The 72,089-nt window shown below is 41.8% G+C and overlaps 1 protein-coding gene across 6 annotated transcripts; it reads right to left on the reverse strand.

Annotated features, from left to right (window-relative positions):
* Positions 1-22,778: 22,778 nt before the first annotated feature.
* On the reverse strand, positions 22,779-57,876 carry gata3 (GATA binding protein 3). 6 transcript variants are annotated; one of them, XM_063072722.1, is made up of 8 exons: positions 57,726-57,840; positions 56,380-56,421; positions 48,794-49,172; positions 46,883-47,422; positions 43,725-43,826; positions 42,339-42,484; positions 37,406-37,531; positions 22,779-25,050 (listed from the first exon to the last, which is right to left on the reverse strand). In XM_063072722.1, exons 3-8 carry the CDS (start codon positions 49,026-49,028, stop codon positions 24,751-24,753), a joined length of 1,449 nt encoding a protein of 482 aa, XP_062928792.1. In that variant the 5' UTR covers positions 49,029-49,172; positions 56,380-56,421; positions 57,726-57,840; the 3' UTR covers positions 22,779-24,750. The 6 variants fall into 6 exon arrangements, with proteins under 6 accessions (XP_062928792.1, XP_062928794.1, XP_062928795.1 ...); XM_063072724.1 differs by lacking the exon at positions 56,380-56,421 and having other exon boundaries at positions 57,726-57,876; XM_063072725.1 differs by lacking the exons at positions 56,380-56,421; positions 57,726-57,840 and adding an exon at positions 49,604-49,760 and having other exon boundaries at positions 42,339-42,481.
* Between the last annotated feature and the right edge of the window lie 14,213 nt (positions 57,877-72,089).

Raw genomic sequence — 72,089 nt, forward strand, 5'->3', positions numbered from 1 at the left:
AGTGAACAGTCCCCGAGTGCAATATGATGGACTCTACCTTATTATAGATATACCTTATTGTCCACCTGCACTGTACTCTCTGTAACTGTGACACTTTACCCTGCATAATGTTATCATTTTCCTGATACTGCCTCAGTGCATTATCATGGTTTCCATGCCACTGGAATCAGTTGGTCGATTTGTAAAGTATCGTGTGCTTCTTGGAGTGCAACATTAAGTACACATTAAACAAATATGCACACAGGCATCTTAGCTCTGTGGGTCACTTCTTCAGAACGAAGACCATCATCCTTGACCTCTAGGGATAGCCACGACGACGAATGACGTGATCTTCATGGATGGCATGCAAAACAAATTTTTTGTGTACCTCAACAATAAAATCAATTTACCAATTTGTATAAATACAAACACACCTAATCCTCTACCCAAGTCAATTTTCCCAATTCATGTCCCTTGATCCCATAACGTCAAAAGACCTGTTGATCAGAAATGTACAACTGACCATCCACAATTTACTCATCATGGAGTAAAAGGATTACTACTCATCTGATCCCACAAAGGTCAACCCCTTGTTATCAGCTGATCTCCTGTCATTCTCAATTCTACACACTGAGGAAGCAGCCTACTTGCAAACTCTGTTCTCTCCCCCAACCTTGTCCCTGTCTTTTCCCACTGCCTCCCGTCGCCCACCAAATTTCTCTGCAAAGAACCAGCCCACCTCATAAGCACACCATTCACCACAGGAAAGGTAGTTCCCTCTCGCTGTGGGGGCAATGTGGTTGCAGCATGTGGCGTCAACAAAATGCACTTCTGTAGGATGATGACAACAGCTCGCCAATCCTCAAGTTCCTCCAGCAAGGACGATGTGGGCAGCAGAAGTGCGGGAATGCCACGACCAGCAGATTCCCCTCTTTAAGTTCCATTGCGTCCTAACCTGACAGCATATCACCATTCCTTTAACCCCATTAGGTCTAAATCTTGGAACTTCCTCCCCAACATCACTGTGGGAGCACTCTAACCAGAGAACTGCAGTGGTTCAAATAAGTGATTCTCCTTCACCTCGTCAGGGCAATTAAATGTGGCCTTACTCTGAAAAAAATGAATAAATAAAAAGACTTAAAGTTGCCTGTCTCGGACATTTTCCACTTGAAGTGCACCATTAGTATAATTCTGTCTGACCTGTTTAACATATCCAGTAAATAAAAATCAAACTATGTCAAGGCTCTGAAGAATGCTGTAGAACAGAAACGTTGGTATAAAGGCACTGAAAGTAAAGACACAGGTAGATAGGGTGGTGAAGAATGTGTCTGGCATGCTTGCCTTCATTGATCAGGGCACTGAGTGCGAGAGTTGGGATGTGATGTTACAACTATACAAGATGTTGGTGAGACTGCACTTGGATTACTGTGTGCAGTCCTGGTCTCCAAGCTATAGGAAGGTTGCCGTTAAACTGGAAACGGTCCAGAAAGGATTCACAAAGACATTGCTGGGACTGAAGGGCTTCAGTTTTGTGAGACACTGGATAAACTGGAAATTTTTTTTTGTGGAATATAGGAGGCAGAGAGAACTTTATAGAGGTTTATAAAACTAAGAGGAACACAAATAATCTGAATGGCCAGAGCTGGATTTTTTTCAGGGTAAGGATGTCTAAAACTTGAGGATTAAGGTGAGAGGGGAAAGACTTAAAGAGTACCTGAAGGGCAAGTTTTTTATTCAGATGGTAGTGGGCACATGAAATGGAGTAAGGAAGTGGTAGAGGTGGGTACTGTTAGAATGTTTAAAAGCCATTTGAATGGTACATTGATAGGAAAGGTTACGAAGAATGTGGGTCAAGCACAGGAAGTGGGATTAGCTCAGGCAGGCAACTTGGTCAACAAAGGCAAATTGGGCTGAGGAGCCTATTTCATAACTGCATGACTGTGTGATTCTAAAATACTGCAGATACGGGAAACTTAAAAGTAGAAAAATATGGGAAAATCTCAGCGGGTCGGCCAGTATCCGATGGAAGACACATGCTTAACATTTCAAGTCTGAGACTCACGACAGGTCTCCAATGCTTTCTGTTTTCACTTCACAAAGATAAATATAAAGATCAGCTTTATATGTCACATGGACATTGAAACATCAAAGCATACAGTGAAATGTGCCATTTGCTTCAACAACCAACACAGTCCAAGGATGTGCTGGGGGAAGCTTGCAAGTGTCACCATGCTTCTGACGGCAACAAACCATGCCCACAATTTACCTACCCTGACCCATGCGTCTTTTGTGCTTACCTTGACCATTAAGTCATGGAGGCACCTTTCCAGACTCCTACAGCAACAGCAAACAATGACCCTGTGATTTCTGCCTCAGAGAATGACAGGAGAGCATCTTTCAGGAGGTGAACCCACGGAAAGCATCAGGCCCAGACAGAGTAGCAGGCAAAGTAGTAAAGGCCTATGCTGGAGTGTTCACTGATAAATTTAACCTCTTGCTTCTACAGTCTAAGGTACCCAACTGCTTCAAATAGGCTTCAATTACATCATTTCCTAAGAAGAACACGATTATCATCCAGCAGCATTTACATCCACTGTGATGAAGTGTTTTGAGAGGGTGGTGATTAAACATATCAACTCCTGCCTGAAAACTGATTTGGATCCACTCCAACTTGCCTACAGTCACAACAGATGCTATGTCAATGGTTCTTCACTCAATCCTGGAACATCTGGGCAATGAAGACACATACCTCAGGATGCTCTTCATTGACCACAGCTCAGCATTCAATATTATCATCCCCTCAAAACTAATCAATCAGATTAAAATCCTGGGCTTCAATACCTCCTTCTGTAACTGGATCCTCGATATCCTCTCTTGCAGACCCCAATCAGTTCAGATTGGCCAATAACCTCTCCTGTCCAATCTCCATCAGCACAGGTGCACCACAAGACTGTGTGTTTAGCCCATCCTCCTCTCACTTTACACATGACTGTGAGGCGAAATACAGATCCAAAGCCACATTTAAGTTTGCTGATAACATCACAGTCGTTAGCTAAATCAAGGGTGTAACCAATCAGCATATAGGAGGGAGAATGAAAATCTGGCTGAGCTGTGCCATAACAACAACCTCTTACTCAATGTCAACAAAACCAAGGAGATGATTATTGACTTCAGGAGGAGGAAACCGAAGGTCCATGAGCCAATTTTCATTGGGGAATCAGAGCTGGAAAGGGTCAGCAACTACAAATTCCTCAGTGCTAGCCTCTCAGAGTATCTGTCCTGGGTCAAGAATGTAAGTTCCATTAAGAAGAAAGCATAGCAGCACCTCTACTTTCTTAGAAGTTTGCTAAGATTCGGCATGTTATCTAAAACTTTGATAAACCTCCATTCCTGATGGTGGAGAGTATATTAACTGGATACAGCTCAGTCCATTATGGGTAAAGCCCTCCCCACCATTGGGCACATCACAGGAAAGCAAAATCCATCATCGAGGACTCCTGCCATCCATTCTCTCTTCTCACTGCCGCCATCAGGAAGAAGGTACAGGAACCTCAGGATGCACATCACCAGGCACAGGAACAGTTATTGCTCTTCAAACCACAGGATCTTGAACCAGAGGGGGTGAAGCACCTTCAATAACTCCAAAAGACTGAAGTAGGGTAAATACTGAAAGGCTTTTATTTGCTGTACAATATGACCTCCATGCTGAGAGTCTGCCCCTGGACTAAGGGGGAGGGGCAAGGTGAAATCACCTTTATACAGGAATCTGTGTGAGGAGCCACAGGGGCAGTCAGCAGAGGGGCGTGTCCGGACAGTTAACCCATTTACAACATATATATGGTTTACCACAGGGGATAACTTCACTCAACTTCATTTGCCCCTCACTGAAATGTTCCCACAACTTCTGGACTCACTTCAAAGTCTTTTCATCTCATGTTCTTGATATTTATTCCTTGTTTATTCACCATTATTATTTTTCTCTTTCTTTGTGTATGTGCACAGCTTATTGTAGGTTTTTTTTGCACATTGATTGTTGTCTATCCTGTTGGGCGTGGTCTTTCATTGATTCTATTGTGTATCTTGTATTCACTATGACTGCCCGCAAGAACATGGATCTCAGGGTTGTATATGGTGACATATATGGACTTTGATAAATTTACTTTGAACTTTTGGAATGTGGGAGGAAATTATATGGTTACGAGGAGAACATTAACTCCTCACAGACAACGGCAGGAATTGAACTCCAATCTACTGTGCTGCCTGATACAGTTTCTTAATATCTGCAAAGTTTCTGAAACCTTTTTGTAGGGATATTAATTTCTATTTTTAAATTATTAAATGGTAGAATGGATATGAATATGTTGATTCAAATGGTGAAAGATTCCAAATGAAATGTGTTCTACCTGTCTATTGTTGCCAGTCTTCTATGTGGTGGTGTGCTGGGGCAATGGCATCAATCCAGGTGATGCCAACAGGCTCAATAAACTGATTAGAAAGGCTGGCTCTATTATAGGAGTCAAACTGGACACACTGGAGGCTGTCATAGAACAAAGGACCCTATGGAAAATCCTGTCAATTCTGGACCATGTTTCTCTCCCTCTGCATGCCACCTTGGCTGAACAGAGGAGCACTATTAGTAACAGACTAGGACAAGTGCACTGTTTCAGAGAGCCCAAAATGAGGTCATTCTTACCTTCAGCCATGAGGCTCTATAATGAGTCAACCTATAGCCAGGGAAGTGATGACCCCCTCCTGTTGGTCTGTTTGAGGTAACTTATTTTTATTCTTTCTACTTTTCTTCTAATATTTATATCTGTGTACTTTTAATGCTACTTTAACACTGTAATTTCCTTTGGGATCTATAAAGTATCTATCTATAAATATACAATTTAAAATACATATAAGTGATTAAATTATTTAATAGGTATTCTATTGACACATCGTATTGTAAAAGTATGGAATTCTATACAACTTGAGTTAGGTTATCACAACCAATGGCTAAATGAACATCTTCTATGCCAGAGTCTCTCAGTAATTCCATGGAAATTCAGTCTATTGTGACTGAACAATGGGACAGGTTCCAGTGAATGTCTTGCAGGCAGTGGCTTGGCCTGGTTTGCTTGGTGTTGTATTGGAAACTTGCCTGGTTATGACCTAATTTTTTATCTCTGCGTAGGATCGGGGCCTGAGGAGGTGTTAAATAAACAACAGGATGGCACGTTGAGGTCAGGAGAAAGCGTAAACATCAGACCCCATTTTAACAGTAAGACCACAGCTTAGCCAAACTGGGAAGAAAGTAATATGGAGGGAGCAGTGGGTTGGGGGAAATGGAGTGGTTAGAGAGCAGAAAAAGACTACTTGAGAACGGAGAGGAAAGGACATGAGCAGTTTGGTAACCATGATATACAACTGACAGGGAACTCTTCAAAATGGTGTAAAGCCTTGGATAATTTATATCAAGAAAAAATTGGACAAGGCAGAACTTTGCAGGTTGACAGGAATTAGTCCCCAAACTCACTTTCAGGATTTGGATCTCATTAGGAGTTTCATTTGGAATTGAAGGAGATCTGGTATGTCACCAAAGACGCTCACAAGTTTCTGCAGATATACCATAGACAGCAATCTAACTGGTTGCATCACCATCTGGTATGAAGGGACCACTGCACAGGATCAGAAAAAGCAACAAAAAGTTGCAAACTCATTCTGCTCCATCATGGGCACTAGCTTCTCCAGCATTGAGGACATCTTCAAAAGGCAATGTCTCAAAGAAGGTGGCACCAACATTGATGACCCCCCCCCCCACCCAACATTTTAGTAACAGTTTCTTCCCCTCTGCCACCAGATTTCTGAACGGACAAAGAACCTACGTTCACTGCCTCCATATTTTTTGTTTTTTCTCTTTTTGCATTACTTATTTAATGTAATATACACTGCATATATATTTCTTGCATTATTGCAATGTATAGTTGTTTTTATTATGTATTGCATTGTACTACTGCCACAAAGCAACAATTTTTAATTCATATGCCAGTGATATTAAACCTGGTTCTGACTCTAACATCATTTAACATCAAATAAAGGAATGGGTAGCATTAATACTGCATCCCTAAATCCCCTTGAACTCAATCAGAATCAGGTTTAATACCACAAGATCACAAGACAAAGGAGCAGAAGTAGGCCATTCGGCCCATCGAGTCTGCTCTGCCACTCTACCATGAGCTAAACTATTCTCCCATCTAGTTCCAATTTCTGGCTTTTTCCCCATATCCCTTGATACCCTGACTAATTGGATACCTATCAATCTCCTCCTTAAACACCCTCAATGATCGGGCCTCCACAGCTGTATGTGGCAACAAATTCCATAAATCCATGACCCTTTGGCTAAAAAAAATTTCTCCTCATCTCTGTTTTAAATGGGTACCCTCTAATTCTAAGACTGTGCCTCTTGTCCTGGACTCACCCACCAAGGGAAACAGCCTTTCCACATCTATTCTATCCAACCCTTTCAACGTTCGAATTGTTTCTATGAGATCCCGTCTCATCCTTCTATACTCTAATGAATACAGGCCAAGAGCCGACACACACTCCTCATATGTTAGCCCCTGCATTCCAGGAATCATCCTCGTAAATCTTCTCTGAACTCTCTCCAACATCAGAACATCCCTACTGGAATTCTATGAAAAAGTAACAAGCAGAATAAACAAGGTGCCACACATGAGGCTGCTTTAACAAGCTACAAGCCCAGGGTATTACAGAAAAGATTCTAGCATGGATAAAGCAGTGGCTGATTGCCAGGAGGGAAAGAGTGGGAATAAAGGAAGCCTTTTCTGACTGGCTGCCGGTGACTAGTGGTGTTCCACAGGGGTCTGCATTGGAACCATTCTTTTTCCATCATATATCAATGATTTGGATGATGGAATTGATGGCATTGTTGAAAGGTTTGCAGACGATATGAAAATAGGTGTAGGGGCAGATAGTTTTCAGGGAATAAAGAGGCTACAGAAGGACTTAGTCAGATTAGGAGAATGGGCAAAGAACTGACAGACGGAAAGTGTCAGGAAGTGTATGGTCATGCATGGTGGTAGAAGAAATGAAAGGGTTGTCTATTTTCTAAATGGAGAGAAAATACAAAAAAACTGAGGTACAAAGGGACTTGAGAGTCCTTGTGCAGGATTCCCTAAAGGTTAATTTGCAGGTTGAGTCTGTAGTGAGGATGGCAAATGCAATGTTAGCATTCATTTCAAGAGGATTAGAATATAAAAGCAAGGATGCAATGTTGAAATTATATAAAGCCCTGGTGAGGCCTCACTTGGAATATTGTGAACAAGTTTGGGCCCCTTTTCTTAGAAAGGGTGTGCCAAAACTGGAGAGGATTCAAAGCAGGCCTGTCATATGAAGAACGCCTTACAGCTCTGGGCTTGTGAGGTGAGGCCATCCGTCAGGCTCAACTGTCGGACAGAGTTCACCATGGATATTGTGTCCTAGCTGTCTCGATATGCAAGCTCGGTACAATATGGAAAGCAAGCTGTTACCCGTGTAGCAAGCTCCTCTTCTCCACACATCTGATGAACCCAAAGGAACGGCAGACACTGATACAGTTTGGTCAGCAGCATCGCAGGAGTTGCCAGTCAACATTGAACTCAATGTAGGTCTACCTTAGGTATTCCTGCTCTGGATTTCTCCCTCAGGGTTTACTCCTGAAGCCTTCCTCACTCATGGGTGGATATAAATGTGAGACAGTGGAGGTTTGAGGTCAGATTTTGCCTTCTCCTAGAGGAGCTGCCTACCACGGCTAGCAAGCCCCATCTGCCCGAAGCGACTGGTTTTAAGGCACCAGTAACCTGCCTTTGCCCCTCCTCCTGTCAGTAGAAACAGTTCTGTCAGGCTTAGTACCTAAGCCACACATGAAGGCCGGGAGCTGGAATTTGTTGTCAGAGGCTATTTGAAGCGCAGGCCATTGGGAGTATTTAATAAGTAGTGGAAGCTAGTTGCCTTTACCACCCCCAGCTATAACAACCTTAAGCAACCAGTCTCTGGGCCTCTATTCACTACAATTCAGAAGAATGAGGGGTGACCTCATTGAAACCTATCGATTGGTGAAAGGCCTTGATAGAGTGGATGTGGAGACTAAAACCAGAGGATACAGCCTCAGAACAGAGGGGTATCTTTTTAGAACAGAGATGAAGAAGAATTTCTTTAGCCAGACAGTGGCGGTGAATTTGTGGAATTCTTTGCCACAGGCAGCTGTGGAGGCCGAGTGTTTATGTATATTTAAGGCAGAGGTTGATTGGTCAGGGTATGAAGGGATATGGGGTGAAGGCAGAAGACTGGGGCTGAGAAGAAAATTGGATCAGCCATGATGAAATAGCAGAGCAGACTCAAAGGCCCAAGTGGCCTAATTCTGCGCCTATATCTCATGGTCTTATGGTGTAATACATAAAAGAATACTGTAAGATACAATAAGAAATAATTTTAAAAACATATCTATAAGTAGTAAAAAAAGAGTGAAATAGTGTTTATGGGTTCATGAACCATTCAGAAATCGGATGGCAGAGGGGAAGAAGCTGTTGCTAGGATGTTGAGTGCGTGTCTTCAGGCTTCTGTGCCTCCTCTCTGATGGTGGCAATGAGAAGAGCAGGTGTCCTGAAAGGTGTGGTTCCTCAGTGAAGATCTCATCTTCTTGAAGCATCACCTTGATTGTCTTGATATCCATAAAGATAACCATTTCTGCCGTGAATTTACCAAGCAGCTACGCATCCACGGCTCTGATAAGTAGACAATCAAAAAACTTCATGACCTTCATGAGTCGAGGAACTTCTTCTCAACTCTGGTCCTGAATGGTTGACCACTTAGTTTCCGACTGAGGCTTCTGGCTCTAGACCAGGGGGATCCTGACCTGGGGCACCTCAGTTAATGGAATGGGTGCATGGCTTTAAAAAGGTAGGAAACCCCTGCTGTGGCCGGTGCAGCCTGGAGAAGCATTCACCTCACTTTCACCTGGTTAAGAAATAGGTGCATTCCAACGAGGTTACCTGTCACCCTTTTAAACACAAGAGTGTATAGGGATAGTGTAATTAATATCTGCTCACAAGATGAAACTGCCAGCCAAGGAATTAGTCTGTGAATTTATTCTGCATTCCTTTTATCACAGCCTTGAATGTAGAACACAACAGCACGGTGCAGATTCTTCAGCCCACAGTGTTGAGCTGACCGTTTAACCTACTCGAAGATCAATCAAACCTTTCCTTCCTACGTGGCCCTCCATTTTTCTATCATCCATGTGTCCTAAAAGTCCCTAAAAGCCTCTAGCACCCCCACTGCAGGGCAAGATGATGCTGCCTTCTAGAGGCACTGCCTCGTGAAGATGTCCTCAATGGTGGGGAGGGTTGTGTCCGTGACAGAGCTTGCTGGGTCTGCGTCACCCTGATGCATCTTGTGGTCCTGTGCCTCAGGGCCTCTAAGCCAGGCTGTGACACAACCAGTCAGAGTGACCTCCGCTGTACATCTATCAAAATCAGTACATGTCTTTGGTGAGATATCAAATCCCTTCCAAAGCCCAAACAAAGTAGGGCTGCTGGCCTGCCTTTTACATGAGTGCTTCGGAGTGTTGGGCCCAGGGACAGGATCATCCCTTGAGGGTGACTCCCGGGAACTTGAGTCTTCTCATCCTTTCCACCACTGACCCCTCAATGAGGACTGGTAAGTGTTCTCCCACCTTCCCCTTCCCAAAGTCCACAATCGATCCTTTTGCCTTGCTGACACTGAGTGCACTGGTGCATCCCTTGGGTTCGTGGAGCCAAGCACTATACAAGGGGCATAATTTTTGAGGTGACTGGAGGAAAGCATATGAGGGGGTCTCAGAGGTAAGTTTTCACTCAGAGAATGGTGCATGTGTGGAACAACCTGTCAGGGGTGGTGTTAGAAGCAGGTAGATCAGTGGCATTGTAGGAGGGAAGGGTTAGATTGATCTTGGAGTAGGTTAAAAGGTCGGCACAACATTGTGGACCAAAGGGCCTGTACTTTGCTGTAATGTACTAAGTTAACAAACAAAATCATTAGGAACAGCTTCTTTCCGCTTCACCTCCTTAAGGCTCAGAAATATTTCTTTATTTCCTCCCAGTGTGCACTCTTCTAACTTGTGAGGTCCTTGTACCACGGTGCCAACGGGGTGTTGAAATAAAGAGATCCCGGCTTGCACAGGTTCAGCGTGTGCTTCTTTCCCCAGCTGCCCAGCTAGTATTTCAATGAGATGCTCAATCCAAGAGGCTCCCTACTACTGGGTGTCTGATGTCAGGAAATGGTTTCACTTGTAGGAAGACGGCTGAACCACATAACACCACGAACTCTGAAAGTTCTCTCAGCACACGCTGCCCACAATGCCCAGTACAGACAAAGCTGGAATGAAGTCAGGCCAGAGAGTGCACACAAGTGGCCCCAGAGTAACCGCTAAGCTGGCTGCATGAAGGAAACACCTTTTCTCTGAGCTATAAAAGTGCACTGACTGACTCAGCAGTCATGTCGTGGTTCATCTTGAAGGTCTCCAAAATACTCACTTGGCACGATCAAAGGATCTACTTCTATGCCAACCAGAAATTCTGAAGTGGGCTGCGGCATTGCTTTATGAGGTTGGAGTTAGCCAGAAGCTGGTGCTACTGATCTAGAAACATGAGTTCAACTTCCACCACTGCAACCAAGAGATTTAAATGTAGGTAAGATTCAGGATTGTTTAATGTCATTTCCATTACACAAGTGTAAAGGAGAACAAAATAATTGTTACAGTACTCGGGATCCAAAGCAGCACAAAACAGAAACACAATAAGACAAAGAACACAATAATGATAAGTACATAAGATAGCTTATATACATAGATGATTGAATGTCCATAAAGTGACACTAGGCACAGGAGTGTCTGTACATAAGGTGACTGGCAAGAAATGATAAAGTAGTGGTGGTTGGGGGATGTGGAGGGGTGAATTAGTGGGTGGAGAAGTTGATCAGCCTTACTGCTTGGGGAAAGTAATTGTTTTTGAGTCTGATGCTCCTGACGTGGATCTACGTAGCCTCCTCCCTGATGGGAGTGGGACAAACAGTCCATGAGCAGGATGGGTGGGATCCCTCATGATGCTACTGGCCCTTTTGCTTTTCTATATATACGTCGTTGATGGCAGGTGGGCTGGTGCCAGTGTTGCGTTGGCCAGTTTTGACTACCTTTGTCGAGCCTTCCTGTACGCCACAATGCAGTTTCCGTATCACGCAGTGATGTAGCTTGTTAGGGTGCTCTCTACTGCACATCTGTCGAATGACGTGATAACTGATGTGCACAGTCTTGCTCTCTTCAATTTGATAAATTGGTAAATTGGTTTATTATTGTAACATTATTTAAACTTAGTTTTTTTGTAACATATTTTTATGTCGTGCACTGTACTGCTACCGCAAAACAAATTTCACAATATGTATCTGCGAAAATAAATTAGATTCAGATTTTAAAATAATATGTGACCATAATAAACCAAATTACCAATTTACCAAATTTATTTTAGTAATCTACATTTAAATCTCTTCACTGCTGTAGCGGGATTTGAACTCTCAATGCTAGATCTGTAGCCCAAGCCACTGATGCACAGTGAAAAACCAGTCCTGCATCCGTCCATGAAGATCAAATTACAGAAGTGATGAGGTAGAACAAGGTTAAAAACGATAACAGAATGCAGAATAAAGTGTAGCAGTTATGGAGAAAGTGCAGTATTTTGTAAGTAAAACCGAGCAATCAGTAGCAGTGTCCACAAAACTACTGGTTTACTCCAGTCAGATAATAATGTGATTTTCTCTCAATGACTTAGAAAGCCTCAGGCAGTTGGCAACAAGCACTGCCCCCTGCCCTCGTCCTGGAAAACCTCTTCACAACAGATTCACTGATTGGAACAGTAAGCAAGACCATAAGACATAGAAGAAGAATTAAGCCAGTTGGCCCACTGAGTCTGGTCCATCATTCCATCATCTTTTTCAACCCCCTTTTCCTGCCTTCTCCCCAAAACTTTAATGCCCTTATTGATCAAGTACCTGTCACCCTCCGCTTTAAATATCCAATGACCTTGCCTCCAACAACTTTCTGGGGCAATGAATTCCACACATTCACCACCCTCTGGCTGCAGAAATTCCTCCTCATCCTTGTTCTAAAGAGACCATCACTGCAAGACTTGTATGTGTCCAGGACAGAAAAGCAAGCATCCACCCTGCAAAATGCTTTTTCCAAAATCTCCCTTCTGGAAAGTGCTACAAGGTTATTAAAACAAAATCTTCATGCCATCTTAAAAGTTTCTACCCCCAAGCAGGTAATGTGATCAATCTAGTTAGCCCAGCACCCTCCTCCTCTATCTATTACCTCTGTCAATCCACTGCACCATCAAGATTTAGACCAATGCTGGTCACATTGTAAATATACAGACTGCTTGTATTCATGTATTTATGCACATTTTACTCCATATCTCTACGTTAGTCTGTAACTTATTTTATATAATTATTTATTAGAATTGTTGAATGTTGTCTTTGTTGCATGTCACACCAACACATCACAATAAATTCCTAATACAATAAATGCATATGGCAAATAAAGTTGATCCCTCTATTCTGAAGCAAGACAAGGTTTCCACTGTATTTTGGTACTTGACAATAATAAACCAATTCTAATTTCATTTCCAAACTTTTGAACGCAATCTGTTTGGAAATGTTTAGAAAATTTGCGCTGGCGCGAAAGAAATTGAAAACATTAGACATGACTCTGAAAGAAAAATGCAAATTAGGAAGATGATTAAAAACTGACTTATTATGTGAATAATTTGCTGAGAGGCTGAATGTTTTTTTCCTACTCATAAATATACTTGTGATAGCCAAGAAAGGAATTGTTGACCTAAATATCTAGGAACAGGACTTGAGGTCAAAATCAAATTGCTGGCATTGAGAAAGCTTTGTGTTTGCACTCAAACCTAAAAATGGCAAAATCATCCTCTACAACATGTCACACGAACACATTTAGTGGCCACTTTATTAAGTACCTCCTGTACCTAATAGAGTGTCACTGTATATGTTTGTGGTCTTCTGCTGTTGTAGACCATCGACTTCCAGGTCCAACATGTTGTGCATTCTGAGATGCTCTTTTGCACACCACTGTTGTAACACAACAGTTATTTTGAGTTGCCGTCGCTTTCTTGACAGCTTGAACCAGTCTGGCCATTCTCCTCTGACCTCTTTCATTAACAAGGCATTTTTGCCAACTGAACTGCCACTTATTGGATGGTTATTTTATCGCACCATTCTTTGTAAACTCTAGAGGTGTTCTGTGTGAAAATCCCAGGAGATCAGCAGTTTCTGAACACTCAAAACACTCCGTCTGGCACCAGCAATCATTCCATGGTCAAAGTTACTTAGATCGCATTTCTTCCCCATTCTGATATTTGTTCTGAACAACAACTGAACCTCTTGACAAGCCTGCAGGCATTGAGTTGCTACCACATGAATGGCTGATTAGATTGGTATAACGATCAGCTGTACTAGTGTACCTATAAAATGGCCACTGGGTGTATGAGGAGAGCTTTTATACATACAGGGCTTGGAAATTCCTTTAACATAACATAACATTGTTTTTAAAAGGTCACAGTTTTCAATTGCAAGATACTCAGATTCAGATCCAGATTTATTTACTTTGAGGATTTTGCCAGGATTTGAGGACCTGGGTTATAGGCAAAAGTGGAATAGATGAGGACTTTCTTCCCTCGAGCGTAGGAGAATGGGGGGAGATTTGATAGAGGTATACATTATTATAAAGGGTAGATAGGGTAAATGCAAGCAGGCTTTTCAAGAGGTTGGGTGAGACTAGAACTAGAGGTCACAGGTTAAGGGTGAAAGGTGAAATATTTAAGGGGACCATGAGGAGGAGCTTCTTCACTCAGAGAGTGGCGAGATTGTGGAACAAGCTGCCAGCAGAAGTGGTGGATTTGGGTTCAATTTCTACATTTCAGAGAAATTTGGATATGTGTATGGATGGCAAGGGTATGGGAGGGGGCCACGGTGTGGCTGCAGGTTGACAGGACTCATCAGATTAATTAGCTGGCATGGACTAGATGGGCGGAAGGGTCTGTTTCAGTGCTGTGCGCATCATTTGTGTTAACAACCAACACACCTAAAGACGTGTTTGGGGGGGCAGCCCACAAGTAGAGCCACACATTCTGGTGCCATCACAGAATGCCCACAGTGGTCAGCAACTAAATGGCACACAAAAAGCAAAAAGACAAAAACAGCAAAACAAGCCCCATTCCTCACTTCCTTCCCCCACACGTACACAGCCTCTAACCTCAAGACAGATCACTTTCTTCAGCATTCAGCCTCCATCAGCCTCAGATTAAGATTTGTATGTGCAGATGTTGGGCCGTCATGTACCCCAGCGTACCATTTCCAGAATTCAATGCACTGGGGATGGTGAAAGCTGGATGGATTCTTGCATTCCAAAGGGATCTTGATAGGACCATTGAGGAATAATTGTCTACATGTACAACCAGGTTTAAGGACAGCTTCTATCCCGCTGTTAAAAGACTGAGACGATAAGATAGAATACTTGACCCCAAAATCTACCTTGTTATGGCCTGGCACCTTGCAGTCTGCCTGCACTGCACTTTTTCTATAACTGTAACACTTTATTCTACATTCTGTTTTCGCTTTCCCTTGTATAAACTGTGACCTCAGTGCTCTGTTGAAATGACATGATCTATATAAATGCAATGCAAAACAGGTTTTTTTTTACTGTACCTTGGTACATGTGACAATAACAAACCAATTCCGTTCAATTCGGTGCCATGGGGAAAGAGAGGATATGGGATTAACACAATGGCTCTGCAAGAAGCCAGCCCAGATGCATATTGCCTTCTGAGTTCGATGACACCATTTCTTCCTAAGATATCCAAAGTGAGTAGTTTCGGACGACATTGGAAGTTATTATTCACGTTGACTCATACAAGCACTCCACATGGAAAATCTGACCCTTTGCAACAATGACTTTTATGGAATGCAAAATGTGCTTAGAAGGAAACAGGAGCCGTATGTCACCGAACATCAGAAACCACACAATGACGTTTTCACAATGAGGTGTACATTACAATGAAGCCCATGTCACTCCCCCGAATGCTCACACTTTAATAAATGCAGGTGTCAATTGAAACTGTAACAGTACACTTCTGATAATTCACAACAGCTGGCTCACTAATGTCACCTCTTCACCATCAAGGATATTGTCAAGATGCTATGCCTCAAAAAAAGGACCCTCCCCTTCAGGGACACACCCTCTTCTCATCTCTACCATCAGGGATGGGTACAAGAGCCTGAAGACCCACACTCGACAGTTAAGAAAGAGCTTCTTCCCCTGTCAGTAGATTTCTGAATGGTTTGCAAACTCGTGGTCCTCAGCCTTTTTTTAAAACACTATTTGGTAATTTATTGTAATTTTATGTCCTTGCACTATACTGCTGCTGCAAAACAAATACTTTTACATCATATAAGACAGTGATGATGAACCTCACAGTGATCTGGATTCTGAGGTTGTTTCAAATGATAGCACGGAAAATATAAATCTGTGAATATGAAAATCACATCTGATTAATTTTACATTGGATAGTAGCCTTACATGAACAAATGCATATTTTTAAAGTGATTAGGGAATAGTATGGGGAGGAAAGTATAGCAGATGAAGTTGAATCTGGACGAGTGTGATTTGTTCCACTTTGGAAAGTCAAATGTAAGAGATACACTATATGTTAAATCATAGACAGAAGAGATGTTTCGGGCATTGGAAATCCAGAGCAACACATGCAAAATGATGCAGCTCTATAAAACTCTGGTTAGGCCACACTTGGAGTACTGTGTCCAGATCTGGTCGCCTCACTATAGGAAGGATGTGGAAGTATTGGAAAGGGTACAGAGGAGGTTTACCAGGATGCTGCCTGGTTTAGAGAGTATGCATTATGATCAGAGATTAAGGGAGCTAGGGCTTTACTCTTTGGAGAGAAAGAGGATGAGAGGAGACATGATAGAGGTATACAAGATATTAAGAGGAATAGACAGAGTGGACAGCCAGCACCTCTTCCCCAGGGCACCACTGCTCAATACAAGAGACATGGCTTTAAGGTAAGGGGTGGGAAGTTCAAGGGAGATATTAGAGGAAAGTTTTTTACTCAGAGAGTGGTTGGTGCGTGGAATGCACTGCCTGAGTCAGTGGTGGAGGCAGATACACTAGTGAAACTTAAGAGACTGCTAGACAGGTATATGGAGGAATTTAAGGTGGGGGGTTATATGGGAGGCAGGGTTTAAAAATCTGACATGCAAAGGATATTTCCAGTCAAAGATCAGATGGCACAGACTCAGAATAGAAGGACGTCCCTTTAGAACAGAGATGATGAGGAATTTCTTTAACCAGAGGGTGGCAAAACTGTGGAATTCATTGCCACTGACAGCTGTGGAGGTTAAGTCATTGGGTATTTTTAAAGTGAAGTTTGGTAGGTTCTTGATTAGTAAGGGTGCCAAGGTTACAGGGAGAAGGCAGGAGAATGGCACTAAGAGGGAAAATAAATCAGCCATGATCGAATGGTGGAGTGGATTCAATGGGCCAAATGGTTTACGTCGGCACCTACATCTTATGACAAACAAAGATAAAATCAGCAGGTGCTGGAAATCAAGCAACACACTCAGAATGCTGGAGGAACCCAGCAGGCCAGGAAGCATCTACGGAATAGAATACAGTCGACATTTCGAACTGAGACCTTTCATCAGGACTGGAGCAAAAAAGGATGAGGAATCAGAGTTAGAAAGTGGGGGGAGGAGAGGAAGAAACACAAGGTGAGAGGTGAAACCGGGAGTCGGGGGGGGAGGGGAGAAGTAAAGAGCTGGGAAGCTGATTGGTGAAAGAAATACAGGGCTGGAGAAGGGGGTACCTGATAGGAGAGGACAGAAGGCCATGGAAGAAAGACAAGGGAGATGATGGGCATATAAGGAGATGAGGTAAGAGAGGGAATGGGGAATGATGGGGGGAGGGTGGATTACCAGAAAATCAAGAACTCCATGTTTGGAGGCTGCCCATGTGGAACACAAGGTGTTGTTCTTCCATCCTGGGTGTGGCCTCATGCTGACAGTTGGAGGAGGCCATGGATTGACATGTCAGAATAGGAATGGGAAGTGGAATTAAAATGGGTGGCCACCGGCAGATCATGTTTTTTCTGGCAGATGGTGCTCAGTGAAACTGTCTCCCAATCTACGTCAGATCTCACCAGTATACAGGAGGCCACACTGGGAGCACCAGGTACAGTAGATGGTTCCAACAGACTCACAGGTGAAGTGTCACCTCACCTGTCTCCTTACCTGCCCATCAGCTCCCCTTGGTGCTCCTCCCCCTTTTCTTTCTTCCATGGGGTGGTTTGAGTTTGCTGATCTCCTGGGGGTTTCACACACAACAGTCTCTGGAGTTTACAGAGAATAGTGCAAGAAACGAAAAAGGTCCAGTTCTGTGGGTGAAAATTCCTTGCTAATGAGAGAGGTCAGGGGAGCATGATGAAACTGGTTCAAGCTGACAGGAAGGCAACAGTAACCTAAATAACCACACGTTACAACAGTGGTGTGCATAAGATCATATCGAATGCATAACATATCGAATCTTGAAGGTGATGGGCTGCAACAGCAGAAGACCGCTACAGGACGTACCTAATAAAGTGGCCTCTGAGCGTTGACCGTAAGTCCATCAGACATTTGGCCCACTGAGTTTCCTCCGCCGTTCCATTACAGCTGATTTATTTTCTCTCTCCACCCTTTCACCTGCCTTCTCCCCATAACCTTTGGTTCCCTTACTAATCAAGGGAACCTCTGCTTTAAATCTACCCAGTGACTTGGTCTCCACAGCCATCTGTGGCAAGGAATTCCACAGATTCACTACCCTCTAGTAAAAGAAATTCCTCCTCATGTCTGTTTTAAAGGGACATCCCTGTAATTTGAGTCTGTGCCCTCTGTTCCTACACTCACCCACTATTGGAAACATCCTCAGCATATCCACTCCATCATGACCTTTCAATATTTGGTGGGTTTCAATAAGATCCCTTCTCATTCTAAATTTCAGTCAATACTTACATTGCAATGCAGTCTCAGATGCTACACAATGGTGTGTGCCTTCAATCCCACCAACACAGTGCAGGTAATCAAAATTTCCAGGCACAGAAGGCTAAACCATCAATTAAGGAGAACTGCAGATGTGACGAATGTGGCTGTCAAATGAAAAGATCAGAATATTGTAGTGATCTGTTTCCATGCACAGCACATTGTGCAATGGCCGTAACCAGAGCCAACCATTTTAAAAGGGTTGTCAGTACTGACTTGTTTTAGAATAGTAGAGACTGGTTCTGTGGGTGTGACATCAGTTGTTCTACAGATCCCTGGCCCAAATTAACAAAAGACTACCCTGAGGAAGGAGGGTCTTGGCAACTTCACCAATAGACTTCAGCTATTAGAGTTTGGCAGAGGTAAACCCAGTGAGTGTGTATGTTCTTCCCAACTTCTCATGAAACTCTCACTTTAATATCTGTCAAAATTAAACAGAGTTCCATTGCTGAGATGGTAGTGAGCAACTCCCCTGTTTTTCAGTTGATATATACTACATGTTCATTTATAGCTGCTAAGATCAACAGTGATTTTCTGCTGACTCAACAACTGTAAGGCAGCAAATATGAGTGTTGCTTCACTTTGGAAGTTCAAGTCTCCCATATTCATCTTGGTTAAAGAAAGACCTTGTACTTTTACCTCACCTTTTCAGATGCTTGGATAGCCCAGAGTTCCTTACATCCAAAGAACATAATCTCATAGTCATATGGCAAGGAAACAGGCCCTTTGGCCCAATCATAAACACAAGGGATTCTGCGGATGCTGAAAATCCAGAGTAACACAAACAAAATGCTGGAGGAACTCAGCAGGTCAGGCAGCATCGACGAAGAAGATAAATTGGCTCAATTTGCCCATGCTTGGCCCATGTCCTTCTAAACCTTTCCTTTCCACGTAAATGTTCAAGAGTTTCAACTACTTCCTCTGGCAGCTCGTTCCACATATGAAAGACTGCCTGCATGAAGAGTTTAACCCTCAGGTCTCTTTCACATCTTTCCCCTCTCGCCCAAAACCTATGCTGTCTGATTTTGATTCCCTTTCATAATAGTTTGGTATGGCAACTGCTCTGCCTGTGACAAGGAACTGCAGAAAGTTGTGGACACAGCTCAGCACATCACAGAAACCAGCCTCCCCGATACGGACCCTTGTCATTACCTCTTGCTGCCACAGTAAAGCAGCCAGCGTGCTCAAAGACCCCACCCACCCCAGATTTTCTCTTTTCTCCCCTCTCTCCCATCAGGCACAGGATACAAAAGCCTGAAAGCATATACCCACAGGCCCAAGAACAGTTCCTATGCCATTATTATCAGACCTCGGGCGATAAAATGGACTCTTAGCCTCACACATCTACCTGGTTAGAATCTTGCACTTTATCACTTACATTATTGTTTTTCGGTAACCTTCACACTTTATTGTGCATGGTTGCTGGTTTAACATATACTATTTTTCTTTGTCCTCAATATTTTCTTTAACATTTTACCTTATCTTGAAATATTTATTAAATCTAGACCAATGCACTGTGCAGTGAATTGATCCGTATGGACACTAGACAAGCTTTTCACTGTATCTTGGTAAATGTGACAATAATAAACCACTAGCAATGACTTACCTGGGAAAAAATGATGAAGGCATTCACCTTGTTTTATAACCCTCATGATTTTATATACCTCCATAATGTCAACCCTCAATCTCCTGCACCCTTTGAATAAAATCCCCACTCAACCTCTCCCTATAACTCAGGTAATCACTCTAGCAATATTCTCGTAAAATTGATATCCTTCCCATAACAGTTGAACTTAATCTAATATATAATGACACCAAATGAAACTAATTGTGCCAAAGAACCAGATTCAGATATCAACTACAAAGAATATAGAAGGAAGGATGAGATGCTGAGGCCTTGCAAGACATTGATCAGACTGCACTTGGGAGTACTATGAGCAGTCGTGAACCCCTAATCTACGAAAGGATATGCTGACATTGGAGAAGGAGGTTCACAAGAATGATCCCAGGAATGAAAGGGTTAACATATGAGAAGAATTTGATGGGGTTTAGAAGAATAAAGGGGGAGCTTTCTGAAACCTATCAAATATTGAAAGGCCTACATTGAGTGGATGTAGAGACAATGTTTCCTATATTGGGGGAGTCTCAGGCCAGGGAGCACAGTCTCAGGATACAAGGACATCCCTTTAGAACAGAGATGAGGAGGAACTTCTCTAAAGCAGGGGTTCCCAACCGTTTTTATGCCGTGGAACAATACCATTAAAGAATGGGTCCATGCACCCTAGGTGGGAAGACCCTGCGGTCGAGAGGGTGGCAAATCCGTGGAGATCATTGCCACAGATGGCTGTCAATGGGTTACTTTTAAAGTGGAGCTTGTTAGGTTCTTGATTGGTAAGGACATCCAAGGTTACAGTGAGAAAGCAGGAGAAAGGGGCAGAGAGAGATAATAAAATCCCCACCCAACCTCTCCCTATAACTCAGGTAATCATCCTAGCAACATTCTCGTAAAATTGATATCCTTCCCATAACAGTTGAACTTAATCAGGCATGATGGGATGGTGGAGCAGGTTCGATGGGCCAAATGGCCTAATTCTGCTCCTATGTCTTATCGTTTAATAACTTAGTTAATCCTCTGAGAGGCTTTTGAATTCCAGACCCACTTCAGAAATTTCATCACACAAACCCATATGAATTGTGGCATCGTGAGAGATGCTGGGGTTCCTGAGAAAAAACTAATCTGCTCTCTCAGGTGGATGTGGAATATTCTGTGGGTACTGTTTTGAAGATCAGACATCCTTAGCATCCATATTTCCACTCAACAGTTTGAGGGGAAAAAACTCTGACTGTTCCTCCTGGAAGCTAGTTGTGTCAATATTAATTGCCTTGTTTCCTCCAAACTATATAACTGGATGATTTGGGACAAGATAGACTAGTTCAGTAGAAATGCAAATCTTATGTCTTATCCATGTAGACCTCCAAATGGGTGATACCTTTGCATGGGAATTACCTGTCTCTTGATTTACTCACACCCCGCTATTTCCTGCAACAATAACATCATTTTCATTCTGAGCAACCTTGCCACCACCTAAGACTAAGATGGCACTGGCACCATACGGCAATATTTTGTGGAAAGTTCACAAAACTACTCTATATACTTCTTCTGAACTGCGATCACTGTAATTCTCAGCCTATAACTTCCCTTTAAAAAGTGAACTTCGGAACCGAAATGAACTAGCGTTTTACAATCTCCTGAAAGCTTTAAAGAACCTGACCCAGGGGAAGGCAGGCACAGCACATAAAGTGGACGAAGTTTGACCAAGAGGGAGCACTAGGGAAGGACCACAAGCCAGATTGAAGTGTTGAGGCCACAGAGCAGTAAATGAACCAGCGCTCAGCCTTACTACTCTGTGACAGTCAAGATCCCCCACCTGCCTGCTTTTGACCCCTCCCCTCTCCTCTGGTGACTGCCATCGGGACCGTGACACAGGAGTCTTGGGTCCCAAACCACCAGATCAATAACAGTTGTTGCCCTACAAGGATCAGGCTCCTGGACCAGTCTGGATGATTTCACTCGCCGCAGCGCCGACCAACTCCAAAGCCTATAGACTCAATTACACGGACTCTGCCTTTGTTATGCAAGTTTTTATTCATAAATTCTATTGTGTTTCTGCATTTTCCTATGGGTGCCTGCAAGAAAATGAATCTCAAAAGTTGTGTATGGTCAGCAGACTGTGATAATAAATTTACTTTGAAGTTTTGATCTTCTGGAGCCTGGGGATGTGTCAGTATTTGCATGCAATTGCCAGGAGCACCCCAAACAGGACATCAACTGAGGTATTATTGATGTGAGTCTTTAACTCCATTTCGCAGCCAATACACTTACTTGCACATATCTGAATAAGCACAGACGTATGGAAGGAAACAAAGTCCTACATGCAAACAAATTGCCAACTGAAGAAAACCATGCAAATCTAACTCAAATTTCTGATCTGCCCACATTTAATATGCTCAGAGGCCACTTTGTTAGGCACACCTGTACACCTGCTCATTCATGCAAATATCCACTCAGCCAATCATGTGGGAGCAACTCAATGCATCAAAGCATGCAGACATGGTCACGAGGTTCGGTTGTTCAGACCAAACATCAGAATAGAGAAGAACTGTGATCTAAATGGCTTCGACTGTGGAATAACGACAGACAGGGTGGTTTACTTCTGAAACTGAGAGTTTCCAGGGATTTTCACACGCAACAATCTCTAGCGTTTATAGACAATGGTGCAAGAAACAAAAACAAAACATCCAATGCGTGGCAGTTCTGTGGGCAAAAGTGCCTTGTAAATGAGAGAGGTCAGACTGGAAGGTGACAGTAACTCAAATACATGCACGTTACAACAGTGGTGTGTGCAAGAGCATCTCTGAACGCACAACTCGTCAAACTTTGAAGTGGGTGAGCTACAGCAGTACAAGTCTACAAACATACATTCAGTGACCACTGTATTAGTTGGAGCAGGTACCTAGTAAAGAGGCCACTAAATGCACAGCAGATTCATTCAAACTCCAGTGTAGACCTGTAAGGGATGGATCATTACATAAGACAACAGATACAAGCATTTACACTCTTCTGTTCATTTATTAATGCAAGTAGCATAGTATTTCATTCTTTACAAGGATAGGAACAGGTAAGGTAATATCTATTCACCAATAACTTACTTTACTAGAAAAAAAAAGAGAAATACTGTATCCTCAAAGCTCCACATCTGAAAGGTACTGCGTAATTGTACAAATAACTTAGAACCTGTTATATTCGCCTTTGCTGCCAGTTCTCTATGTCATATTGCACACCTTTCGGTTTGGCTTTGTCAGTACCTCGAAAACAACGAGAACAAGACTGGAATTATTTTACAACAAAAATAAAAGAGGTGTGATGGGGCGATGTGTGTAAAAAAATACAGCCACTAAAAAGATGCACAAGGGTTATTATAGAATGCGTCTGCTCTACACCGTGGGCAACAGTGCACAGCACCATCAAGTGTTGTTGGGTGGTTTACTGGCACTGCACTATTAAAAGTTCCGCCAAATAATTTGCTTGTTAACTCCCAGATGTGCTGAATTTAATGAGTTTTTACAGTTATTTAGTCCTTGATTAACTTCTTTGTGGTTGAGGTAGAAAAGATTGGACATTTAAAGCAAAAAAAAAAGATTTCTTTTAAGGGCTTGTAAATAAGTGTTTTATTCACATTTTATTTAAATAGACTGTAGCAGTTAAAAGTGGCAAGAGGAGCTAAGATCTTTTTTTTAATTTTTTTAATGTTTTTAGAGAAGGAGACGACATTTACAGTACTTAACTCTCAAGGCTACAGAAAGTCTTAGACCAAAACCTGGACCTTACAGGAGGTACACATTACCAGAACCACAGTATTTTGTCACCAGGCCTTAGGCTTCGAGACCAATAGTGCTAACATGCAATTTTTATATTTCCTGTACAACCACAATGCAGAAATTTTGTGGTGAGACGGACAAGCAAAAAGAGACACTGTGGTGCCAGGAAACCATCCAAACATCAGCAAACCAAAACAAAATTTAAAAAACCCTCTCAAGCAGAAATCGCGATAGATCAACAAAATTAAGTCTAGTTTATTTTTTCTTTAAAAAATTATCCAACAAAACTGTAGCAGTCTTTTCTTTTAATCCACTAGCAATTATAATTGTTAAATGTATACAACCATCCAGCTTGTACAGCGTGTAATGAAATAATTCTTCTACATCTTCTTCTGGTAGTCTGAATTACTTACAAACAACAGTTACAGGAACTTGTTCACAATGCATTTCATCCAGGGACAATAGACGTCCAGATTCTTCATTGGTAATATCTGTGTATTACACTGATTGCTTGCAACTGATAGTACTTCCTATGTAGAGGCTGAAGGCCAGATAAATGGTTTGTCTACAAGGCAATGCATCAAATAACTTCCGCTGGTGTGAGACAGTAGATCTGGGAGTTAGCTTTCGGCAGTTTTACGAGCAGAGAGGATAGTCTGGCTCTCTTTGGTGAGTTTATTGTCTCCTCCTGCAGAATCTGTGTGCCTCCCTCTTTCCCTCCCTTGGTGCAAGAGTCCACTTATCCACGACTGCTCACATTGCACAGAAGAAGCCCCACACAGTCTCGTGGTTGACCACTCTTCCTCGTATATTTTTTACAGGTATTTTCAGGATTTGGGTGGGGGCAGACGGCTGGGATTTGGCCGAAGGTGGATACAAAGAAGGAAGGGTTGGTGGTATCTTGTTTAAAATGGTATTTCACAGCACAAGATCCTGTCTCACAAATAAACAGGTGACAAGACTACGGTGGTGTATTCACAAATGACGGTTGATGACTCAGTATACACACACAGCATACCGAGCGACTTATAGGTGATGTCTAGGGAAACTCTGTATCTGAGGCAAAGCTTGCTAATCGAAGGAGAGTTTATGGTTGCTCAGTCTCAGAGATTTCCTATCATCTGAAAAGAGACGCATTTTGATTTAATCCCATGTGTGGACAATGTTAATGCAAAGCAGGCATGCTCTGCAGCTTCCCACTGGAGACGTCTACCCCATCGCAGTGACCATACTAGAGGGGTGGTGAGGTCCAAACGACAGGCCAGAGGATGGATGAACCGGGGTTGGTGTCGTCAGCACATGGCCCGAGTGGCTGAATGGTGGGATGTGGTGAATCGGCGACATGTGTCTCGTCAGAGCAGTGGGGCTGAATGAACTGGCCTTGTCCATGAGGCTCTTTGAAAACTCATCCAGACCATCGTGGGTCTTTTTGCTCTTCTTGGACTTGCTAGACATCTTCCGGTTCCGAGTCTGAATTCCTTCTTTCTTCATGGTCAGAGGTCGATTAATCTACAGGTGAAAGAAAGGAAGGCATTTTATATCAATTATTCCCTCCAACCCCAGGTCTATAGTTTAATCTTTTTCAAGTTCTGGTTACTACTGACAAATAATACAACATACTGTGGACTTTCCTATCTCGCAAATTGAACAAATTATCTTAACATCGAGCACAGAACGCTACAGCACAGGCCCTTTGGCCAACGATGTTACAGCAACCATTTAACCTCCTCTAAGATCAATCTCATCCTTCACCCCCTACATAACCCTCTGTGTTTCTATCATCCATGTGCCTTCCTAAGAGTTTATTTAATTGTCACTGATGTATCTGCCTCTACCACCACCCCAGCAGAGGGCATTCCACACACCCCTCGTTCTCTGTGTAAAACACCTCCTTCTGATATCCCCCTTCCATATGTTCCCCAATCACCTTAAAATTATGCCCCTTTGTATTAAACTTAAGTGATGAATAAAGGAAGATTTAGCACCAAAACGATCTTCGGATACCCCAGCGCACTTTTCCCTACACAGAGAACGCAACAGTTGATTTCCTGTACAGGAAGATCCCACATAGTGCGTGGTAATTTGCTTTGAAAAGGTTGATCAAGAGATTAAGTATTGGCCAGAGCAGCAGATGAGGGGTCTCTTTAAACAAAAAAGTGCCACTGGGTCCTTTTATTTCCACTGATCTGAGCAATGGTGCCTCAGTCAGTAAGTGGTGTGAAAAGTTAGCCCCTCCAAAAATGCAGCTATTTCTAGAAAGTTTACGTGATTGTCAGCCTGTGTAAGTTTGGACTGGCAGGCTAATCAATTCCAGATGGTTGAATTGAATCCCGAGCTTAAACGGTGTGCTCACAGGCAAATACAAATACAGGCATCTGCACTCACTGAAATTATAATCAGAATCAGAAACAAAAAGCCTCTATTTTTTCTTACACTAGATCATGAAAACTAAACAAAACACCCAATTTCACTGAATGAACCAGCTCAAATTGAGAGCTGAACAGGTTTTAAAAAATATTACATTTCCAAATTTTTCAGTTTACTAAATTCAGTTTGTTGAGTTTTGATGCTGGTCATATTTTTTTAATAATACTTCCTGTGTACTATAAATACAAGCAAGTGGTTTGAAATGAGGGTTCTCCACTATCTAAAATCAAAACAGAAACATTTACTATCAAAACCCAAGATGATACTTATATTTGTTTGCCTGTTTCTTTATATACCAAAGTATTATTTACCAAAGCAACAAATGTTCTCAGGTTTCTCCAAGTACTGTCTAACTCATCTTCATTTACAATCTTGTCATTCAATTCCCATCTTCAAATGGACTCTTACATAGCTTTGACAGCTGTCAATCAGGTTTTAAGTGGAATACTAACACCTTCAAAATATCACACAGCAAGGTTTAGCCCAACTGGAAGAGCTATGTGCACCATCAGACAGAGCCCCATCATAAAAAAATATATCACTAAATCTAAAACAATAATAGTTCGTGTGGTAAATGTCAGGAAGTGATCGCACATTTGAAACACTTCCCTCAATAACAATGGCGAGGAACCAACAGAAAGCACATGAAACAGAGGGGGTTTTAACCAACTTCACCAATAGCTGCCTCCACCTTTCTTACACTTCTCAAAACTGAATTTAACCATCCATAACACCAGCATACAAACTTAGCAGACACATTTGTTTCCTTAACCACCAACAATATACTGTATATCCTTGAAAGGGCTGAGAAGACATATTTATATCTCTTTCAGATCTTTGCCAAGGTACTTACACTATGCTTCTTTCTGATCTGCAGTCACCATTTTACACACTGGCTCTCAGCAACCTTGCTGAGGTGATAATCATACAAGTCAGTGACAATAAACAAGGTTCTGATAACAAAAATTGTGGAAGCAAACAATGGGCATGATACCAAAAAAGAAACTTCCTTTTTTTCATGGGAGCGTCAGTCTAAACTTCTGCACTTAAATCCCAGGCATGGGATCATCTTGAAGCTGAACCACAGCTACAGTATACACATCTGTGTAATGGATTGAGACTATAATCACCGATGATCGAGATTATAACCACCCATTTCTTTGCATGCGCTTGTGTGTTGTGCACAATGCACGGGCAGGTAATACTACCTCATCAGAACCGTATCAGGTGGAACACCTTTCTAACAAAGGGTCTTTGACCTTAAATTTTCAATGGAATGGTATCACAGTGGTTAATGCACCACTTTACAGCATCAGCCAGCGATCACCAATCGGGGTTCAGACCGCGTCATTGCCTGTAAGCAGTTTTTACATTCTCGCCATGACTGTGCAAGTTTTCTCTGGGTGTTCTGGTATCCTCCCACATTGCAAAGACTCAATTAGGGTTAGCGAGTTATGGGCATGCGATGCCGGTGCTGAAAGCATGGTGACTCTTGCGGGCTGCCTAATACCAACCTCCTTGATTTGATCTGACACAAGCAATGCATTTCACGGGACGATTTAATGGCCATGCGACAAATAAAGCTAATCCCTTTAATCTTTTCATCTCTGTCCTGTCTACATGGATGGAGTATTTTCAATATTTTCAGATCTTATTTTAGCTTTACAGTCAGCTTGTAAAAGGACTTGATGTTATTCATCATTGGAAGCAGAATTTCGAAATAATAAATTGCTGACTCAGAATTACATGCACATTGGCTGTGATCGCAGCCCAAGTTTTACCTATAAGAGTAGGCTGAAGTGCTGATCTGCACATTGACTTTGCAACAGTGCTGAAGGCATCCAACACTTTGCTGTTTCACACTTCTACACCAATGTCTGCAAATTGTTTGCAGTCTATACAGCACCGATGGGAAACATCCTATTTACTCCCCAGTAGATGAATATTTAATGGCTAAAACAGCCTGAACTGTTAAATTTATAGTTCTTCCTTCAAATAAACGGCTTTTAGCTCTTTTGCTTTAACCAACTAAGTGCTTAAGCAATGTGGTTGTGTTAAGAACATTCCTGAGTGAAAATGTTAGGTAAGCAATGAATGTACCAAATCAAATCCATTAAAGCAAACCGCTTTTGGAGAGATGGGGGTAGGTAGGGAGGATTTCTTTATTTCCAATAAAACCAATTTTCTCTTCCATTCTTTCTCCTGGGAGAAAAAAACGAGTTCTTAAAATGCACTCAGTGGCCACTTTATTAAGTACACCTGCTCATTAAAGCAAATATCCAATCAATCATGTGGCTGCAACTCAATGCATAAAAGCATGCAGCCATAGTCAAGAGGTTCAATATCAGCATGGGGGAGAAATGTGATCTAAGTGACTTTGACCATGGAATAATTGTTGGTGCCAGATGGGGTGGATGGGGTGGGTTGAGTATCTTAGAAACTGCTGATCTCTTGAGATTTTCATGCACAACCGACTTGAGAGTTTACAGAAAATGGTGTGAGAAACAAAAAGTATCCAGTGAGTGGTAGCTCTGTGAGTAAAAATGCCTTGCTAATGAGAGAGGGCAGAGGAGAGTGGCCAGACTGGTTCAAGCTGCCAGGAAAGCGACAGTCACTCACATAACCACGCATTGCAACAGTGATTTGCAGAAGAGCATCTTCAATGGACAACATGTTGAACCTTGAAGTGGATGAGCTACAACAGAATACCACAAACATACACTCGGTGTCCACTTTATTAGGTACAGGAAATAAGTGAGTATATATTGTTTCTGCTGCTATATTCAACATTATATTCTTGCAGAACAGAGAGAGCTCATATTGAGAATTAGCCGACCCTTGGCTCAAAATGTTCCTCTGTTGGACCTGATACTCTATCTACTTATTCTACTATTAAGAGCATCACATTCAAACCCAATCTTGGGCTTGCCCAGAGCCACTCTGAGGGACTTTCCATTGAGAGAGTGGAGCGGAGGTGTATATCACACACTGAAAACACGCAAGGATTGCTCAGTTCCAACCACAGCCCACTAAACTGCTAACAGGGCAAGGAAAGCACCCACTCCCTGGGAAAAATATATGGATAAGAAATTCACTATAGCCTGTTGATGCTTAACACTGTGCTCTGACAATAAAAGTCCAAGTTAAGTCCCTGTAAAAGATGGATCACTTACCAAAAGATCTATAAATTCTGGTTTGACTACATTTGTAGTATTATCCTCAGTTTAGAAAGGATGTGGAAGCTTTAGTGAGGGTTCAAAGGAGATTTAACAGGATGCTGCCTGGATTAGAGAGCGTGCCTTATGAGAATAAGTTGAGCAAACTAGGGCTTTTCTCTTTGGAACACAGGATGATGAGAGGTGATATGATAGAGGTGAGTATGAGCAGCAAAGGTAAAGTGGAACCAGTGACTTTTTCCCAGGGCAGAAGTGGCTAATATGTAAGGACGTAATTTTAATGTGATTGGGGGACATCAGCGGTAGTTTTTTTTTAAAATACATTAGGGATATTTAAGAAATTCTTAGATAGGTACATGGATGAAGGAAAAATAGGGGGCTTTGTGGGTGGAAAGACATTCAATTGATTTTGGAGTAGGGTAAATGGTCAACACTACAACTTGAACTGAAGGACCTGTGTAGCACTGTAATGTTGTATGTTCCACGTTCAAGTCTTGGAAGGCGCATCTTAACAAAGGAAGTTATTGATAATCAAATTCACCCTGGCTATAAGAACATCAGCACCAAAAAAGATGGTTTGAAAAATCAAAACCATAAACCTGGCACTTAGCTAGTCCGCAGTATTTTCTATCCTCCTGTATACTTCTGAGATGTGAACCATTTACAATAAACTGGTGAGATATCATCAACAGCACATTCATTGGTAAGGCACAGAAACCAGCATCGGTTTGCTCTCCAAGGCCAATGTCCCCGCTAGAGAAGCCCGAACTACACTCACACAGTTCTGTTTGGGCAAGTCACATTGTTTGATCACTGAGCACAAGGCTCACCAAACTAACAGTCCCTTCCCCCACTTCCATCCCCACAAGCTGGAAAGACAGAAAAGCTCCTCGAATTAATGGGACATTCCTCCTATGACTATTCAAAGTGCTGAGGGAGCAAATGCAACAATATTCCAAACCTCAAGATTGTGCATTGAGAACACACTGAAATCCAGCGTCAGTGGTCAAAGGGGTGCTCCACCTCCAAAGTGACCCACGTACAGGTCCCAACAAATTGCTCCTATCTCACCTGGGCCAATCAATGCAGGTATTGCATTGACTTCACGAGTCAACCCACAGAACTGAAAGCAAGTGAACCTCAATCCTAAGGGACTGCCCAAGAAGAGGAGATTATATGTTAATCTATTCCTTCCCACCAAAGATCAGTTTCGGTCAACTAACACTTGATCTGTAGCACCGCCTGGGTGTCATTATACACCAGTCATTGAAAGTGGGCATGCAGGTACAGCAGGCGGTGAAAAAGGCGAATGGTATGCTGGCATTTATAGCGAGAGGATTCGAGTACAGGAGCAGGGAGGTACTACTGCAGTTGCACAAGGCCTTGGTGAGACCACATCTGGAGTATTGTGTGCAGTTTTGGTCCCCTAATCTGAGGAAAGACATCCTTGCCATAGAGGAAGTACAAAGAAGGTTCACCAGATTGATTCCTGGGATGGCAGGACTTTCATATGAAGAAAGACTGGATGAACTAGGCTTGTACTCGTTGGAATTTAGAAGATTGAGGGGGGATCTGATTGAAACGTATAAAATCCTAAAGGGATTGGACAGGTTAGATGCAGGAAGATTGTTCCCGATGTTCGGGAAGTCCAGAACGAGGGGTCACAGTTTGAGGATAGAGGGGAAGCCTTTTAGGACCAAAATTAGGAAAAACTTCTTCACACAGAGAGTGGTGAATCTGTGGAATTCTCTGCCACAGGAAACAGTTGAGGCCAGTTCATTGGCTATATTTAAGAGGGAGTTAGATATGGCCCTTGTGGCTACGGGGATCAGGGGGTATGGAGGGAAGGCTAGGGCAGGGTTCTGAGTTGGATGATCAGCCATGATCATAATAAATGGCGGTGCAGGCTCGAAGTGCCGAATGGCCTACTCCTGCACCTATTTTCTATGTTTCTATGTTTCTATCCCAAAGTCATCTCAAGTCTCTACTGGCCAGTTAATTGGTGAACGGCTGTTGTGGAGTTCTTAGCATGTTGGGGTTCTGACTGGCTGCCTAACCACTTCCGAAAAGATGATCTATGTTCTTTCTACCCTTAACGCATGCTTTTCTTATCTCCTCAACTTCCATCCCCTCCAGTGGCCTTCTTCAACACCAGTTTATGTAGTCACGTTACATCCAGTGCTTCCACTCCACCTTTGTGGATTAAGAGTAAGCACCTGTTCTACTTTCTAAACTCCAGTTTGCAACCTCAATTTTAAAAAAATGTTCACTTTTCTAAACAGTCCAACTCAAGAGCTGGGAGCTATTTTCCCCTACGCAGACCTCCAAGCACAGGAGCTGCTGATGGTTTGATCTAAGCAGCTGACTCAAGAAGTCAGTCATTCTCTTCTTTGAAAGTCGGATTAAAGATTAGCTTTATTTGTCACATAACCCTCAAAACACACAGTGATGTGCATCATTTGTGCCAGTAACCAATACAATCCAAGGATGTGCTGGTGCCAGCCCCGCAAGTGTTGTCATGCTTCCGGTGCCAACATAGCATGCTCACACCTTACTAATCCTAACTTTGGCATGTGGGAGGAAATCCGAGCACCCAGAGGAAACCCACGCGGTCAAAGGAAGAACGTACAAACTTTCGCAGACGGTAGTGGCAATTGAACACCAATCTATTGTACCTCCCGAAAGCTCCCTCTCTCAGCCATGATAATCGGATTGAAATGTTCATCCCATATACATGACAAGTAGCATATAATCCTTCAGACTAGTCTGGGAAATACTAATTAAAGCTTTTCTGAAGACTGTCCCCAAAATAGAGGTATTTTCCAACAAAAAAATGTCCCCTGTAGTTATAAATTTGCTCCAACACTTAACTCAGTAAGGGAGTCAGTCTAAGAGCTATCTGCAAAGGACACACAGCAGAAAGTTCTAATACGCCAATTGAACATGTGCCATGGAACACAGTTACTACTCTCCAAAGAAAGTAAATACACAAGTATTCTGAAGCATCTCAAATCTAGACATTTATGCTGAAGTTACGGTTTTCTCAAGTTGTACATGGAGCACACCACACCAATACACAGCGGCTGTATTTAAATCTGATTAATGCACGTAGTTTTATATGTCCCATTGTTAAAATGTTGACTTTGTTTCCCCTTTCCCTCTTCCTTATACAAAGCGCATGTTGGCTTTCATGTACACAGATATCATCCAGCACTACCATCCATTGCCTGCTGCAACTCTGCATGAGAAATCTGGAGTGTGATCACTCAAGTCGAGTGTGATGTCTCCCAAGGGGCTAATCCCTTAACGGAGAACCCTCGCGGTGACGTTGTTTAACACGGAGAGGCTGACGCACAGGCAGCCAGCACGTGGTCGTTGGCAGGTCAAGGTCAGAGTCACGTGACATGGAATGCAAGACAAACAGGGACCTTTCACTGCCGCAGCCTTCCACGGGTCTTCACCAGTGTCATCATTTCCTGCCAGCTCCACCAAGGAGGTCTTGGTCAGATTGTTCTTTGCCTGGAACCTCCCCCTTGACCTTACTGGCATGGGTGACCCTACCAGGAGTTCAGCTCTAGACAGCGTCGCTCTCAGGTTCTCAAACTTCTCCACCACACCAGAGTGATGATCCTCAGAGAAAGTCAACACCTTGCAAACCTGGTAATGAATCTGTACCTAGTGCAAACCTGCCTTCCGATGTATTAATGATCAAAACACTTTCCATTTTGACTTAATCTGAAAACTGAGCAAATGTGTCATTTAAACAATGTTACAAATGTGGTCACAATTAACATTTACTATATCTAGATGATTACTAATGGATATTTATTACAGTACCTATTCAAATCAATTACCATGAAAATCATAGCACATTCAACAGCTAAATAACTTGACTAAACAACTATTAGAATCGTAGAGCAGTATAGCACAGAAAGATGCCCTTAGGCCCATCTTGTCTACACTACCTGGTCATCCCACTAGTCCTATCTACCTTACCCAGACCTTCATACTTCTCTCATCCACGTACCTATCCAAATTTCCCTTAAATGTTTCAATTGATGTAACACTATCTTTTACCATGAAAATCATAATAAACTGCATTTTCTTGTTTTAACATCAACACATAATGACAGCTTAATATAAAGGATCATAATTTGGGCCTAAACTCAGCCCAGAGTAGTTTGTCTTTAAAGAAAGATTAAAGATGAACTTTGTCACATGTACATCGAAACATACAGTGAAATGCGCGGTTCGTGTTAATGACAAACATCTTCCGAATATTGTATTGGGAGCAGTCTGCAAGTGTCATCACACTTCCAATGCCAACATAGCATGCCCACAACTCACTAACCCTAACCCAAACATCTTTTTGGAATATGGGAGGAAGCCTGCGTACCCAGAGGAAACCCACACAGTCATAGGGAGAATGTATGAACTCCATACAAACAGCAGCAGCAATTGAACCTCAAAAAGCTGATTGCTGGCGCTGAAAAGCGTTGAGCTGACAGCTATGCTACAATGCATTTACACTAACCAGTTAGACATAGATACGAAGGAAGGTAAGATTTAACAAGGGATTGTCTAGGCTCCTTTGTCAAACAAAAATAGATAAATAAGAGGAAAATAACATCAAATAATTTGCTAACTGGTATGACTGATGAACACGCCATCACTACCCTTCAAATGCAGTGTCATGGTATATTCCTAGGCATGGAAATAAAATGTTTGCTTAAACAGAGACTGCTGTGTGTGCAAATGATCAGTTTGAAAATGCCTGTCATACCTGTTTAAAATTAAATCAAACCCACAGAAGGGGCAACCCCCAAAGCATCTGAACTTTAATAAGTAAATTCTGGAGGCTAATCATTGTCTACTTTAATGGAACACTTTTGAATCAGCCTCAAAACTAATAAGCCAGAACAGAGATAGGCAAACCCCAAATCAGCAAACATTATTCAAAAGCCTGTGGGCTAAAGTTTATTGGCAGCTCCAGTGAAATGCACACCAGATGAAGTCTGTTCACACCACTGCACCATAAAGATTAATTGATTGAATTAGACTGGCGCCATTCACGTGACAATTAACACAGACCTTAAATCCGTCCCAATAAACTGACAACAGAGGTGGTCTCTCCCACACTGTCCCCAACAATACAACCCTGGTCTCATTTCATGGGAACACAACCAGAAGGTATCATTTCCAATTTTTTTAAAATCTCGCACTCACGATTCCATCCTTTTGTCAACCACCATTCTGAAGAATTTGATTAAAGTTGCATGCTGCTCATATGAACACATCAACCAATTCAAGTCAATTACACTTGCTCTGCACTTCAATTCCAACTCATTTACAACTGAATTGCCCTCAATTTCATTTTTATTATCAGTTGCCTACTTTGACTTGCTGAATTTATTTCACAACAGTAACATGCACTGTTCCTCCAATCATAAGGCGCAAATTCTGACCAAATACATTTCTTCTGTGTGGATTAATTTACATATTAATAGACTTAAATATGATGTTTTTATTATGTTTTATTTTCTAGTCATCCTCACATCTTTCAGTGAATCGGTGATATCGTAACAAAGCTCGGACTGTTATTTAATTTGCTTTGACATCCACTTCACTTTTTACCTAGTTACTCTATCACCTTGAGCCCATAGCTCAAGCCTTCCCATTCCAGAAAGCCCTTTTAAGTTTACAAGAATACTGTTGTCTATTAGGTATGTTCCTGTTTTTATTCCCTTGCCTTAGCATTGTCCCCATTGTGATCTGTAAAATTCAAGTGATATTTTTATGTGCATCATAAACCTCAACTCCAGCTGTCTGAGGCAAAGGAGTTAATTCCTTCCCAAATATTCCTGGCCTTTTCCAGGGAAAGGGTTAGACAGACTGTCCCCAGTTTACAGCATGGTTCCATTTTCATATGAATTGTTCGGAACCCAAAACAGTCCGCAAGTCAGAAATGTGGCCATGAGACAACTTCCCAATGCCGGCAGTCCCACAACAGGCCGTATATCCATCCCACCGGTCTTCCAAATGCTCGTGAAGGCAGTGAATAAATTAGACATTCGTAAGCAGGGAGAACTTGCACCAAGTAAGTCCACAGTAACACAAAGAGATTCTGCAGATGCTGGAAATCCAGAGCAACACACACAACGTGTCAGAGGAACTCACCAGGGCAGGTAGCATCCATGGAGGGGAATAAACATTCTATGTTTCGGGCTAAGACTCAGCCCAAAATGTTGACCAATTATTTCCCTTCATTGACGCTGCCAGACGGACTGAGTTCCTTCAGCATTTTGAGTTTGTTGATCAAGTAACTCCTCTTTGGAACACACTTAAGCTCATATTTTCTATCTCACTATAACTCTCATTATATAGTGCCATTCAACAGGGGGAACAGGCCCTTTGACCCATGTGGTCCATCCCAACCAAGATACCCATTCAAGCTAGTCTCACTCTCATAAGAATCACCTTCACATAGTCTTCACTCACACACATTCAAGGACAATTCTGAGGGTGGAATTGTGAGTGCAAGAAGAATTTCAAGAGGCGTCATTGGGAAGTGGACATAGCTGACTGAGTGGATGAGGACACGACAGATGGAATCTGATGTGGAAAACCAAAAAGCCATCTATATTGTTGCACGTAATTGCAAGTATTTGTTAAACAATGGTAGATCATGTAGTGTTGATGTTCAAATGAACCTGGGTATGCTTCCACACATTTCTCTGAAAGGATAACATACAGATGTATCAGTCTACTAGGAGGGCAAATGATATGGTCCTTGTTATAACACGAAGAATTAAATACAGGAGTAAAAAAAGATATTAATTTTTATTTTATGGGTTTGTAATATAGTTCATAATGCTGGTATCCTTGCTTATCAAAGAATGTCAATTCCCGTCACTGTCAGTAGCAAGTTTGTACGTTTTCCCCATGATCATGTGGGTTTCCTCCTGGTGTTCTGGTTTCCTCCCACATTCCAAAGACGTGTGGGTTAGGGTTCGTAAATTGTGGGCATGCTACGTTGGTGTCAAAAGCATGCTGACACTTGTGGGCTTCCCCCAGCACAATCCTTGGACTGTATTGGTCATTAAGATAAATGATGCATTTCACTGTATTTTTTGATATACATATGACAAATAAAGCCAACCTTTAATCTTTACTTGCCATTGAAGGAGTGCTGTGTAGGTTTAGTGATCTGGAGCTAGGGATGCTGAAGCAGCTAACTAGATGTTGCAAGAGCTCAGCAGTTCGAGCAGCATCTGTGGGGGTGGGAGAGGAATTGTCGACTTTTTGGGTCAAAACCGTGCAAGAGGTCTCTTACTCATCTTACTTGCTTTTTCTCAGAAACGTCTTAATCCAGGAGCAGTGCTTTTTATGAGATCTTACTGTGCACCATTGGGGTACAAGAGCTTCCCATCTTCCTACAACGATCATATCCAAATCACTTTCATAAACACAAGAGATTCTGCAGATGCTGAAAATACAGAGTAAAACAGACACAAAACTCAGCAGGTCAGACAGCATCTATGGAAAGGAATAAAGAGCCGATGTTTCAGGCCGAGACCCCTCCATCAGGATGTCCTGATCCTTCCTGGGATCCAGGGTCCCGATGAAGACTCTTGGCCTGAAGCATCGACTCTTTATTCCCCTCCACAGAGCTGCCTGAGCTGCTGAGTTCCTCCAGCATTTTGTGACTGTTACTTCAAATGATTATTTGTAAAGTGCTTCTGAAAAGGTTGTGAAAGCCATTAGGTGTGCAAGATTTTGCTGACAATTTCTTCTCTTTTATTAAACTGCTTCTTTCCCACTGCCATCAGATTTCTGAATGGACAATGAACCCTTCTCACTATTTTTTTTTCCTTTTTATGCTCTCTTTTTGCACTATTTATTTAACATTATTTATATATATGCAGCAGCAGTACATTAAAATACATAATAAAAACATAAATTACAATATATATGCATTTTCTTATCGTAATTTATTTTTATTATGTATTGCAATGTACTGCTGTCACAAAACAACACACCCACAACATATGCCAGTGATATTAAACCTGATTCTGATTCTGACGCCTTCTCTTTGCAGTGATTGGTAACACAAATAGCTTAATCCATTCTCCCAAAACACTGGATCATTGAAATTCTCTCCCTCCTCTCCCCAAGGGAATACAATCCAAAGGCACTGCTAAGCGGGGCTGTGAGAGCGAGCACGACAGGGCTGCTGAGCAAGAGCTGAGGGTTGTACTCACATTGTGGAGTTTGTAGTAGAGCCCACAAGCATTGCACACAGGGTCTCCATTGGCGTTCCGTCTCCACAGAGTGGTGGTAGTGGTCTGACAGTTTGCACAGGATGTGCCCGCCCGCCTGGCAGCAGACTGGAAGAACACAATAAAAATGTTTTTTTTAAAAAAAAATTAGCATACACGCACACACATGAACTCCGTCAACCAATGCCCTACTTTCTGTGAACATAGTGTTTCACTTTCCGCAATGCAAGAGATTCTGCAGATGCTAGAAATCCAGAGCAACGCACACAAAATATTGAATGAACTCGGTAGGTCAGGCATCTATGGAGAGGAATAAATACTCAACATTCATTGAACTTTGATGACAAAGGGTCTTGGCCCAAAACATCGACTGTTTATTCTCCCGTTGATGCTGCCTGACCTGCTGAGTTCCTCCAGCATTTTGTGTCTGTTTTATTTTCTATATTGTCCTTGCCCTAAATAATATCACCAAAGAGCATAACTTCCTTTCCTGTTTTCATTATAATGGAGCAAGTTGCTTCACAAGCAAACTAGATTGACTTTATATCTGTGTCATTTGGAAACCTTAAAAAAACACACAAAATTCTTGAATAACAAACACAAAATGCTTGAGGAAATCAGCAGATCAGACAGCAGCTATGGAGAGGAATAAACAGATAAACAGTTGAAGTTTTGGGCTGAGACCCTTCCTCAGGACTGGCACTGCCTTGGAGAACTGTGTGTAAACTTTACACAATAAACTGCTGGAAAGGGTCTGCTTCATGAAGCCAAAGCCCATGAAAAGCTGAATCTGTAAAAATACTTCCCCGCAAGAATCTGATGCTCTTGCAAATCCCTAGATGGATGGATAACAACCAGGCATGTGATCAGAAACATATTAAATTGGACCCGTCAAATGTCCTATACATTAAACCATTGCTTCACAAAGAGGACATTTAAGCTGTCATGATATAATATAGAGCTTATATGTTTTTGTTGGCCTTAACCATGTTTAAAGATTTTTTTAAATTAGTTCTGTCACATGTACATGAAAACACACAGTGAAATGCACCCATGTGTGTCAATGACCAACACAGTCTGAGGATGTGCCCACAAGTGTCTCATGCTTCCAGTTCCAGCACCAAAACAGAATGCCCACAATTTACTAACCCTATCCTATATGCTATGAGCAGAACATGGAAGTAAATCCATACAGTCACAGGGAGAACAGACAAACTCCTTACGGATAGCCAGATAGCAGCTGCCTAACAATTCCTTACCAAATAAAGCATTTTTACAATATTTTACAGAAATACTCCGTAAAAGGGAAGCAATGCTATCATGAGAGAAAATGACGTAGTTTGTAGTGTGGTGGTATTAGACAAGACAATGCCAATGGCAGTCTACGGAACGACTCTGGTGTTTGGATGAGATGGAGAGGGAGAGGGGAAGTGAAAAAAAAATTGTGTCTTTCCAATTTTCACAGCTCCATCTACAATATATTGTGTTCATTTCTGGTCACCTCATTACAGGAAGGGTGCGCAAGCTTTAGAGATGGTGCAGAGGAGATTTGCCAGGATACTACCTGGACTAGAGAGCACGTTTTATGAGGATAGGTTGCGCGAGCTAGGAACTTTCTCTTTGGAGAGAAGGGTGATGAGACGTGACATGATAAGATGTGTTCAGAATGAAAAGAGGCATAGATAGAGCGGTCAGCTAGAAACTTTTTCCTATGGCAGAAATGACTAATTAGAGAAAAGTATAGGGAGGATGTCAGAGGATGTCTGTTTTTCTAAAAACAGAGAGTGATGGGTATGTGAAATGAGTTATCAGGGATGGTAGTTGAGGCAAACACATTATAGACATCTAAGAAACTCTTAGACTGGCAAATGGATGAAAGAAAAATGGAGCTATGTGGAAGGGAAGGGTTAGATTGATCCTAGATTAGATTAAAAGTTTCGCACAACATCCTGGGCTGAAGGGCCTGTACTATGCTATACTCTTCTACGTTCTAGAAATTTCCATCTGCACAGTCCACTTAATTCTTGGCCCTGCTGATCTGTTCCACATTACCAGCAACAGAATGTGAAAACATCTTTTTTTAAAAGAACATTTACTGGCCTTTTAAAAATAACAAAAGCAATGGACACAATTCAAAGGATGCCTGACTGGAATACTTCTTAATACATGTTATTGTACTGAGTAATCAGAGCAGGCAGGGCTAATAAGGTGCCACATATTTTTCTGCTGATGACATAGACTTTGAGCTGATCCTGTTTGGACTGTCACCCGAAACTACTTCACCAAACTTTAGTCCTTCCATTCTTCCCCCCAACCCCCCTCCTGATTTCTTGTTCAAACACCTTTGTGTTTTGAGGTCGGGAAGTGATATTGTTGTAGAAAGCAGTTATCTCAGCCAGGCAGATATCCGGCAACCCTTCCATAGGAAGTCAGCTTTTTACATTAGAGAGCAGGGGAGGTGGGGGTGGGGACAGACAGTACTAAAAGGAGAGACCTGCTGCCAAGTAAATGCACTGTAAACATTTCCCTCCCTCGAAGGTTTTCCTATCTTAATGAGGCTGTGAAAGATTGGAATTCCATTAAGGGGTCAATCATTAAAATCAACATTTTCACAAAGGCACAGAGGGAGTGGGATGGTTTGGTCATGCCAGTGCTGTTGGGACATTAAATTCATGTAGATCAATTTGGGGGCAAATTATTGGTTGTGTTATTTTTCCCCTACTTGCACAGTTTGGCTTCTTTTGCACATTGTTCATTTGTCTGTCTTTGCTTGTGTGTATTTTTTTCACTGATTGTATTGTATTGCTTTGTGTCTACTATGATGCCGCAGGGAAAAATGGCACCGGTTAACACAACGCTATTACAGCTCGTGGTGTCGGAGTTTGGAGTTCAATTCCGACGCTGTCTGTAAGGAGTTTGTATGTTCTCCCTATGACCGCGTAGATTTCCTCCGGGTGCTCCGGTTTCCTCCCACAGTCCAAAGACGTACTCGTTAGTCGGTTAATTGGTCATTGTAAATTGTCCTGTGATTAGGCCAGTGTTAAATAGTTTGGTTGCTTGTAGGGCCAGAAGGGTGTATTCTGCGCTTGCTCTCTAAATAAATAATAGATAAAATAAAATGAGTCTCCGGATAGTATATGGTGACATAAATGTAAATAGGTTTACCTTTAACTTTGAAATTTTTGCTTGTCTCTTTGGTGGAAGGCTGAGGTTGGGGGGTGAGGGTGGGGGCAGTGAGGAGGTTGGGAGAAGTGAGGGTGGGGGCAGTGAGGAGGTTGGGGGGTGAGGGTGGGGGCAGTGAGGAGGTTGGGAGGGGTGAGGGTGGGGGCAGTGAGGAGGTTGGGGGGTGAGGCTGGGGGCAGTGAGGAGGTTGGCGGGGTGACGGTGGGGGCAGTGAGGAGGTTGGAGGAGTGAGGGTGGGGGCAGTGAGGAGGTTGGAGGGGTGAGGGTGGGGGCAGTGAGGAGCTTGGGGGGGTGAGGGTGGGGGCAGTGAGGAGGTTGGGGAAAATGTGGTCTTAAAAAGCAGGTCTGGCAAAATGACAAATTTCCTCAAGAACAAGCCAGATTCCAATAAAGTCTGTTGCAGTGAGACAACAGTTCACTCTGAAACATCACTGATGACCAGGGTACCAGAGTAATTGGCATTTCAATAGGCCTGTCAATTGGTTTAGACCATAAGACATTCAACTCATCAAGTCTGCTCCACCATTCCATCATGGCTGATTTATTTTCCACCTCAACCCCATTCTTCCGCCTTCTCCTCGTAACCTTTGACACACACTATAGGGTACATCCTCTCCACGTCCACTTTATCCAGGCCTTCCAATATCTGATACATTTCAAGAACCTCCACTTTAAATATACCAAATGACTTGCTCTCCATGGCCGTATCTGGCACTGAATTCCACAGATTCACCACCCTCTGACTAACGAAATTCCTCCTCATCTCCGTTCTTAAACAATGTCCTTGTATTCTGAGGCTGTGTCCTCTGGTCCTAGACTTCCCCCCACTATAGGGTACATCCTCTCCACATCCATTTTATCCAGGACTTCCAACATCTGATACATTTCAATGAGATCATTAGGAATGGTTTGTCACTACTTGCGGGAGCCTGTCATTTAGATACACTGGATTATATGTTATTATCGTGCTCATTTTCAAAGTTTTTTTTGTATTTGCAGAGTTTGTCTTCTTTTGCACATCAGTTGTTTGTCAGTCTGCTTGTGCAGTTTTTCATCGATTCTATTGTATATCTTTGTCCTACTGTGAATGCCTGCAAGAAACTGAATCTCAGTATAGCATATGGTGACATATATGTATGCTGATGATACATTTACTTTGAACTTTTATTATCTATATTTTAAATTGAATAAGGAGATTGTGTTTCTAAATGTATCCTGGGGGAAGGGGTGGTTGGCAAGTCTGATGAAAAGAGATGGATACAATGTTTGCAAGTGTCTGCAGGAGTGGCATCGGAAAGCCAGTAAGTATTGCTGTGATCTTTTCAGGAAGTCCATATGATGTTTAAAAACATCACAAATGTTAAGAGTTTGGGCAGACAGCCTTCAAAATATACATTGTTCAATTTCCAATTTAAATTTTAATTTATACTTGAGATGACTGGTTTAAAGTTTCTGTCAATGAACAAGATAAAGCTTTCAAAGCAAACGCAGGAGAAGTGAGATGTCGTTTCTCTTTAATGTGTGGTACTAGAATAGCTGTGTGGACCACTGCCGCTGTGCCTTCCAGGACATTCTAAGAACTGGGTGAAATACTGGAGGTGTGGTGTCAATTACCACATATCACACCCACCCCGCGCCCCCACACTCCCCCTCCAAACACCCCCTAAAATAAACTTACTCAGATCAGGAAATGAAAAGCTGCTGTTAGATCATTTAATCCCCTGCTACTTACCAGTCTCCGCTTAGGTTTGATAAGAGGTCGGTTCTGCCCGTTCATCTTGTGGTAGAGACCGCAAGCATTGCACAGATAGTGCCCAGTCCCGTCCCTCCTCCACAGGGGGGTCGAAGTGGCTCCGCAGTTCACACATTCTCGACCTTCTGAAACAAAATCACAAGACAGTCACTTCCAGTCGCAGACAACTCGCCACAGATGATGAGATGAGTTGCTTCAGGTGACGTGGATACAGTTTTGGATACATGTGTCTCTTTACGTGGCAGAGTGGCCCAATATATTAACCACTAGCCACATGTGGCTAATTGGAAATCCAGATGTGGATAATTGCCTTTCAGTTGAGTAAATATGACCAGCACACCGTTCTTGGACCACGTGACCCCAATATTCACTTGGGCTTTTTATACATTAAGCGTTTATTTTGCGGGAGAACTGGAAGCAAATGCTTTGAATTATCTTTATTTTTTGCCGTCCTGAGGTTTCCATTTCCTTAGTTACTGAATGGCAGGGGCTGGATGTTTAGCTAAATAAACAATCTTTAAGTGCAATCAAAGAGCGATGTTAGTCCCAAGTTATCTCTGAAGTAAATTGTTTCGGTGCAATTTATTCGCTGAATCTGACACTCGGCCACTACCCTAATCACACGCTCCCTTTAGTTTTCGTTTACTTTTCGGTACATCATGTTATCCTTGTGAAATATTTTAGCGTTATTTATGGTCGTTAATGCTTTTCAAAACTCCTTTAAAACGATTCTTTATTTAATTTCTTCATAATGCGCCTGGCGCCACAGAGGACATCAAGCTACAGTGACGTGTGTTTTAACTCACATTTTTAGGCAAATATTTGCAATGTACTAGGAAGACAATTACATTAGGCTGAGTGCAGTCTTTAACTTGTAGGTCAGAATATCTTAAAGCTATTTGCAATTTTTTTAATGACCAGTGTTTATTGAGGATCAATAGATAACTAATCATTTACATTTTAATGACAGAATGGGAAAATATTTCTATATTTCTCGATTTTTGTATCTAGTTATTCATTAATCCGTTTATAGCGCTCCTGTGCACTAGAAGCGTAAACATATTAATAAATAACGTCAAAATGACTGTACATACACACAAAAATTAAAACAATGGAAAATTGAACATTTTTTACAGTTTTCAATAAAATGCAAGTCAACAAAAATGCCACGGACACTACAAAAATAATCTTAATCTAGAAACAAAAGTGTCAACTGTATTACGCAGGCTGTCGCCATCAGCAAAAGTGTACATCATCTATTGATAATGGCTACGTGACCGTTCCTAGCTGTCCACAGTTGACATCTTTTTTGACAAGAATATGCCATATACTGGACAATGTCCTGACCTACATAAAGTTGCACACCTATTAAAATGTCGAATGCACATATCCCCAGATCACTACAGCTTGCTCGGTCAACTTCCAAATGGTGCAATTTACAGTCACGAAGTATTTTTTCGCGATCCCCTGAAAAAACAGAAGGGGAACGGTCAATGCATTGGTACTGTATTCTTTATGTCAGTCCGAGGAACACTCGGACACATCAAAAGGGAATTTTGTGCATTAGATTTTTTAATAAACATTCAAAAAAGAGGGCGAGGGTTATCGTGATTTATCTGTTCTTTTTAATCCAAGTATTAATCCTACAGATCGAAATTCCGCCTCTGTCACGGAACCTGACTGGGCTAGGCTAAGCGTTAAATCGAACTAGTCAAGAGTCTTAAACACAAGAGATTCTTCCGATGCTGGAACCCCAGAGTAACACACACGAAATGCTGGAAGAGCACAGGAAGTCCTGATGAAAGATCTCGGCACGAAACGTCGACTTCTTTATTCCTTTCCATAGATGGTGTCTGGCCGGCTGAGTTCCTCCAGCATTTTGTGTGTTAGCTAATAAAGCCCTGTTTTTTTTTTGAGGTGGGGGGGGCACTCTAGCATTAAGCAATGAAAAATGAAAACAAAATCAGTTCATAAATGAATTGTAAGGGACAATATGGAGAGCTGAGTGTTTTCTCGAAAGGGGGGTGGTGGGGGTGGGGAGGGGGGGGCGGTTGGCGGCTGCTGAAACTGACACGTCCCGATGCCTCAGAAGTAACCTTTGTATTTTCAGCGGCGCGTGTACGTGGTGACAACCGCAATAGTTAAAAAAAGTTAGTTGGTAGCATCATCACGACTACACATAACATCCTATCATTTCCCAACGTTGCCGTCATTATGTTCTAAGTCGCTATATACTTTCTGTTGCTCCCCGACGGTTCTCATGTTCTGTATTCCTAGTTGTTTCTTTGCTAGCCTGGCCGTTCTTGAGTGTTAGAGGTGAACTTTTACACCGCATGCAAAGGAGGTATTGAATAAATACGTTAAGAAGAGGCATCCGCACCCTAACCACAAACTGTAACCGTTTTTCCAAAAAGTTGCAGCTTTACATGTTCTCTATAGAAATTAATACAATTGAGAGCAAGGCCCTCTTAATCCATTTGCGTTCCCGCATTTTTTGTGCCTTTAAATGTTTATAATCCAGTTTTACCTTTTTTAATTGTCAAAAAAGTGATATTAATTATAACACATTTTCCTGGTTTGGCTTCTCCAAACCGCAAATACCTTTCTTATGCATTAAAAAAGTCTCTCATAAATAGTATGTTAAAAAAAAATACATCACGCTGCGCGTCAAAAGTGACCTATTTTAAAACATTTTTTCCTAACCTATATCAACTTACGCCTAGTCTGCTGCTGTGTACAACACTACAAGAACAGCTTTGTCGAAATCTAGCTGATGCAAGTCATTTTCAATAAATTAGCCCTAGGACTTTACTCTGCCATACAAATAGCTATTAATCTCACAGTAATCCCACCAATGTACAGAATATAACCACGGAAGAGTATCTTGGAAATGCCGCTCATTCAATAATTTGATGCAATGAATTAGAGCATACGTTTATTTAAGTATATTATATACTTAAGAATTATAAAAATTTTTACAGAAATAGCATTATAAAAATATTGTTCGGTGGAAGAAACTGTTATAGAATACTCTGTAGTTTCTTTGTCCATTGCCTCAATGGTATATTTATTGGTAGAGTCTGATCTGCTAATAAATATATACACAGTATATACTTCCTTTCATTATCAATGCATCTGTTGCGTTAATGAGTGATGTTCAATTGTACGGCTAAATTTCCGCCCGCCTCATCTTCCTGGGTCACTCTGGCACCGGGGAGCACAGTTTAGCGTTCCATTGGTAAGAATCTGTCGGTTCCCTATAGCCCACCCTTCTCTGTCCGCTGCTCTGGTTTGGCCTATTCCATTGCCGCATCCGGAATCTATTAAAGTTCCCGACGCTGGGTAAACAATGTAACTGTCGCGTGCATCAGTTTGAAAATAATTGGATTAACTAGAAATACCGAGACCCGAAAAAAAGGGCCAGTCCATGTGTTACATCGGCGAGACAGCCCCCAAAATCTGGTCGCGGGAGCTGCCACACGCCGGGGGGGGGGGGCTACTCTAGATTAAAAACGACTCCTTCAATGATAAAAGCGAGTACAAATCACACATTACAAATCACGCATCGCGAGGTACAACATTTAATGGGACAAACAGTCTGGCTTCCCCATCCCCCCCCCCCCCCAGTCCGTTAAGAGCCTTCGAATTGGAGGTAGAGAATTATCACAGTTGATAACGACCTGTGAATTACAATACCTGCTCTACTCAGCGAGGAAATGGGAGGAGTGGTTTGATATTAATACAGATATATTTCCAGTGTTTGGTTTTGAAGTCTGTCAACATAGTAGGCAATAGAGATTCGCATAAATTTGATATCATTGCACTCCTTCGTTATAGTTTAGTTTGGAATGTTTGTATCTGCTATCTTCCTGTATCTTTTATACACACTGGTTAAAGCCCACAAATGTGTTTGTTGGAGTTAAGGGTCAACACTGGAAGTCATTTTCAAGGCATATATGTTCCCAGCATTATTGCTAATAATGCTATAATTACAGGGTATGTGTTTGGACAAGTTATGGGTCAAGACTGGACTCTTAGTCATTTTCAAGGTATGTATGGCCAGGCACTATTGCTAATACTGCTATAATTACAGGATACATGTCTTATCTGAAGTGCACTGATCATAAGCTAATATTAGCTCCTATAGGGAGAGTTTTACCTTATGAATTTGTATTTAAAAATTATTCTCAACGGGCAAATCAAAGTTCTATTGCATAACTTGTCTACATGCCTATAATATATTCTGCAAACAGGTATTTATTCTGTGAGATTATCTTCATTATTTAAAGAAAATATTTTTTTCTCTGAAAAATATTGGTTTGCTTGTGTTTATTAGTACGCTGGTGTATGCTTGTTCATTCAATTATTATCCTACATAATTCCTATTACCTTTGTACATATTGATGACACAGGAATGGTTGTCAATTTCATAGGGCAATGTTGATTTCATAGTGCCTCCAAGTGTTTGGTCACATTTAGTGTAGGGCTGATGCTATGTTGAACAAGGAAGGAGGCATGCTTACCTGTGCTAGAGCGTGCTTTGGGTCTTGCTTTGGATGAGAAACTTGGGGGAGACGTTCCGAGCAGGCTGCCAGATGGGAAGAGGCTGGTGCCGTATTCAGGGACGTAAGATGGGTAAGTAGTCAGAGGGTGGTGGGCAGCAGTTGAGCACCCTCCTAACGCCATGCTGCTTCTAGGGTGAGAGGATCCCGTCTCCAACTTCATGCCCTCTGCCAGGGACACCTGGTACTTGATGCACTCCTTGTCCTCCTGGCGGCTGCTGCTGGTGGACCCGGGGGTGGAGATAGTGGGGTCCGGGGAGACATCCTTGGGCGGGGTGGGGGGGAAGGTGAAGAGATGAGGGCTGGAGTGTCCTGCCGAGAGGGATGCTGATGAGGACGGAGGGTAAACGGAAAGTGCTCCGGGGGAGCTGTGGTGGAGAGGGGCCTTGCTGAAAGCACTCAGATTCCAAGGAGAAGCATTGTGATGAGATGCAAGGGCTTTTCCTCCATCGAGCCAGGACAGAGAGCTATGGAGCAGAGGAGGGCGGCAAACCTGACCCCCTGTAATGTCAAAACAGAAATATGGATCAGTATAACACATTTTAAACAGAAAACCTACTAAAACTTATATTTGTTTCAGCTGTCACAATTCCAACCTCAATGTTATTTAAGAATCATTGTTTAGGCTTCTCCCCCTTCCTTTCCAGTCCTGATGAAGGATCACAACCTGAAAAGTCGACTGTTTATTCTTTTCCATAGATGCTGCCTGGCCTGCTGAGTTCCTCCAGCATTTTGTGAGATTTTTGTGTGTTGCCCCCATGAAACATTGTCTCAATGGAACTAGTTTTTTTTTAGTTAAAGCTCTATACTCATATAGATCCACATTGATTGCTACATTAAAATTGCCCTATCCATAACTAATGTTAGTTTACTTTCCCTTAATTCTTTAGATTCGTTCTTATAGCGTGCATGATAGTTTGCTGACACTACGAAATTGTTTTGTTTCCTGCCTCCTAGGCGTTCTGTACTTTCAATTCCCTCAGCATAATATATATACTGTAATATTAATGCCTGGACAAGATGTCTTAGACAATGGCTGTGCTAAAAGAGACCTTTTAGACACACATTGGAGCGTGCTTTCTTGTGTTAAAAAAGATTATTATTTTTTGAATGTGCAAATTGATATGCTGAACGGCAAAGAGCAGTAACATAGTCCACAAGAAGTGTTTTCAATTTATAAAGTATTTCGTTTTCTCCATCACTGTCAGCATCGACCACTGGAGGTGACAGATTTTAAACGCGATCAACAGGTCACAAATAAACGCCCACGCGGTTTAATAGCCAAAGAAAAAAAAATGAGCATTTTGTACTAGGGGTCCATCAGTTCACCTTTAACATATTGAACTCTGCAGTAAGCTAAATTAAATGTAACAATCCCTAACGTATTAGAAATATTCGTTCCAAATGGCATCAGAATTTACTGCCCTTTTAAAAATAACTTGCAGTTTCAAGACGTAGAGAACAGCACCTCTCAATTACATCCGGGAAGTGCTCGCAGAGAAAAAATGGCCCAAGAGCCCCCCTATTTTTTTGTGTGTAGATTTCGAACATTAGGTCAATTTCAGGTTTATTTTAAAAAAGCAACGTTGACCTCCGGGGTTTGAGGCCCGTTTGGCAAGCAACACGTTCCCAATGGGATACTTGAAGGCATTTTTTTAATGTTCCGTAGTGATAAACTTGCCTCTTCTCCCCAATTGCTCTATGTGACATGTTAATCCAGGCCTTTCGTAATTAAAAAAAAACAAAATCTCACTAATAATGAACTTCATCATTCCCTAGTCGTGTGCGAACCCCTGAAATAAGCGTGGATTGATAACACGAATTAGAACCACTGGATGAAGAATTTAAAAGCGACCTGGACGCAAGTCTTACCGTGGTGGGGAGCGGGGTATCTTTGCACGGCTGCCCTGACCGAGTTTCCATAGTACGAGGCAACGTGGTTGGCTTGGCCGTCGATATTGAAGAGTACATCCACTTCTTCGGACGGGAGGTACGGCGCAGAGTCAACATAGCCATGGCCAAGACCCGGGTGGTGAGAATCGGGATGTTGTCCATTTAACACCGCGGGATGATGGTGACTCATCCAGCGAGGCTGGTCGACTTCCATCGCGATCAAACTTCGGAACAAGCCTGGATGCTTTTTTTTACAGAAAGTTTGTGTCTGTATATATATTTAGAAGAAGTCCAATATTTGGTCTCTTTAGATTAAAGAATCCACACAGTGATCTTTGCCGTCTGGTTCCTCATACACCTGTACGGCAGAGAAGGGAAATAAAATAATTAGAAGCAATTAACACCTGACTTTGAAAACAGGCGCAAAATCGAAGAGGGAGAGAAGCAAATGCATCTAAAATCGAAAGTAATGCAAAAGGACGGGATCTGCCACGGAACACAGGGTGAAAATTACATTCTTAACTTAATAAAGATCAGCGTTTAAATATCGTACTGATATTTCGCATGAATCGAATTCTTGATTGTCTCGTTCATCAAATAAAAACTGTTCAATAATTCTAAGAACTGTCATACTTCATTCCCAATAAATGCGGCTCCAAGGACATTGCATCTTATACTGTTGACATTTCATAACATAAAATAAACAGTGTTACAGCAAGGTTCTCCTTCAAAGGAAATCTTGGGGTGAGATTAATTTGTTATTATTTTGCAGAAGAATGCAAGACAAACCTTGTTGCTGGCTGAGAGGGTTTTATCAGCGGCGCACACTAGCCGTGGCTCCAGAGCTGACTGATCAGATTGTGTTTATGTCCCAGGTTTTTTTACAGTGAAGGCATTCTCTCTGAACTGGCTGATGGCGCCAGTCGGCTACAGCACGGCGGGTCGGAACTTAAAAAACAACCCACCCCCTCGCGGCCAATCAGAACCTCCTCTGCTCCCGACCTCTGCAGGCTCTGCCCCTGAGCTTGCCCTCATTGGTCCAGCCACCCACAGCGTTCCGCCCCTCCCCTGCCTTGCCCATTGACTGGGCTAGGAGCTCGGGGGAGAAACCAGCCTACCGCCATTCCATTGGCTGATTGGAGGGCATCGTCATTCCGCAGTTAGAATGAGGAGGAGTCCGCTGAGAATAATGTGAGGAAGTCTCCTCCTACTGGGTCATGGTTGGTTGGACCTGGGAGAATGATCATCTGACCATTGGCTTGCAGTGAACACATTCCTTCCGCAATTAAGCTCGATCGAGGTTTTCAAAATAATGTCAATAAACGTAAAAAGTAAAAATATCACTTTTTCTTTATTCTATCCAAACTTGGAGTGGTTTTGTGTCAAACTCCCGGCAGTCGTAGTGCACCTGCAATTAACAGCAAAAGAATTGAAGCCTTCACGTTAAAACTGATCTCGAATGCCTCGGTAATTATAACAAGAGACGAATGGTGATTGAGAAAAGAGGATCGTTTTTAACGAGGAAAAATAATTACCATCCAAGAAGCACACTAGCAATTGGGAAATAAGGACCAGATACTGTTAGATTATCACTTGCCCACGTTTCCTTTTAGGAAACGAGTTCATGTACTTGCTTTCAAAGCGAAAGGTTGCAACAGGTGATCCTCTGATTCTGGATGCACCCGCGACAGGTAGGCACAGTGATCTGACTTCGATAATCATTCCACTCCACTGCATCGCAATAGGAGGGCCGCGGGCTGGTATTTAGTGTCTTAATTCCCCGTTTGGCGGGTTCTGGCCAACAGATTGACAGTATGTAATTGGGGGAATGGGAGGTTGCTCTTTTGATGCTACGCATTTTACTGAAATACCCCGCCATGCCGACGCCACTTGGCGTGACGTCATTAACTGAATAAACAGGGAGGAAATGAGTGGAACACAATGAGGGAGAAAAATAGATAGAAAATTTTATTTTAAAAGATTAACATTCAACACGAGAGGGAGAACTAAATGCTGTTTTTTTTCTATGTCATTTAGTGATAAGGAAATAAGTACCGGTGATTCTGAGCAAAAAGTTTTTCTGCTGAACTTTTTAATCTGCTCATTCGCCTCTACAGGCTTGCGCCCGCTGTTAGTTGTTACACGAAACATTTGACGAGGGGGAGAGTCACTGACTATAATCTGGCATTAAGGGTCCTGCATTTCAGATCTCTACTGCAATATTAAACAACAACGTATTCTAATTTCACACACCGTCTTGAGTCTGCTTGATGTTTTAGCTACTCTTGGCATCCTGGTTCTCCAGATGACTTCGCGAAGTGGTTGTTCTTTAATGTATATTCCGGATCAATTTTCACAATCCGAGCACAGGAACAATCTATACGATGTACCTTTCAACTTTCCCTACATCTTTATTTTCACCCCTCCCAGAAATAAATTTAAAAATCTTGCTTAGAATTATACAATAGTGAAATTGGCGATGGTTTCCAATCGGACAGGGTTGTCAATAGCTCCCTGCCTGGCGATAGTAACAAGGCGAGCCATATGGATTTTACTGTGTTCTAAACTTATTCTTCGTCAGTATGATCATGGTCACCGCCCTTTATAAATGGCCCGAAAGGTGTCTCCATGGGATAGTTTCCGATTAAAACCCAGCGGAATCGTATCACTGACTTGCTTTGCCCAATCCTCCTTTTTCAGATCAACCATCTTCCGTCCATTTTATAACACATCCAAAATGCTGGAGGAACTCAGCAAGTCAGGCATCATCCACATTCCCCTTCATTCAGCATTTTGGGCGTATGCTGCTCAAGATTTACAACATCTCTTGTGTTGGTAGTCCATTTCATAACACACACACATAATTCTGGATGATCTCAGCCACTTTCTTTCCCTCCATAGATGCTGACTAACTTGCTGAATCCCTCTAGTAGTTTGCGTGTGTGTGCGCGAGTTTCTCAAGATTGCCAACATCTACAGAATCCCTTGTGTTGATGGTACATTTTATAAATTTGCTTTCTCAACACAGCGAAAATAGATAATCTAATCAACAGGCCGGTTAAGCCCTTGAACAGGCCAAACGGGCGGGATTTTAAAGTGAAAAGAGTGAAACGACGTTAGCGCGTATCAGCTGTCACATTTTGAAGAAATTTGACATCAGCCACTGTAACGGGGCATCGACCAGATCGGTGAACCTTCACCACTGCTCGGCTGTCGGACACTTTGACTGTACGATGAACAAGTCACCTAACTTGTCCAAAGATGTAACGTGGAATCTAAATAAGCTTAATAAATCCAAATACAGTAGAGGTCTTTGGTGATTAATGATACAGAGAGACTCGGAGCTATAATTACAATCTGTGGACCATAATTTATTGAGACGGGCCACACACACACAATTCGTTGTGGCTGAAGGAGGCAGGGGGGTGGGTGGATATTCGATTTACCAAATTATGGGGTTTAAGGTGTGAAGGTTGGGGCCCTTAGCTGAACACGGCACCGGAGGAACTCTAAGAACGTATGAAGGCAACCTCTTCGCAGGTTAAGGATCATTTGCGATACCACATGTTTACGTGCCAATTGACAGAGCCTCACTAATGGGCGCATTTGTTTCCATAATTAGCGCAAAAAAAACCCAGTTGTGGATTTGAAGTTTGAAAGGTTCATCACCGGGATTTACGTGGGCTGTATCTCTCTCTCTCTCTCTCTCTCTCTCTCTCTGTCTCTCTCTCTTTCTCTCTCTCTCTCTCTCGCTCTCTCTCTCTCTAGATGTGAGATCAAATAAGAGTGAGGAGAGGTGGGGTTGGGGATGTGGTAGGGGAATATATATATATATAATGCCTGGGGAATATTAGCCATTGATCCGCATCGATTACTTCCTAAAGGCAAGAATACATTCGCTGCTATAAACCACGTGTAAGAGAACAGATCCCAACTAGCCTGCAATTACAGTTTAATTAATCGGGTAACAGTGGTGCCGCGATGATCTCTTGCCTGTCTGTCTCTCTCTCTCCCCCTGCATGTAATATTTGGTTTAAATCACCGCTCCCCTGCGCAGGTAAAGCTGTATAAATAGTCCTTGGCCAAGGCAGGGAGGTTACGGTGAGGACACGCAGCCCCGAGGCGCACAACTCCCTTAATGTTAAATGAAGATATTGTAATAAAAATCTTGAAATATAACAACTATCTTGTAATTTGCGTGCGGACGGGACTGGTTGGTAATTAACGGGCAGGATATTTCACGCAGGAAATACTTTAAGCAGTGTTTTATCGTACTAATGGATTAAAGTAGTCACTTCCCTCCTTTAGCGAGAGGGAAAAAAACACAAATAGCCTTGTATAAATCCCTTAAGGAAGTGGGTAAGAAAAATAAAGTATGCGCGATATATCCTACTTAAACTACAGACGGTATACTGGTGTAGCTCTTTCTAAATAAACCAATATAATGCAGAGATTTCTAGATTTATGAACGCCGAATCAGACACTTCACAAGCGAGCTTTTTCGGATAAAAGATATCAGACATCTGTAGTATAAAAGACAGCCTGGTTTATTTATTGCTCCTCCTACCTTCCCGAGGACAATCTTATTTAAGTGCTAATTCGATTCTTATCAGATTTATTACTTACAGAACGGGTAAAGGTGTTAGCGCGCTGATATATTTATAGTTAAATAGTGACACATAGAGGAGGAATGGGTTTTCTTCAGAAAATTGATAAAATGTTCAACCGAAATATTTTTTTAAAAAAACAGCGTTAAATGAGTAATCAGCGATAATGTTGATGCAAAAAAAAGATTTCATGGTTACCCTCGGCCCTCCCTGTAGAAGTTTGCTACTTTAGAATGCGGCATACTTATTTGACCGGTGTGTGAGTGTCGGGGTGTGTGTGTGTAGTTCTTTGCATACGTCTGTGAACACGCTGAACAATGGTATGTCAATTTCAGGTCCAAGTTCCAGTGAGTTTCGCTCCGTGATTAACTTTGGGTTTGCTTTAACCGAAAGATACAGGGTTCTCCGTCGTGCAGACTTTCAAGTGAGTCTTCTCGTTCTTTTACTACGGCTTCCACGAGTGTTTTAAACACAAGAGCCATTTAAATAGGAAAATATGAACATTGTGTAGGTAGAAGCCATTTGATTACGAATTTAATTGGTTCGCACAATATTGTGGGCTGAAGGGCCTGTTTCTGTGCTGTAATGGTCTATGTTTCTTTCAGCGTTTATTACCCTGACACATCTGTGCCGCCAGGAAAGGAGGAAATAATCTTCAGAAGTTCAAAAGTTATCCATTTCCATTTTGGACTGAGCCGCGCGCGGTTGGTAGAGAGAAATCCTCTGATCCGGACGTCCGGAATTGTAGGATATGCCGTTTCGACTGAGATGCGGAGAAATGTCTTACAATTCCCTCCACCCCTGAGGGCCGTGAATGCTTGCTACTGGAGCATATCCAAGACATGCTAATGATAGTTTTATTTGCACTGTGCCGGGATCAATGGACGTGGAGTTCGAGTGGGAGGGCTAGGATCGTATTAAAGACCAGTCCAAACTTAATGGGCCAGATTCTTGCTCCCTTGCTTCATATTCTTGACTAGACAGTTGCACATTATAATGCAATAAATGACTGAGTCAATTCCATCTCCACTGCACCATTTTTTCTATTGATAATCCATTCTCAACACTTGATAAAGAGAATACTGACCAGGACTTCAGGAAAATATGTGCAAGTTCGGCGACTAAGTTTACCCCTGATTAAACAACTTGAAAAAGTTCTAACTTCAATAATCTATCTATCTATCTACCTATCTTCATTCTAGGCACGTCAAACCGAGGAGAGAAACTCTGGGATATATTGAGCAATATAGGCCACGATCCCATTCATTATTTAACATAATTGTCATGCATGTGGGTGTGTTCATTGAATTTAAATCAGGAATATATTACCGGACGGAAACAATTGCCCTATGATTTTTCTTGTAGAGGAAACAATTGTTCTGTCCCTAACTGGGAGAGCCTTTCGGAGAGCAGAAAGGCCCTTGAGATTCTTAAATAGCGAGGCCAGGTAATTTATACTAACTTTCGCACTCTTAACATACTAAAGCCGTGTCTCAGTCCCGTTAAGAATTTGATACTTCTCTCAGCCCTTTTCGTCCAACTGACCGCAACGGATACCAAACCCATTAAGGCAGAAGTCTGACAGAGTGAGGGATGGGGTGTTAGTCTGAGCTATTGACATATCTCTGCCTTTGTCAGCTAAGAATATTCGACCTGGCATGTACTGAGATAGTAGCCAATGACTGTGCGGAGATAACTGCGGCAGTCGATTCAGAATTCAAGTGTTTCCCCCCTTTGAGTATCAGAAAGGACCTATCTACCGCCTCTCAGAGGTGACATGGTGTATGGTTAATACAGAACAGTTTAATAAAAGCGCGACAACCATCAAAAGAACATCGCTTCTCTCCAACACTGTACTTTCTTTCCTTAATAACCGATGGTTCTACTGAATGACAAGGAATAAAGAACGCAAACATTGTTCGGATGATATTACGTATTTCAACACTAAGTTTAACCGGTTAATGAGTTAGTGCCTTATCTCTGCCCGTCTCTGTCAAGTTCTGCAAGACCGCTCTGGGCCGCGGAACTATCTAAGATGTCCTTATTGCTTTCTAGACGTCTTAGCACTTGAGACAAAACTCCACGCCTCAACCACAACACGTTCATTTTTTAAACGCAAAACAAGCGTTCTAATTACCAGAGTAACACACACAAAATGCTGGAGGAGCTCAGGCCAGTCAGCATCTATGGACAGGAGTAAAGAGTCGACTTCTCAGGCCGAGACCCTTCATCAGGACTTCCTGGGTTCCTCCAGTACTTTGTGTGTGTTATTCTGGATTTCCAGCATCTGCTGAATCTCTTGTGTTTATGTTTTAATCAGCTACACGGAGCACACCGCGGACTGAGCGCCAGCATTGCTGGGTTGGATATGGAAGGGAACACGGCCGATGTGTGTTCATACATTCCTCGTCTTACTCAGCAGATCTCTCAAGTATCGAGTCCCACACACAACACGCGACAATGTCAAAAGACGGGTTTACATTGCCACCATGATGTCCTTTTGTGAAAAGACCAGACGAAAAGAGGGGAAACGGCGGGACTCGTCGAGAGAGTAGTCGGAGACGGGCCCACGGGAAAACAAAGTGATTTACTGCCTTCCAACTCAATGGTCACAAGTTTTACGCTACTGAGTAGCTAGATAGATGCGCGACATTATAGTACATTTGACCTGACATTGTCGTCTTAAATAGAACATTCATTCGAATCGAGGAACAAAGTATATCAGATGTTTCTCACCCAAAATGTAAAAGTTTCAAATATACTCACATACTGTCTAATACATTCTTAGGTAAACACACATTGGTGGTTATGAATAGGTTACATGTACGTAAGTACATACATGTACACGCGTAAGATTTAATTATCTTCATATGCATGCTTTCATCTACATCAACAAATACAGAGACATATTGCGCATCTTTGTACATCCGTGTGCTTAAATATAAACACGCCACTTACTGAAGGCGCCGATGAAGGATCTGCCAAGACAAGAACGCCTTTCTGAAAAAAAGTGAAATTGACATGAAATTGATCAGCACCTTGTTTGACACGAGACAACCGTGACTGTGAAATCACGACCTCTCCCCGCTGTTTCTGTTCCTGTGTTCCAGAGACAAGCGAAAATTCTTAAAGAAGTTTAGAATAAATGTTTTATTCCCAACAGAATGCCGAAGATTTAAAAAAACTAACGGCATGAAATTGCCATATGACGACCAAATGACACCTGACTGATACCTCCTCACAAAGAGACTATGGTCAGTTAATAACTTTTACAAGATGTCCTTTATTGAGTCAGTATCAGATTCTAACCCAGCAGTCTGCAGAATTATAAATAATAGCATTTAAATTGCAATAGATTTGACAATATTAACCGTATCTTATAACTAATATTCAGTTTATTTAATATAAAAAAATGCAGGGAGATCCGCACACTTTAACACCCGAGACCGGGTTAGATCTGCTTTAGTTTCATATTTGGTGCGGCAGAAACCGAGAATTTGGCACCCGCGTCCCGAGATATCCCACTCGGGTCTTACTTAGACATGACAGATAGTGGCCCCCACCCCAGGTACAATCAAACAACCTGATTAACCTCACGCCTCGGGGAACTGTGAACCTATTTTCAATCCGGCAGTTTTAAGCGAATCCCTACTCGAGCCGACCGCTTCATTCTCTTGCAGAAATCCGAGTTGCCCGTAAAAAAAAATGAATAAATCTGGATTACTTTCACACAGCGGAATGTACACTGCGTATGCTCTGTTGATATTGAAATCGTGATATACAGGGACAATCCTTGGAATCCATTTTAAATAAAATTCCGACTATATTTAATTTGAAGGTCGAAATCAACATTTATCGCAGTTTCACGTCATGCCTGTTTAGTGAGACCGTTCTTTATTTTATACGGTACCGAAGGGAGATTGTCATGCAGCCGAAATTTATTTCTGCTCTTTTTTTCTATCGACCAGTATACCCGAAACCCCAATGGCTCGCCTGACTACCAGAGTAATTGATTTCATGATATCCCCGACCACATTGTTATGTTGGATTTTCTCGTCGGACTGACAATTGGCTTCACAACATAATTTCATCGTAAATTACTGGTTGACATTCAGAAATAATACAGCTCACTTCGACAGGGCTCAACAGCTTGTCAATTCCGCCACGTTTGTTAATCCTATATATTTTCCAGCGTTAACATGGGGGAAAAGAAAACTATTATTAATTTAGCCCGAGTGAGTGCCTTCGGGGCTAGCGGCGTTACACGTGCATGAGATGTAGTGAAAATATAAATATTTACTGACCTCTTGAGCTCCTGTGTGGAGCCTGGTGCTTGAAGCTCAGTTTTTTTCGATCTCTTCCCCAAAAGTAATGCACGGTTATAGAGAAGCGACGGGCAATTAACGCAGAGCCCTATTTCAGCCAGCGAAAACTCTCATTCAACCATATCTGCCCACGGAAAGCCAGCCTCTCCAGTTCTCTTCCGGGTTGTTCAGGTACTCAGGTCAAAGCGGGGAATGACCAGAGAGACGCAACGCGATTAAATCTTCTTTTAAACGATTTGGACAGCAACAAACAAACAACCGCCACGTTTTATAAGCGTGGCTCTGATGTACTGGAAGTGTAATATCTCCCTGGTTGTAATTAACTTTCTGTTGTTTATATCATCGATGTAAAAATGTAGAAATGTCTCAGCTATACACTGCCCCGTCCTATTTTGGAAACCTATCGTTTTACAGAATCTAATACACCATTACTGCAATCCCCATATCTCTACCGATTTTATATAGGCTTATCTTAAATGAATTTTGTATGTAGGGTTAATTAATAGAACGGATTCAGTTTTTCTTTGCAACATTTTGAACAGTTTCGTAAATTCTTGTTTACAACGGAAAGGTGATCACAATTGAAATAATCTACAATTTAAATATTCGACACAAAAAGATAAGTCAGGGGATCCTCTTTAATGCACATCAGTTGAAACAATGTCTTTAATGAAAAGATAATCTTTCGTGAGTGTTCTGGACAGATAGTATCACGGAAAAAAAAATCGTGAAGATTTTGTTACAATTGAGAGGAATTTCCTGCGCACGAATTAAAGCTGATTCTGAGAAAAGAGTGTCTTGATGTAGGGTTTCGGCCCGAAACGTCGACTGTTTATTCATTTCCATTGATGCTTCCTGACCTGCTGAGTTCCTCCAGCATTTTGTGTGTGTTGCTCGGGATTTCCAGCATCTGCAGAATCTCTTGTGTTTCTGAGAAAAGTGCCGTGCCTCCTTTTAACCTGCGGTTTTCTTTTGTATTAAGGCAGAATGTTACGGGGGGACTTGTAATATCTTACCCTCTCCCCACGTCAGCCCATTGCCATCTCTGACTAATGTTAATCCATTTATTAATCATTGTGAGTTTCTGATATGTGTTATTTTATTACAGGATCTAATAAATCTAGTGAAAACTGATTACATCCCCGCTGAGCTGATGAAAGAAGTGTTGGTATCGTTCATTGTATCTTCTTGTATGCTAAACGTAAACTGATCGCTGTAATTTCTATCATCAGTAAACGAATTCAATCAGGCTAATAAGTTAAAGATAATTAAGTGGCAACACGAGACTGATAAAAATTCAGAAACAATGCAGACTTTAAAAAAAACAAGGAATAATTTCTACAATGCTCAGAGCGGACTTGGAAGAAACCGACTTAACATTTATTGCGGAATCTATTACACTGTAGCAAACGTCTTTATTCTCCACACTCATTCAATACAAAGAACAATTAACGGTGACGCACAGGAGTGACGGATTCCGTTAGACGATAACACAATAACGCGTTTCCAGTATCTATTGTTTGCAGACTGCAGGAATATCTGCTGTATAATTATTTGTTTTAATAAAACGACTTTGTTATGTCTTTGCCAGATTAACGTCAAAACCCGAGAGGTCAAAAGAACGGAAAAGATATTAAACGTAATGTTTTTTTTAACAAACAAATGACTTGCTCCAATGAAGCTGATTGCAATTGGCCGCCGTTTTCGCTTTTTATTTTAATTGTTTGGCGAGATATTACTGTCACCATAACGGTTGGCAGCATCTTTCCACTCAGTCCAGTCGTGTGCGTGTGCGCGCTTGAAGTAGTACAGGAGGGTTTTCGTGATGCAGATGGAACTGGAGGCAGTAAAGGGCTTTATTTTGCCACACGGAGAACGGAAGAAAGCCAATTTGGGCGATCAGACTGATAGTAGTTGACATATATTAATATGAGTAAGATTTTAGTTACTGTGCACCAATACATTAGGCGCTGCTCCTTTGTGTTGTGGCAACCGCCCACTAATCCGTCAGTCTTGTTTGCTTTTCATGTGCTTTTAAAACATTTTGCGTCTTTTCAATGGCAATTGCATGTTCTGTGTGTGTGTGTGTGTGTGTGTGTGTGAGAGAGAGAGAGAGAGAGAGAGAGAGAGAAATCGGACATTCACTTTTCCCCCCTATATCCAGATAGTTTAATGCCGATTGATAGTTTTTCCAGGAGCACAATAACGAAAAAAAATACCTTGACTGAATCATGGTAGTAATTCATTTTCGTACAGGATGGATAAAGATTACAACCTGCAACTATTTATGAGATGTAATTCAATGTGTAATTCTGTCTTCATTTTAAAAACAATCACCACTCCAAAATCTTGGAGTATATTATCATGCATATTAGGTCATGGTAGTTATTTCATTCAGGGAAAATCCCGAGAAACAGGATTGGGAGGAAGTTTCTTCACAGAGATAATTAACATCAACAATTCTCTTGTTAAATCTAAGAAAGGTGGCAAATTAAAATCGAATTTTCACCTGCTAACTGTGCGCTACCACGAAACAATTGAAACCTTTTCTGATATAAGGAGAATATATTTGATGATCTTTTGTTATTACCCACCAACATAGAAATGCCTTTATAATTTTATTTGCATGTTTAGTCCTCGAAAGCACTCAGTGTTTGTAAAAGCGATAAACCAGAGTCGAGGAGTATACGAATAAATTCTTATATCTCTCCTCGGAAATGATCTGCTTTGTAATATTTTTATCTCGATCTGACATCGAATTTCACGGTCATCTTCGGGCAAATGATGTAATCATCCCACAACATCTGATTTATGATAGGTCTTAATACCATATGAATATCCTTCCAAACATCAGTGAAACTGTTAATAGTCTCTCTTTCTGGTTCTCTCTCTCACACACGCACACAAAATTATGTCAATTTTCTTTCTCTCCCCCCTTTCTCTTTGGGATGAAAAATTTAATTAAATTGTACTAATACCAACAATTTTTCATCTGTGCTCCGTTAGTGTTCTTTTTACGGCGAGCTGGGGCTGACTTTTTAAATATTAGTGAAGGTGGCGAATTATAAATTACTTGCTTCTTATCTGTGCTGCTCATGGAGCCGGGATAAGAACGCCTGATTAAGAAAGAAGTCAGAGCCAACGTCGGATTCATAATGATTTCGAATAATGCACCCTTATCTCTGCACTGCAGATAATCAGCCTTTCAACTCCCAGTGTTTTGTTACATTGGGTAATTTATTGCATCTAATACATCACAATGAATCTGATGTAAAAATGCGATGGTCACCGTTGTAAAGCCCCCTATTTTTCATCCAGGGGGTAGTGAAATGCCTTACGATTTTAATTGGGAAAATATAGTGGATCTGATAAGGGCAATAATCTGCCTTTGAGTGCTCTAGTGCTGTTTAATTAGTGTGTCAATTTCTTGCCTGAAATTAACAAGATCGACCTGAAATTGCGCGCTTCTCCCTTTCTAAAGCACCTCAAGATATTTTCAACAGAATGCATGTCTAGAATAGTTGCATTAAAAAAAACAATGATAATTATCATAAACATTAGAGACGCCGTATCTTTCAGACCGTGCTGCATTATTTTGCATACTCGAAAACCGGATTGGTCAATCCACTGTGCGTTTCGTTTTTCCTAGGATGTTTGTTTATATCGGAAAATGTTTAGCGGGCATTTTTGAGGCCAAATTTTGAATATGCATTGCTTTGCTTCTGCGAATATTACATTTAATGTTATAAAATAAAATCGCTGGGCTCTACAACAGGGGCGAAATTAAAATATATTCTATTGGAATATTATTTTACACATATCTTAGATGACATCGAGGACCATTGTGAAGCATATAATGGTATTATAGCACTGCCTGTCAAAATACATGCAATATCCCAAGATAGGTTTTGACAATAAGAACACAGTCGCATTATTGGCAGATACTTATTGAAAAAGAAACATGCTCATTTCGTTGTTTTTAATATATTGATTCCATTAAGAAGTCCCTTGCATTGACGCCTATAGAAAATCTCTTTTTATGTATATATATTTATACAAGGCTTTCATCCATAAACACTTTCTTTAAACCTCGTGTTCTTAATTTCTCCGCTGAATGACTGGTTTTGTTAGACAAAAGCCGCGGGTCGCTCGCACGCATACTGAAGAGTGAGGTAATCTAGAACAACGGAAGGCGAGTGGAGAACATACTCTGCACAATTAGAGGTTTATATAGGCTGTTTCAACGCAAATTTAAACCCTGTGTTTGCATGACGATTGCGTGGCTCTGTACAGGTCACACGGACACCCGAGGACCCTAACATCTTGCAGGTATTGCTCTGGTCGCCAACATCAGGTGTGCCTTTATAGGGCATAGCTTTGCAGTTTAAATCGTCAGAAGATCTTGTCCATTTCGATTGCCTCAGCGTCAATTTGGCGGGATTATGCAGCATCACACTAACATCGCAAATAATAAAATAACATTCACCCACACGTTAAATATGACACTCGGGAAGGTATTTATTCATATCAACACCCACATAATCATTGCAATTTTTAAAATTAGCTCCACGATTTAACCCGCATTTTCAATTCCCTGCCAGTAATAAATTTGCATAATATTTGCAACTTTAATTAGTGGATTCGCATCTTCTTCTAAATCCCTGTTTCTCTCTCCTCCGCTGTAATCCCAGCCCCTTCTCCCCCTCCCCAACTCACCCCAACACAAACGCCAAAACCCACCCTTCCTCTGCCTTCTATACTTAAAACAAAGACAACCGGCTGCGAGAATAATCTCTAAACAAATGATTTTTGATAAAGTCTTTGGTGAAAGCACAAAGGACTTTCACCAGTTTTGAGCACCAGAAAGTCAACCCCACAATTTTGGCAGTGTAGGATGCCCACTGATGCATAGAGACGACAGCGCGACGTAAGGCACTTCATGTGGGTTGATATTAAATATAGTTGTGTAAAAATCGCGGAATTGGGATTAAGGGTGGGGAATGAATTGAGGTTCAAAATTGGGAATGTGCCCGTTGGAAATAAATGGACAACGAGCTCCCGTTCTTGTACACATATTTCTCCTTTCCCATCTTTTTAGAAGATAGATCTCATTTGGATCCCAAATCCCACAGATTCCAACGAGGTCTTTGGTTAGACCGTTCTATCTTTAGGAAATTATCAGTAGAACGACGCCTAACGCAAACCGAGTGGTCAGTGGAACTTGGATAGGTTAATGAATTAGAATAAGGGCTCTATTTGATTAACAATGTTTGCCGCTGCCACGATAAATCGATGTACTATTGACCATGACGATACATTTTTAAGCCCATCACACCCTCCTGGAGCAGAGGCCGCAAAAAAGCATGACTTTCAAGTTGTCCCTAAGTGTAGCCCATCTTTTTCGTGCATCCTTCCTCTCCCGGGGATGTGGTCTTTGGAGCGACGATAAATACCAAGATAAAAATGCACATTACTGGTTCCAGTTATTACATATTATAAATCTTAGCTAAAGTTATATCGCACACAAGGAGACAGGTTTACTTCCAAATGAACACCTAAATATACTGTTCAAAGCACGTCTAGAAAGCGGATTTCTATATGAACGAGGAGGCATGGTGACACTATGCAGCACACATATCAAGTAAAGATCTTTCACTATTATTTAACGAACTTTTCTTGTACATTTTTAAATGCCTTTATATAAATGAAATGAAAATATGTTGTTTTTTTACAGTAAGAATTTTGCATAGCTTTAATAATAGGACGCATTGAATCCAGTCATCACGTAGTCATTAGATTTTGAATAAACGGTTGAAGAAGTAAGTTCTAACAAGTTACAAAAAAATCTATGGTTGGTGCAGGGCTAACAATGCTGCGATTTTTACTTTTTCTACTGCCTGCACTATCTAGGCTGCATTCACTTTTGCTCCATTCGGGAATTCATTATGGTATTATTAAGAGAGTCTTTAAGCGGCTTAGTGAATGGCTGTTTGTGGAGATTCGGGGGATCCAGTAAAAAGGACTCGGTTTCACTACAATCGCTGGAACAAATAAATGCCGTTTAGCGTTTACACTCCGCTTGGCGACGTCTTGTCGGTGGCTATCTGGCGACCTCTCTTTCCACACGGCTAAAATGTCCTCAACTCTTTACAGAGCCCAACTTCGAAGCTATCAGGTTCTACTGATCGCCCTCATTTCATAAGGCTTTGGTTACAGGAATGAGTTGTCCGAAATTTACTTAACTGCTACGGGGTCCCCAATGAGAGTCAGACATCCCAATATCAAATGGCAAGGGTCACCTCATTTCGTTAATGTTTTGCTCTGCGTGTATTTGTGCCAATTAGTTCCCCCCGCCCCCGCTTTATATAAACGAAGCATTTTCCCCGTGCAAATTTATTAGACACAAACTATAAGTGGTGTTGTCAAAGGAAACAAAATGCTCGCAAAAAAGCACTGATAAATGACCGTTTTAAGTAGCTCTGGGGAACGAAAGTTTAAATATTGGCCCAAGAGTAATCCTATTGTACTGTTCGTTGGAGGTATGTGATCTGGTTCGTGACAAAGGAAGTGGATCTTTTTGTAGCTGACAAGCAACTAAATGTCTACATTAGTTGCAGTGTATAATATATTTAAACAAATTATAGTGTATACATTTTTAACATCATATGCATATACACATTACACACACATAAAGCATGATCATAAAGAATCACAAATATGATAAATTAATACATATGATAATTGTTAATTACGATTATGCATGTACTTATATGTATACTTACTTCATATAGTTTTTATTATTTCTGAGATACAGTTCAGAATAGGCTCCTCTGGCCTAACAAGCCGCACTATCCGGCAACTCATCTATTTAACACTAGCCTAATCAGAGGACAATTTAGAATGAACAATTAACCTACGAACCGGCACGGCTTCGGACATAAGTATATATAAAGAGCATTGGCGATGGTATTAAGATCCTCAGGTGATGCACACAGAAACCCAAGGTAAAGGAGAAACAGTTGTATCACCTTGCTAACCGCCCACCTGGTTCACCAGCCCAATATATTGTTTCGTGGATGGCCTCATCAGTCACCTCAAAGCAGCGTGCATCCAAACCACCCCCGATCCCGATAGACCACCTAGGAAGATGATACAGGCACAAGAGATTCGGCAGATGCTGGGAATCCAGAGCGACACACACAAAACGCTGGAGGAACTCAGCATCTATGGAGAGGAATAAACGGTCGACGTTTCAGGCAGAGACCCGTCATGAGGAAATAAAAGAAGATACAAAGAAAGTCTTTCAGCCGAGGATTCTCTCACCCCCATTGCTAACTTTTTGCTTTAGAACAATGTTTAAATATATTGTCTAATTTTATGGTGCGTTCGTCATTTTGCCAGGGGAACCATATGTTACCACGAATGAATGAAAATGCGCGCGAACACGATAGCCTTTCATTATAACGCGGGGTGTTTAATACATGTTACTTGAGCAGTAACCCCGGGATTAAATACTCCGGAACAGTACTGGGGAGCAAGGCGGTTAACGAAATTGATAGGGACCTATAACTGTAGGAGGAAACTTGCAACTTTTCTGGCGTGCGAACTTTCCGTATGAAATCAGTGCACGTGAGTGAACTGTATATGGTGGTTGTGACAAATGGTGCCCGGAGAGCGGGGAGGTAATGGTCTGCCATTTCCATATATGCTGCCTGACCTGCTGAGTTCCTCCAGCATTGTGTGTGTGTGTGTGTGTGTGTGTGCTGTTCTGTTAGTTCATCTCCCAGTCATCTCTCGAATAATGCACACTATCTCCTATCCGTCACTCTTATACAGCTCAGCATATAACAACACATCATAATCTAGGATTAAGTAAACTGAGAGAATGGAAGATGTTGCTCTTTGCAGTTATTGTTTACGCAACGACCCTGTTACTGAATTCAAGATTGGAACTGTCTATATTCCATCTCCCAACATATTAGAACAAACTTGAGACTCTAGGGCTCAAAGGGTTAAGGGGTGTATTTCTCTCAGTCTGAGAGTGTGTTGGTCTCCAAGCGCCGCAGGATTTAAACGCCGCCAGCATCAAATGATCGAAATAATCTTAAATAAATAAGTAAGCGGTGAATCTGCAGGCATACTAAATTAATGTCGTTCAGGGACTTTCAAGAGACATTTTCAGGGGTTTTGCGCAGTGGAAGGAGAGGCAGCATTAGCTTTGAAACAGTGTATTGAAAATAGATGTAAGTGCAAAAGTTGTACCTTTGGGGCGGTAAGAGGGTTTCCCTGAAATAACTAACTTAAATAATACGATTTAAGGCAAAGCGAACGCAATGTTGTATGTCATCTTGCAAGTCGCTGTGATTGACACGCTGCTCCTCGGATCGGGTTAATCCCGTCTTCACTTCTGCGTTTTCATAACTCATTTATCCCTCTTAGATTATGACTTTGATCGTTGCCATGGAGAAAACGATAGGACTAAAGCCATTTCCATGTCTGTAAGAAGACCATTATTCCGCATGCATAGGCCATTTTCAAAAAGGTCGTCACAAAGTCATCGGCCGCTGAAAAGGTTTACACTCCGGATTTTATTTCCCCCCTCGCTGCCACTCAACCTTACACCTTCCCTTTAAATATAAATGCCCTTGCACCTTTCCTATAAACACGCAGCGACAGCCCGTTGAAGGGGGGGGGGAGCAAGGATGAATTTTGCATCTTTTTTATATTAAGAAATAATGAGTTACAATATGGAAATAGTGTTAAAAAGAAATTTGGGATTAAACTTGATTAATTTCATTACCTGTTGCACGCGCCTGTAATATCACACTATAATTACATTGCACCGTGGCGGGTGGAGTTTGAAATACAAGTATACAAATCTAGCCCAGCAGTATATTTACCAAAGAGCCGACGTTCATTAATAATGTACAATGGTGTGACTGTCAATAGAGCACTAATTGCTGCAGAATCGATACTGTCAATGTAAGATGCTGAAATTATTCCACATATGGATATAACATTATAATAATATTTGGAACAATTCATGCTTTGGCTTTCTATGTTGGACATCTTACAAGTGATTCCGCTCACTGGAATGACAAGCTACTCCCTATTATCGGATAGTAAAATTCCATCTCTGTCAGAATTCAGAGAGATTGCAACCTCGTCTCTCCTTGTTTTTTTTTCACTTATTTTTTTGTCAAGGCGATATAGAAATGCGGGTGATTGTCTATTTTATGTAATAAACGCCCCTGGACTAATTGATGGGCTTCCAATACTTCATTACTGATAAAGACTCTTGGAGTAATGCTGATGTTTAGCAGAGTCTGATAACATTTTGTTAACAAGTAGATAACAGAATAGCAAGATATGTTTGTTTAGCTGTTTTTAGATAACCAGCTGCCTGGTTTAATGATAAGTTTTTTTTTGTAAATGATTGCAAATGGAGAAGCAGACAATCCCGTATTCGATTTGTCATGAAACTGTATCATAAGGAAAGCGTAGTAAAGAGGCTCCATTATAGCAGTTTACGATGTAGTAAGTGAAGTACCTACCTTCTAGCTGGGCTTATAAAAGAATGCTCCAGGAGGACCAAATTTATCGATACCGCGTGAATTAATGACTGGTTATCTGAATATTAAACACTGTTAGAAAAGGTATCCGCATTAACCAATTAAGCACAATAATGTCTTTAAGAATGAAGATCTAAAATAACATCTGTAACGATTAACTCAAGCAGAATTTGGGAACAAATCGAGTTTGGATGATTGTTGACAAATAGATTTTTTTTAAAAATTGAAAAATACTTCAAGCAGCTATGTACTTAACATGGTATTCACCCACAGAATGGTGAATTTTATTTCCAAATATATTTCAATTTTCCATGATGACCGCGAAGAAGTTCCAAGTATGTTGAAAACAATACAACTAAATCATATTGTTTATTTTTCTTTTTAAACATCTTTAACTGTTTCAACTTTTAATTAATTAATAAATTCCATGTTGCAAAACTCAGATTTATTTTATTCTGACCTCTTAATTCCTTCCAATTTTAATCTGACTTCTTCCCCCTTCCTTTCCAGTCTTGACGAAACGTCTCACCCGAAACGTCGACTGTTATATTCCTCTCTACAATGTAGAGTCTACACAGATGCTGCCTGACCTGCTGAGTTCCTCCAGCATCTGCAGAATCTCTTGTGTGTTTGATTTATTTTATTGATAGTTCTGATTTCATTCAATGGAACCAAGCAACTAGACATATTAACTATCTGTGATTCGAATGATTTTCAGTTTTTCGGTTGCAAATCCAGCCCACTTTTTAAAAAATATAATCCCTAATGTTCCCCGGTTTATAAACGCCCAAACTTAGGTTGACAGTTCGCTTCAGCAACTGTAGTTGAAGCGAACGACAGCAGGGGGCTCTATTCCTCCCGTGTTCAACTTATCAATGTAACCCTTAAACACATTAAAACTGTTCCCGCTGCACATTTGTCCACTTTCCCCTTCTCCCCTGAAAAAAAAACAGTTTCTTTCTTCGCTGTGAGCTCGGAGAAACATCAATGTAATTGAGCAAAAGCGATTTATTTATTCTGAAGTACATTGTCACGTAGAATTTGGACGGAGTAACATTATTCCTTCTGCAGCCTATTTGAAGCTGTTTCCTAAAAGACTCGGTACAATGGAGCCAATGTAATGACTATCCCAGATAAGAATACAAACCCTCTGCAGATCAATATTTGTGTAGGAAATGAAACGCGAGGTCGGACGTTATCGGGATTATAAACGTGTACCAAACTACTCAAATGAAGCTATTAAGCACTTTAGGAAAATAGATCAACTTGCCATAACGACGTAGGCGATGTTAAAAAAATAACGATAACCCAAATGTTTACAAAGTACAGTGTTTATTAATTTTTTGTGGCATGTCTAATTGCACGGAGGTGCTGTCAACGGATAAATAACAAGATTGGTAATGAATTTCCGACTCTTCGCTTCATTACAGAGACGTGAGTGCGGAGAGGATGTTTCCTAACGTGGGGGGAGTCCAGCACCGGAGAGAACAGTCTAAGACAAGAAGGGCGTCCCTTTAGAACAGAGATGAGGAGGAATTTCTTTAGCCAGAGGGTGGTGAATCCGTGGAATTCATTGCCACAGACATCTGTGGAGGCCAAGTCATTGGGTATATTTAAAGTGGTGGTTGACAGGATCTTGATTAGTTAGGGTGTCACAGATTTCGGGGAGAAGGCAGGAGAATAGGGGTTGAGAGGGATAGTAAATCAGCCGCAATGGAATGGCAGAGCAGACTCGATGGCCTAATTCTGTCTGTGTTTTATGGTTTTATTTTAGCGTCCAGTAATTATTCTCATATGATTAGCAGACGATAAATACAAAACCAAGTTTGAACCCGCGCAGAAGTGAAGCTCGGAGCATTTGATGATCTTTCTTCCGTCTAACGACACAACGCACACTGCAAGGTAGCAACACAACTCAATTTCAAATCTACCGTGTCAGTTGTTTTCATTGCAATATTAGCCAATACGGCTGCTATTAAAGAAAGGAGCCGTGCACTTTATAAGGCGCAGGGAAAGGTACTCAGGTACACCTGCACGCCTGCTCCTTGATGCAAATATCTGATCAGCCAATCATGTGGCAGCAACTCAATGCATAAAAACACGCAGAGTGGTTTGGAAAACAAAAGGAAACATCCCATGAGTGGCAGTTCCGTGGGCGAAAACACCTTGTTAATGAACAAGGTCAGAGGAGAATGTTACTGAATGACTTATAACATCAAAGCAACACACACAACATGCTGGAGGGACTCAGCATATCAGGCAGCATCTATGGAGGGGAATACACTGTTGACGTTTTGGGCCGAGATCCTTCATCAGGACCAAAAAGGAAGGGGGAAGAGGCTGGAATAAGAAGGTGGGAGGGGGAGGGGCACAAGCCGGCAGGTGATAGGTGAGGGCAAGGCGGATGGGTGGGAGAGGGAGGGATGATGTGAAGAACTGTGGGGTGTTTAGTGGAAGAGTAAAGGGCTGACGAAGAAGTAATCTGAATGGAGACGAGAGTGCATCATGGAAGAAAGGGAAGGAGGAGGGAATCGATGGACATGGAAGAAGAAAAGCGGTAAGAGGGCAGCCAAATTGGAAAAAAAAGAGAAGGGGAGAGGGGGGAGCAATTAGTAGAAATTTCAGAAATTCCAGCATTTGGTGAATTGCTTGTGTTTATGAACATTAAAGGTAGCTTTGTTGCTCATTGAGTTTGTGGTGGGGTTCCACTGGGCTGTCAAACCCTTTTGTTGTGCTGAGCTACTGACAGTGTACGTAGCTAGACCAAAGTGCTGGAAACAATTGTCCTGGTTGGAAAATCACATTCTTCCACAAGGCTGGGAAGGAACCCAGGGTAGAGAGCCAACAAATCTGGAGCAAAAATCCGCCAGTAAACTGGCTACTGATAATAACGCTCAATCAGGCAATGCTTGTGGAAGGAGAAATAAAGTCTGTATTTTTAGTCGAAGTCCCATTGCCAGGACTCAGAGCGAGAGAAAACAAATCAGTTTTAGAAGAGGCACAGAAGAAGGATTGGGACCAGTATATATTCATTGGCCACTTTATAACGTACATAACAAGTGTGTGTTCGTGGTCTTCGGCTGTAGCCCATCCACCTCAGAATTCGACATTTTGATGCTCTCTTGCACATCACTGCGTGATCATTTGAGTTACTGTCATCTTCCTGTCAACTTGAACCAGTCTGGCCATTCTGTTCAGACCTCTGTTCGGGCATTTTTGCCTACAGAATTGCTGCTCGCTGGATTTTTTTTTTTGTTTTTGCACCAGTTTCTCTAAACTCTAGAGATTGCTGTGCATGAAAATCCCAGGGGATAAGCAGTTTCTGAGATATTCAAACCGCACAGTCTGGCCCCAACAATCGTTCTGCAGCCAAAATCACTTAGATCACATTTCTTCCCCATTCTGCTGTTTGCTCTGAACAACTGAACCTCTTACCATATCTGCCTGCTTTTACACATTGAATTCCAGCCATATGATTGGCTGATTTGATAGTTGCACGAATGAGCTGGTGTGCAGATATAGCTAATAAAGTTGCCGCTGAGTGTAGATCAGCCATGATTGTATTGAATCGAGGGGTTGGCTAGAGGGGCCGAGTGGCCCACTCCTACCCCTATTGTGTTCTTATGAGACAATACTGAGCAGCCACAAATGAATCAAAGCAGAACGATGCTGAGAGACTCCGTCAAGTTCATATCGCTGCATCAGAATGTGGAAGAGAGCAACTGTTAGAAGCTGCTGTCACAAATTTCCTTTGATTGACAAGGCAAGAGATATGGACACCTTCACAAAGACTGTTATCTTCACACAAGGATGAGACTATAGCAGTCCCCTTTGCTCAGACACAATATGAGAAGGAGGGAATAATATATTCATACCTGCTCCGCCGTTCAGTAAAATCGTTTTGTCACATCTCTGAACTTACCTCAGATTTGTTCATAAATAACAGTCTGTTAATTCCTGTCTTCCTGATACTCAGGACAGACTTCTTGAGCACTGATTCCATTTTCATCCCCTGCTCTCGGTTCCATCAGCTGAACACCCACCTTCTCCCATCTGCTCTTAGCTCCCGTTTGCCTGCGCCAGACTTTCCCTGTAGCTTTTACACTTTATTTTGCATCGTTGTTGTTCTACTTTGTTCTGCCTCGATGCATTGTTTAATGAATTGATCTGTATGAGCAGTATGCAATGCAAGTTTTTCTCTATATCTCGGTACACATGACAATAGTAAGCCAATTATAATTGCATTTCCCATTCCATCTGCTTTCCACCTCTCTCCAAATGGTTTCCAATATCACCTTGCTTACTTATCAAAATCCGTGTTCCAGATCATTGCCCTCCGGCAGCTGCCTCCAACCTTCACACTTGGCTCCACCTTCCTCTTTCTTTTGTCCACCGCCATTTGTCACCCCTCTGTCTACCTCCCAACTTTAACCCTCCCCCTCCACTATATGGTCATCACCCTGTGGCCACTCTCTAGGGCCACCTATGACCTCTGCACCAAACAGCAAACCCTAATGCCTTCACCATCGTTTTGGGAGATTTTAACCAGGCCAGTCTGAAAAAAATCACCAAGCGATTACCATCAACAGATCACTTGCAATACCAGAGGAAACAACACACTGGACCATTGCTACACCACCATCAAGAATGCCTGTCATGCTATTCCACGCCCTCACTTTGGGAGGCCTGATCACCTGGCTTTGCTTCTACTCCCTGAGTATAGGCAGAGACTGAAGACTGCAGCACCAGCAGTGAGGACCAAGAAGGTATG

This window comes from Mobula hypostoma, chromosome 20 (genome assembly GCF_963921235.1).
Source record: "Mobula hypostoma chromosome 20, sMobHyp1.1, whole genome shotgun sequence".
Classification (NCBI taxonomy): Eukaryota; Metazoa; Chordata; class Chondrichthyes; order Myliobatiformes; family Myliobatidae; genus Mobula; species Mobula hypostoma.

Excerpts from the sequence above, each read along its gene's own strand:
- gata3 (XM_063072724.1), bottom strand. The coding sequence starts at position 49,028 with ATGGAAGTCGACCAGCCTCGCTGGATGAGTCACCATCATCCCGCGGTG. Across the intron at positions 37,532-42,338 it reads TCAAACCTAAGCGGAGACTG|TCTGCTGCCAGGCGGGCGGG; the intron begins GTAAGTAGCAGG and ends GTGTTCTTCCAG. Across the intron at positions 25,051-37,405 it reads TCTACTACAAACTCCACAAT|ATTAATCGACCTCTGACCAT; the intron begins GTGAGTACAACC and ends TTTCACCTGTAG.